At 33.2% G+C, this 72,089-nt stretch overlaps 1 long non-coding RNA gene across 1 annotated transcript; it reads left to right on the top strand.

Annotated features, from left to right (window-relative positions):
* Positions 1–35,312: 35,312 nt before the first annotated feature.
* On the top strand, positions 35,313–59,896 carry LOC146996342 (uncharacterized). Its single transcript, XR_015041906.1, has 3 exons — positions 35,313–35,445; positions 44,884–44,967; positions 59,686–59,896. It is a non-coding gene; the product is annotated as an uncharacterized LOC146996342 (long non-coding RNA).
* Positions 59,897–72,089: the final 12,193 nt, after the last annotated feature.

The following is a 72,089-nucleotide window of genomic DNA, read 5'->3' as shown; positions in this document are numbered from 1 at the left end:
TTGATTTTTTAAGTATTCAGTTCAGTATGATAGACAACCACAAGAGCAGAGCGATCTTGCAATACCTTCAATCAGCAAGAAAGCATTGCTATAATTGTTAACCTCTATCTTTCTATTCTCGCTGTGTCTTCTTAGAAACTCTTTAAATTTGCAAAGGTCCTGGAGTTGGTTGAGTCTAGAAGAAGGAAATATATAAAGAAAAATTGGAATACGTTGTAACATTAGCACGAACCTTATACCTAAACAATAACAATAAGCTGATATGATATTATATGTGTTCAGAAATACTCAGAGCACTAAAAATTATCTATTCAGAAATGCTCAGAAATGCAGGACCCAAATCACAATTCAGAAATGTTCAGAAATGCTCAGAGGACTATCATATCAGGACCAAAAGAACGTCATATTCATCGCGTTTTCATCGGACAGTCATTTTGTCTTAATTTAAGTAAGACACCTCATGGATGGAGAATGAAAGAGATTATTTCTATGTGACCTTTTTTTTACTTCTGCACATGATATATATCAGCCATTCTGTAGTCGGCCTTTTAATGCATCACATTTCATTATTCATGAAATTCAACGGTATAATGTCATTTATACCGTTGAATGGAAAGGATGACTTCTTCGTGAGATTAAAGAAATCTAAATTGAAATTATGTGCTTTGATCAAGGAAGGATGAAGGAAGTTAATTTACGGAGTACTAGGCTACACCATCCACACCATCAAAGATACAATTTAAATTACACCTAAAGAGGGGTTCATCTATTGGGGTAAAAATTTTGAAAGCCAAAAATAAAATAAAATCTTTTCAGATAATGCCTTCTGAGTGAGACAAACATGGTAAACACTTATGGTCTTATAATTAAATTTCGTGTCGAAAATAAGGGCCAGATATAATTTTGAAGGAGACAGTCATCATTCAGAAATTTTCAAAAGAAATTAAAAGATGCTTATAGTTTCCTTGATTCTTGTTATCAGTAATAAAAATAAAAGTATCCTAAGCCACAGAATTGTGCTTTGATGTCGTTGCATTGAAATTATGGCACTAGGTGACTTTTACCTTATAGTTATGAATGCCATGAGCCACGGAGAATTTATCTCTTGAAAAATGCAGATCTCATGCAGATGTAAATCAGAATATATTTAGTCTCTTTTTATTGTAAGGACGCTGATTTAAAGCATAATTTTGTTGATTATTTAATATTAAGTTAAAATACATCTTTTATTACTATGCACAATATTTAAAGAAGTATTTTTTGATTCAATAACTAATATGAAACTCTTTGACGTTTCTGATTTTAGCAATATTTCATACAGAAGTCTAATCTAAATACCAGTTCAAGCTTCGTACAAATTTAAACAATCGCAATTGATTCATGAATGGGAATTACATTGTTACGAAGCAATTTCATTTTGCATTTACCAAAGTTTTATCAAAGTCATGGTTCACTACGGCAGAAAGTCTTTCTGTCAACCGACACCATCTGGAAATTGATTAAATCCCACCGCCTGTTTTCTGGACAGCGGGCATAGTGATTAGACACAAGATTTCATTCATAGTAACCAAATCTTTATTCATTCATCTATTCGGCTTCTATCAAACAGTCGCTTGTGGCCGAGAGTTATTTTGACTTACTTCGATATGAGTAAAGACGCTTTTAGAAAACGAATTCCAGCCCACTGTAGTTTACTTGAATGGAAGTTAAAATTTAAATAAACATGGAAATTTAAGAGACTGATGTGAATATATTAAAAGCAAAAATGAAATCTGTGTGAGTTTATAAAATTTTATTTTGAAGATAAGATAATGAATTATAATTTTAAATCCATGACAAAATACGGCGATACATTAATTAACCGCATTGCGCCAGAGAGCTGTCTACCGAAAGAACGTTATGCTTTCGTGGATGGCTTTGCAAGCAGCATTTCCTATTATTTATTCTAAGCATGAGAAAAATAACAAATGCCATGCAACAAATTCGTTCAGACGTAGGTAACCCGATTTTGAAATAAGTTAGACAAATGCTCTTCTAAAATAGAAATCATGGAAACTATTCAAATTTTTTAATTGTTATTAGAGATAACAGAATGTGTAATGATATCATTTTGTGTTTGGCTGCCAGTTATGGAAATGTACAATGGACGCTAATTAATTTAGCAGTTCAATTTCATTATTTTATTATATATTGTTCAATTATTGCAGAATCTGAAGTTCAGTTCATCGTGAAACCTGAATTAGGCAGTCTATCATAAAGTAAGATTTAAAACTTGTAGTAATGCTACACTGGATATATCTTCAAATTAAAATAAGAATAATTAGCTCAAATACCAAAAGATTACAAACAGTATAGTACTTCAATTAATTCTTAAAGAAAATTTGTAACAATTTCCTTTTTATTATTAATTGTGTAATCATTAAAATTTCGAAGTCATAAATATTGATGCATATCTTCATTGAAAAACGTTTACATCTGCCGATAAAATAATGTGTAAATTATTACGTTGTAATAATCTTTACGTGTGTGGCGGATTTATATTCATAAAATGCAGCTAGCTTTAAGATGTATGAAATGCAGAGTTATTATTTATTACATTCTAGAGCTTGCGACCAATAATTTTTTTTATTCACAGATTCCTCAACTGTTATCACACCGCCCCTCCAGAAAGGAGAAACTGAATTTATTATTTTTAAATGTTGCTTAAACACATTTATTCTGTAAACGTTAGACTTAACCAGTAGTTATTTTCAAATTGCTATTCTATTTTCCTTTATTATAACTGGAATTATATTTTATTTGTGAATAACTGGTATTATTTTATTTAAGAATGATTAAACGCATTAAAAATGTTCTTCCTCATCATCATTAAAAACTCAAATAATTTTTGATCTTGAGATTTAGTGTTCTATTGCTATTGCAGGTTCCGAAATTAGACTGGAATATTTCATCAGTATCGGATAAATTCTTCCTACCTTGATCTTAGCTAGAAGTAATTCATGTTGTAATGTCACATAGTAGCTGACGGCGAAGTTTTTGGTAAACAAGGCATATTATTGCGAAGCGTTTCAATTATTTCAGAGAAATAAGCACAAAATATGTTAGCCATCACCTTATCTTAAGATATAGGGTGGTGTATATTGTAACTACTGTTTGAGTTAGAAGCTCAGTCAGAATACATGAGTGCTGCAGATGTGTATGGGTTATAGCAGTGGGAGCTTTCTTTAGATTAGGCTCTTTCAGTCTCTCAGATGGTATTACGGCGAATCATTTCGGCAGGCACCACATATGAAGGAACAATTTTGATTCCAACAGGTAAGCAACGACATAAAAGCAGCATATCGTACCTACTAATTTCAGTAGGCATTCCAGTCAGAATACGTTTGTGCTGCCCATGTATCACTCCTACATCAGTTAAAAGGATCAGGCTAGGGATCAGGCAAGTAATACATACTATTGATAAGTGGCTAGTGCATTTGTAAATTATGGCAATGGAATTCATTAGATTATGTTCTTTTTTATGCGCTCAATCGGTACTATGGTGGATCAGTGAAGATTGGCAGAAATATAGCCAATAGATTTGAAGAAGCAATTTGATTCCAACTGATAAACAAATGCGCAACAGCAAGCATAAATATGGGTGTTCTCCGACATTATTCCAACCAGGACATTATTCCTAGTTGGCCTGAAGGCCTTTTCGTTAGCCTGGAGCAGTTCTTCTAAACAAACGGAAAACACTTACAGAACACTGTTTTCGAGATTACCCTACATCTGTTTGGTTCATGTTATACAATTTAGAAAATATCTATGTGTTTACCATTATTTCATAACCAGGTGAGGAAACTATAGTTACTCAACGACTTCATGTTGTTATTTAAAACTAGATGCTGTATGAGTACCCCTATGTTAGCGATGAATTATACGAAAAAAAAAAAAAAAACAGAGACTGGTTACGATGCAGTGATTTTGAAAATTTTACGTCCTATTACTCTTAGTAATTTATTAGGATATCGTTCTGCACTCTGCGATGTTTTGAAATGATGAATACTGAGGAGCATATAAAATTGAACATATTTATTATAGTGTACTATAAGAAATGGATAAGTGTACGGTTTATTATACATACTTTTATAACTGCCGTGTTTCCTTTTTTATATTTAGTGAATATAAAGAAGATAACGTTTTTATTGATTCTGAAGTCCTTATATGAAACTTGCATTTAGCAGATTTTAGTTCGTTATGTTAGGTGATCGTCCCCCCAGTCATTCTTCGCTGTGAGGCTTTGTTATTGTTTAATCAATCTGAGAAGGAACAAAATCCTCAAAACATTAGTTCTTCCCTTGGGAGAAATCTTCCAATCAAGATACGATGATTATGGGTGCAGGTAAGATAAGGAATAAAATTATTATTGCAATTGCTAGTAAGAAAGTTTAGCCCATCACGGTTAGTATAGTAGTTAAGGTATGTTGACTGATTCTCCTTAAGTTGGATTCCAACTTAAAACCCGAGTAGAGAATGATGTTTATAAGCGTGACACGCTGCAGCATCAATACCTCGAGCTGCTTTCGAATGCTTGATAGTAGAGGAAATGTGTACATAACCTTCAGATACCATTCTCTGGGAACACCTAGCGAAAACCGTGATGGAATTTAGACTGAAAGCCCTAATGCATTTTCCCAAAATTATGTCATTTGATCCAATCCAACAAATATTTAGAGGGAAAATATGTAGAAGTACCTATTTATTCCTGCCTATTGCAAATATGAGTATTCTAGCTCCTTTGGCTGATTGTGAAAATGAGTTCAGGTTTTGTGAATCTTATTTACATTTTTGTATGTGATTATGTGTGTGAATTATAGATTACAGTTACTGTATTATTTTTTTCACATATTAGTTAACTAATTTAAAGTTAGTTTATGATACAAAATATGCACATCAATTCATTTCATAAAAGTTCCTGTAAAATTTTGTAATTTTTAAAAAGCGTCCTGAACGACGATCAACACTGATAATTTAAATTATTTTCTATAATTATATTATAAGAAATAGCTTGAAAAGCAGCTTATGCTTCTTCATATAAGCCTAACAGTCTACTAAAAGTATTGAAAATATAATCAATTGAAGTAAAGAGTAGTGAGATCTTTCATATTTAGATGTAAATAAGACTTGACATCTTACAGAAATACTATAAAACTAATTTAAATCTTTAAGGTACTATTCGGAAGAATCATATGTGCTTATTAAAAAAGCCTTAGGCAGTGTTTAATATGACAGTGTAGTACAATAGACATTAAGATATTGAAAACAGCCTTTAGCAGAATATCTAATGTTCAAGAAATAGTAAATATTACTATTGACTTTGAGCTCAATTATATGTGCTACTCATATGAAGCGTATTTAAGGAATTTAACTTCCTACCTCAAGGTCTCTGAATCTTTTCACCATTTCCTTACATAAATTTGTTCCTTCGTTATTTATTCGGCGTGTTATTGTGTCTTAATATATCTGTCATTTGGCAATTTCTGTAATCCACTTTGGCTTTATTTGAACGCATTACTTTAATTCGATAATAGTAAACGAATGATAACATTAACTGCAATTACATTAAGAATCGCCTACTGTGTATCTTCCCACAGATGGCGGTTATTTTAAACTGCAATATATTTATGAAGATGGAATGAGTACTCTTGCCCTGATATTATTATTCAGCCGTTTTAGATCCTGAAGTAATCTAACTCAAACTTAAAACTTTTGATTTTATTCATACCTTTACTTCAGTATCTTTTCTGAAAAGATAAATTCCTTACCCGACAGAAAATTAGCAAATAAGTACCTTATTTGCATTTTAAATGGCTATATATTTGAATTTAATTGGGTTGTTAGACTTACGTTGCTTGAAATAATACCTACATCCCAAACAAATTGTATTAAGAAAATGAAAGAGACTGCGTAAGTCCGCATGAAGACATACGATACTATGAGAGAAATGGTTGACATCTTAGTGCGTCTCATAGTAATAACCTAAGAATTATGAATCCCAATGTACGTCATAACGCGAGTAAAGATATAAATAATATCCATTGCGAGACTATTTCGAGTAAATAATAAATGATTTTTCCCGAATCCGCAGAATTGCTTACTTTGAGATCAAACCAAGCAAGTCCTGTTATGAATGAGAGAAGAAAGTGAGGAAAACGCATATATAATCAGAGCTGGAATTTTCGTGCTTTTAATTGAAATTATGATCATCGTATACGCCTGCTTTCGTTTATCTGATTATGCAATTTCAGTTAAACTGATGAATTTTTAACCATTAGTAATTATTGATGCTAGAAGTTATAAGCTATAGCAGTTTTTCTTATAAAATAATACAACTCAATTTTCCTTTCATAGAATTTCTTTAGTATCACAGTTAGTATTATTGAATTTCAAAATGTTAAGAATTTACTATTTGAAACATGCCGCCAAACCAGGATAGTAGCTAGTAACTCTGACTGCCGTACCGAAGGGCCCGGGTTCGAATCTCGAAGAAGGCATGGATGTTCGTAAATGTATAGTATATGTGCGGCATAAATATGCGACGAACCGAAAGTCCTCTCGAGAGCTTGTTGGTAGGGTGGGAGACCCTCGGACCTGGTCCCCCCCCCGCGAGCTCTTCCTGAAAATTGGGGGATGGCAAAACTGAGCAAAGTCGTACTGTCTATACACTACTCAAGACTCTTGTCAACGACACGCGCAGTCTTGCACTCTTTGCCACGATAATCTTCGTGGGCTTGTTCTGGTAGTTACTATCAGACAAGTGAGATAGGTCACAACGCTACAATATATATGAAACAATGTGCTTTAATAAAATATGCAACAATATACATGAAAAACTTAACGTTTAATGTTCTTTAACAAAATAATCTTTTTCACCATTATTGAAAAAATAGAATTTATATAAGGACAAAAATTTTTAAAATATTATAATGTAGAAATTAAAGCATGGCAGATTTTCACAGAAAACGGTATGATTGTACGTAATGATACTATTAATGATTTGCTCCGAAGAAGTAAATTTCAGATTAAAACAAACACAGTCGTACAGTCCACTATGTCACCCTTCAATCGCATCTATCTATAGCATTTCATTGCTAGTAAACGAAAGATAAGATTAACATAGTCTTAGCAGACGTATTTATATCTCACCCCCTGCAGAAATTTAAGAAAACGCCGAGTTTAACTTTCCTTATATTCTTTTAACGGTTAAAAATATTAGACTTGTAGAACGCAGAAATTTGCTTAGCCTGGTTTCAATTCGCAATAGCGATACATAGGTTCAATGCAACATACAGTAAATGCGGCTTAATGTGATCGCGTTTAATATTATCATTCTGATATTGTTACTGATTTACCGAATGTTCGCTCATTTGTATATGAAAACATGAAAAACCATCACTTTTTGTTAACAACATTAACATTTGTATTCAGATACTGTCATGAACATGTTTGCCCACCAGCGGCCGAGGAGTAAAATCGCCGAACACTGGTAGTTCTGACCTGGGTTAGATTCCAGGTGAGCGGATTGGCTGTAAGGGTATTTTCGTGAATAGAAAATTATGCTTTGATTCTTTCTTTATTAGTACGTATATAGTTATATACATACGTGGTTTTCACTATGTGTAAAGTGAATACGAGCCATTTTCACTTAATTTCTCAATGAAGGCATCCCTGCCCTTGGGTAGATAGGCATAGAGGATTGTCTCAGAGTCAATACGATCTCCTCCAAAAAGAACATGAAAATGTTTGTAGAATAATTTTTTAAGTCGAGAAATAAAAGTTAAATTCGCTTATTTTTATCGTTGGGTTAATATAATCAAAAGAACAGTGGACAAACATAATCACGTTAAGCATCTTCTACTGTATTCTGAACCACTTTCGTAACACCTCTTTTCAGCTAAGAAGGAGCATAAATGATACAAGTTTTTACCAGGTAATTTCTGGCTAATGAAATAATTCATACGCGTCTTCAAATTCACGCATGTCTCCGTCTCATGTCTATGGAGTTCAGGTAGCTTTCAAATATTACATTTGCATTTCAAATTATTAGATATTAAATTCTAAGAGAGCAAAAGTTTTTATAACTTAACGAAATTAGTATATTATATACTCCAGAAAAATCTAATTTGTGAAGAAAAGTTAAGAGATTACAGAGAGATACAATCAAAAAGAACTGCTTTGCCTAAACTTTATACTTTGTAAACTTTCCAGCGGAAGTTATAAAAGACGTTAATTAGAATTCCCGTATGAAAAATCTGACGATATATTACTACACATATACTGATAAGGAAAGAAGCAAAGCATAATCTTCTATTTAAGATAATTTGTAGTTTTTTTTTCCTTTATCAGGTTCAGAGTTTCTCCTTACTTTCTTTGGGAACATGCAGAGACCTGACTCGGAACAGGGAGCTTACTAAAGCTATGTTCAATAAATGTGGGAAGTAGAAGTACACAGGAAGGGTATACGAAACCCTTTATTTTCACTCTTTACAATGATTTCCGTACTTCGGAATACAGAGACCAACTACTTGTGGTCTGAACGTAAGAATATAAAAATATTAACTAAACTCTAACTTAACTTTGGAATAATAAACAAGGGCCTACGTGGAAGATTGGCCGTATATTAACAGGAAGCCGTATGTAGTACAGAGAACTGTTAACACTACAATACGTATAAAATTATTAAGAGGATTAAACCTCTGGCTTGGAAGACAACCAGCAACCGAGTAAACTGCTAAGGCACGCGGCCTGCTTCCACTAACTCCTTTCTCTCTCTCGCTTGGCAAAAAGCCACAACTTAAGTACTTGGCGTTCGCCAGACAAATTTGCATAAATAAGTTAAAGCTTTTAATTCTGGCCGGAAGTAGAAAATAAGAAGTGATAGTAAAGATTTAAAATAAAATAAACGTTAGTAAAACTTAAGATCCTTACATACTTCCCGCCAGAGTTAATTAGTTTGAAACTGAGGTCTAAAACGACCTTGTTGAAAACTTTTAGCTCTAGAATCTAACGCGAGGCCAATCTTTTACAAACATTCCTCACTAGAAACTAGAAATTAAAAAAAAAAATGTTTTTACATTATCAGCTCCATGGACAATTATCTTCATCTGTACTGCATCTAAACAGGAGCTTTTAGTTCAAATCTGGTTCCTTCCAGAGATCTGGAAGGAAAACTAGTTTAATGAAATGGCAAGTAACATGAATATTTATATTTCTCTTAGCATTCTTATTTCATTCATGACTTTATTTTAATAATCTTTCCCCGTGCTCTCTGACATGTGTTGTAAAAGAAAACACCAAACACGAATGTGTTTATGTATACGTGTTCAACACTGCCTCCTACAATCAAAACACTAACGTGTTAAAATTCAACATAACAAGACCTCGTAACTCACCCTATCTTCCTCTCTAAACCCTGAGGTACTATTCTGAAAGTGGCTAACTCTGAAGTGTAGCGTCAGAGAGCCTAACTACATTCATTCAACCTTCAACACATATTCACAATACATTTCTCTCTTTTTTTTTTTTTTTTTCAGTCACACGAATAAGTTTAAAATTTTTGGCATTACTTTCACTTTTACCATATCACAGTATTTCTTAACATTTAAAATAACAGTTCACATTCTATATAAGAACATATTAACATGCCGTTAATTTTACGCATTTTAAAACATACATTAGTAGTACATTGTTAACTTCTATTCTTTTCCAAGCAAGTGCCAATTCTTCTACATTGAAACACTACATTTCAAAAGTCTTTCAGAGCAAAACTACTTTCTTGCCAGAATCTTTTAAATAAAATTTATACAATAACTTTTACAATATTCAAGTATTTACACATTCCTATTATACATCAACTTTAATTTTACTCGCGAGTAATTGAAAAACATACTACCAAAATAGGTAACAACTCATTTCTCGCCTTTTTGGCGATAAAGGTAGACCTCACATGAGGTAAAACGTCTTGAAATCTGCCACTTGCAGTAAGAATGAAAGATTAACTTAAGTTTGCAAAGTAACATAAAATTTTACTTAATCTTTCTGATATTCGGACATTCTTTTCTCAATCCAGTCCTGGAAGGTAGCGAAGATTCTAGTTTGATTTATCCTCCTTCTTGTGCGGGCTCGCCCTTCAGTTCCTTCCTCTAGATGCTTTCTTTTCCCTCCAGTTCGGTCACCCTTGAATACCTTCTTTTTCGCCTCTGCCTGTGGTCCTGGCCGTTTGATGGACGCTGGTCTTGGCGGAACCGGGACACTTCTCTCTCGTTCCTGCTTGGACCTCGTTGCTGGCCGTTCAAATTTTCCTTGTATCTTTTCCTCCGCCGCTGGTGGCCCTTCCGCAGTTCGGCGACATTTGCTGCGGAGAGTCTTGCCCGATGAGTAGATCTTCCGTTTGGGACCCGGGTTATAGTTGCCGTTATTTCTCCTGGCTTTCTTTGCATTCGTCGTACTTCTCCCTTCTTCATTCTGGGGGTGGTCGTGAGCTCTCTTTTCTGGACGGTGGAACGGCTTCTTTTTCTTGTTACCTTCAATTTTCCAACGGGGAAACTTTCTTTTCAATTGCTCCTGCCTCCTAATGGCTTGCCCTTGTACTTGTCGTTGTTCCACCTCTAGAGCTTGTGCCTGCCGTGCCGGATCCTGCAAAAGATCTTTGAATATTTGCATTTTTTTACGATCATAGTATGGTTTTATTTGATCAATGTTTGCGGAGCATGTTTCACCATTCCTGGCTTTTAACACCACTACAGCGTGAGATACTTTTTCTATGACATATGGTCCTTCAAATCGTGGAAAAAATTTGGCGGTTTTATCTTCTGGTGCTGAAGAAAGTGAATGGTTAATTTTTAATACTTCATCTCCTACTTTATAAGTTACTCCCCGCCGTTTCAATTCGTAATAGAGTTTTTGTTTTCTTTGTGCTACTTCAGTGTTCTTTTTTGCTTCTTTAATTAATTTTTCTATATCACCCATTTTCAATTCTGGGGCTCTTTGTTGAACATAAAATAATTTATCTAACGGCGTTATAATCTTTCTGCCTAAAAATAACTCAGCAGGAGTTTTGCCCGTTGTATCATGTTTTGCGGTCCTAAGGGCGAAAGCAAATTCATTGACATAGTTATCCCAGCTTTAATGAAAATTATTAACATAACTACGGATAATTTTCACTATATTTCTATTGACCCGCTCCGCTATATTTGTTTACGGCCGATACGGGGCCATTTTTAAATAACGAATGCCCAGTTTTTGGCACATGTCTTCAAATTTATTACTTACAAATTGAGGACCATTATCCGATATAACTTTTAGGGGCGCCCCGTATTTTAAAATATATTTATTTAAAATAGAATCAGTAACTAATTTCGTGGAGGCTCTTTTTAAGGGAACAATTTCGGTCCACTTACTAAAATGATCAACCATAACAAGGAGATAGCGACTTTTATTTAACTGACTTTTTGGGAAAGGGCCCAATAAATCGATGCCAATTATTTCATTTGGAAATTCGGATTTAATACTATTTAAAAACCCGGCCGGGCGGAAATTAATATAATTAACTGCTTGACATGTTGGGCAGGACTGGACATACGCCCTTGTTAACTTTTCCAGTTCAGGAAAATAGACTGCCTCGCATACGCGTTGGATAGTTTTTCGAATACCAGCATGAGAAGCTAAAGGGCTGTCATGTAACTATTTCAGGATATTTAATCTAAGACTAGCTGGGATAACAGGTCGAAATTCGTTGTTGGAATTTGTAGTTTTTGTATAAAATTATAGACCATCTATTAGTTCGTAATGGGCCGCCCTATTTCTTATCGTCACAATATCTTGGTGGCTAAAATTTTCAGGATCCTTTAAATACTCATAAATGTTTCCAAACTCAGGATCCTTACCCAGTTCGGTTATTACAGTTTCTCGGGAATTTATCGTACATGCTGTGAGCATTGCCACCTTTACAGTATTACCTTCTTCATCTATTTTTATTCTGGATAGGGCATCTGCTACGATATTTTCCTTTCCGGGGGTATGCTTGATTACCAGATTATATTCTTGTAGCTTGAGTGCCCATCTTATTAACCTTGGGGATAAGTTTTTCCCTGAGTACAATATAGTTACCGCCGCATGATCAGAATACACTGTTATTGGCGCTCTTCCAAAATAGACTCGGAACTTTTGCACTGCTAACAGAATTGCAAGTGCCTCTCTCTCAGTCGCGGAATAATTTCTTTGTGTTTGATTTAAAGTTCGACTAAAAAATGCCACGGGCTGCTCATTTTGCGAAAGTATTGCTCCTACCGCATAATCCGAAGCATCCGCTGAAATTTCTAAATTCTCATCCTTTTCAGGAAATTTTAACACAGGGGCTTGCGTTAATGCTTGTTTTAATTTTTCGAAAGCACTATTGGCTTCGGCCGTCCACGAGAATCTTGCCTTTTTCCTTTTTTAATTTTAACAATGGTTCAGCAATAGCTGGAAAATCTTTTATAAAGAACCTATAATATGAACAAAGTCCTAGAAAAGAAGATAGCTTCTTCGCCGTATTTGGTGGCAGATACTTTTGCACAGCGATTATTTTTGATTCGTCTGTCTCGATTCCTTTCTGAGATATTTTGTAACCTAAATATTTTAATTCAGGGGCTGCAAATTTGCACTTTTCGACATTAACTTTTAGACCGGCCTCATTTAATAAGGAAAACACCTGTCTTAAATCCTGTACATGTTGGTCCAGATTATCACTGGTAATAATGATATCGTCTAAGTAGATAAATGTGGACTTTCCAAGAACAGGCCTTAGCACCATGTCCATACATCGCTGAAATGTTGCCGGTGCCCCTGAAAGGCCAAACGGCATACGCAGGAATGCATAAGTGCCAGACTTTGTTATAAAAGCAGTCTTAGGCACGTCCTCCGGTCTAACCCCTATTTGAAAATAACCAGTCGTTAAGTCTAAAGTCGTCATATATTTGGTAGACGTTATGTTCCTTAGAATTTCTTCAATAATAGGTAACGGATATACCGGATATTTAGTTATGGAGTTTAATTTACGATAGTCAATTGCGAATCGCCACCTTTTTGGATGTGTCAATGGATAGTCATTGTTTTTCTTACATAAAACCACCGGGCTAGCATAACTACTTGAGATGGGCGTTATGATCTTTTTACGTAGCATATCGCTAATGTGCCATTCTATAATTTTTTCTTTATTCTTATCATACCGGTATGCTTTGTGGCGAACTGGCATTGAATCTCCGGTGTCAATACTATGGTTAGTAACTTGAGTAAATCCTGGAATATCACTAAATAACGAAGCAAATTCACTTACCACTTGTCGGATTCTTTGTTGCTCTTCCTTAGGCAGGTGATCAAGGTTTAACATTGGCGGTTCCGATTTTTCTTCTCGAACTGGTTTCATCGTCAGCTTAAGGGACGCTTCATTAAAATCCAGCGTTGCTTCTGCCTCTGAAAGAAAATCTATTCCTAAGATAATATATGCTTGCAGATTCTTTACTATAAAAAACATAACCTTTACTTGTTCGTTCTTGATTTACCTATGCAATTAATCTTTAATAATTCTTATAATAATTCTTATAATAATAATTCTTATAATAATAATAATTAATAATTCTTAATTTACCTATGCACTTACATCTTTCTCCTTGCGCAGCTAACACTGTCGTATTATTCGAATTATATATGCGATATTTACGAAAATACTTCCTAAAAAAATCTTCTGCCACACAGGAACACTGCGAGCCTGTATCCAGGAGTGCGGTGGCTGGGATGTTATTCACCAACACTTCAATCTTCGGAAGAGTCAAATTTTTCACCATCACTGTATTTAACATGAAGGAAGAGGGGTTTTCTTGGCCTTCGGATTTCCGCACCCTCCCGTCAGCAGAAATCCGTTTTAGTTTAAATCTTTTTTTCTTTTCATGCTTTCCTTCTTTTTCCACTGTCCTTGAGACTTTTTTCCTGGATTGCTATTGAACTGTCGACGTTCGCCGGGCTGTTTTTGGATGCTCGGGTTTCCTTGCCCACTGATTCGCTTTGCTTCCGTAGCCGTGTGCTTGACTTTGCTGTGGTCTTGGCTCACCAAATTGGTTTCGTTGTTGATATTGGCGTCTTCTTTCAATGTCCGCCGTTCTTCTACTTTCAAACTGGATTGCTAGCTCAAATAACTTTTCCAGTGTAGTCGGATTCCTTAATTCAATAAAGTCTTGTACTTGGGGAAGTAACCTCGGCAAAATCACTTGAATTATCTCAGGATCCGGACGGTTTCCATACAAGAGTTTGAGGACGTGAATTTTTCTTAAAATAAAGCTTGAGAGATTTTCAATTGGTTTCTGGTATATGCTGAAAATTTCCTCTTCTAATTTCGCACGATCCCTTACGACAGGGAAGGCTTTTACTAAGGCAGTCTTGAAATTTTCTTAAGTATAGGTGGGACTTACCTCTTGACCCAAGAGACTTCTGCCTATGCATTTGAACCAATTAAGCGCATGGCCCCTCAAAGCGCTGGTAGCTAAGGTGACATTTTGAACTCATGCACGGGATACATCATGAAGTGGTCATCTAGTTTTTCCAAAAAACTGGTTACCGGTGAGTTTCCATTAAATGTTGCTTCTGGTTTCATCGCTGCGCGCATGGTCTGGACGATGTAACCAAATCCTTCCAGGGTGGCAGCTGGCATTTCTGGATTCTGAGCCGCTTCTGCAGGCAGCACAGGTTCTTCTTGAAACTCGGCCATGGTTATTCTTCTTCGTCGGGCGCCACTATTAGGTTCAATGTTCCGCCTTGCTTGCTTGGGGAACATTCAAGAATCTGACTCGGAACAGGGAGCTTACTAAAGCTATGTTCAATAAATGTGGGAAGTAGACAAGATACACAGGAAGGGTATACGAAACCCTTTATTTTTCACTCTTTACAATGATTTCCGTACTTCGGAATACAGAGACCAACTACTTGTAGTCTGAACGTAAGAATATAAAAATATTAACTAAACTCTAACTTAACTTTGGAATAATAAACAAGCGCCTACGTGGAAGATTGGCCGTATATTAACAGGAAGCCGTATGTAGTACAGAGAACTGTTAACACTACAATACGTATAAAATTATTAAGAGGATTAAACCTCTGGCCTGGAAGGCAACCAGCAACCGAGTAAACTGCTAAGGCACGCGGCCTGCTTCGACTAACTCCTTCCTCTCTCTCGCTTGGCAAAAAGCCACAACTTAAGTACTTGGCGTTCGCCAGACAAATTTTCATAAATAAGTTAAAGCTTTTAATTCTGGCCGGAAGTAGAAAATAAGAAGTGATAGTAAAGATTTAAAATAAAATAAACGTTAGTAAAACTTAAGATCCTTACACCTTTTAACAAATAATAGTTTCCTATTGCTAACACTACAAGGTGTTATCTCGTTTCTAACTTGTTGTTCGAATCCTCACAAAAGTAATGTTGATTTGTCACATTTCCCGCCAGAGTAAACGTGTTTGTAATACCAATACAGATGCCAAACTAAAGTTTTGTGAGCCATAACTGACCATCACACGAGTTGGATAGACTGCGCCTTCAGCGTTTCTTCAGTACTACTTTCAGCGAGAGAGAATGTAAGGATTTATCGCATTTTTCTTTGCCTGGTGACTTGGTGTAAGCGGCTAGCATGCTCCCAAGTAGTAATCGAAAGATACTTAGTTCGAATCCCGGCGAAGCTCGTTAATTTTTCGCGTTTTTTCATTTACGAACGCTTTAAAGTTTCTACAACAAATACACATTCCAAATGCTGCAATATTTGCATTACTGTTTAAAATTTACTGTCTAATATATTATCAAAATAAATAACTTCAGAGATTTTGGATAAGAGAAAGTAGGTTATGTTAGAAATGACAGCATTACATGTTACGAAATAGAGCATTACATCAATTTTTCTCTTTTAAAGTATTCATCGGATATTTAAAAATCCAAGACTAACTCCTATTAATTTTTTATTTATAGTGTCCTGCCACTGCAAAAACATCCTTACATACTATAGAAATATGTCAATGTGAAGAAAGTAATTTAAATGTATGTAGTGTTGCGTGGCCCCAACTTGTCAGCAACTATGGTAGTGACTGCTATGAACTGTAAATTACACAAACTCGTAAGAAGGGTTTAAATCCCTTTTTATTCCACTTTAGAAACAACAGCTGCGTTCACTTGACGCTCACAAACTACGCCGACCCGGCGGTTTAACAATAACTGTGAAACTAAAAATTAAAGACAGGATGAATAAACAACTAGATCACTACCTACGAGGCTCTGAAATCGTAACTAACTTAACCGCGTTCTAAGATACAGCTGAGATTCAGCGAGCTTACTGATTAAGCAGTTGAAAAATTCAGCAACTGCCGAAACGCGCGGTTCTTAAATTTCTACCTAGCAACCTTCACGTTAGCGATTCAAGAAGCACACATACAAACTCGTTTCCCTTCTATTTAAACTCAACTTACTTCTGCTAAAATTTGAATATACTGCGCGTTCTACTACAATTTACATACTCTAGCATTGGCAATTCTAGGGGAAAGTAAAGGCTTGACAGGAAAGATAGCTTAAAATAAATGTTAGTTAAAATAAATATAAACCCTACAAGTATATAAAATATACTTAAATTACATAAATGTAATTAAAAGACTTTCAATACAAAAACAAAGACATGTGATATTTAATTCACCTTGGAAAGGAGTGAAAGGTGATTCACAGACTGCAGATGGCATTGGAAAAATTCAATTTTATGCGATCCACATTTATGAATGAATATGATGATTGTGGTTTACTCCAACTGAAATCATGAGAAATCTCAAGACTACTTTTATCCAAATAAAATTTCACCTTTAATATTAAACCATACCCTAGTATCATTCCGTTCATCAGCGGAAATCCGTATGGATTTCCCTCTGAGGTTGAACTGAGTCTCGTTATTAGGATCAAATCACCAGTATTGCTCTGGCTCAGGAACATTTTCATTGAATAGCTTGTGGATAGAAATGAGTACAGTGATCTAATGAGTCGAGAGGGAAATATTTCGAGCTAATGGCAAAGATTCAATTTGGTGAAAACTTCATGAAACAAGAAAGTCAGTGCATCAAGAAGAAAATACCTTAAACAGTGTAAAGATTAACTTCTTTCAAAAGAAAAATAGAAAAGAATTAAATCCAAAGGAAATAGATCCGAAATATTATTATCACATGAAAGGAAGAAAATTCATGTTATTGCTTACATTAACGATATGTGCTGAATCATTTCAGATGCCAGAATATTTTCTTTAAATTATGGCCACAATATAAAACTATATTTATTGTCTGTTAGCCTAAAACTTTAGTCTAATAATCTGAAAAACAGAGCTCATATTAAATGTAATACAAAACAAATGAATGTATAATTTTACGTTCCGTAATGAAATCTGATAAAAACGACTTTTTAATGAACTTTTTAAACCATCTATAAAAAGGAAGTGTAGGGCATCTTATTAAAGTAAATGCATATATATATATATACAAACACAAAATCAGTAAGCATATACTCATGGAAACACATACAAATATAATCATAATATTTAAAGGAAGATAACGAAACGTAAGTTACTGGAAAATTTCTTACTTTTACTTGCACTAAGAACATTAAATAAAAGTTTGAGAAAAAAATGAGAGAAGCAAAAGTAGTATTTTAACATATATTTAGAATCTTAGATACAAAAGAGAAAGTTTCAATGTTCTTACTGTAAAACAAAAAATTACATTGTTTCAACTGGTTTGAGACCAAAGTCCCTTGATATAAATTTCCTTACCAATTACACTACAAAGGAGAACAACCATAGTTTTTTAATTTCTTTCTTTTTCGACTACGCTAGGTAAGAATGAAGCTACTATGCCAGATCGATTAAGACGGCATTTGTAGAATTTCGAAAGTTCTTTTCAGTTGGCATCATTTTACATATTTACGAAATGCATTCATCGTTATGAAACTGAGCAACAACGCTTGCCATTTCCAGTCCTTAATTTCTGCTTTTAACCGAAACGTGACTTATAGAATGGTAACAGCCTAAATGGCGTTAGACCAGAAGGGCTATTAATTTCGTTTTTGCATTTTGCGTTGAAAACGTAATATCGGTTTACTTTTCAAATTGTTGCCAACAAATATAAATGCCTTGTGTTATATTTAAAGAAATTAATTAATGAAGAATCTGCACAAATGTATGTATGTGTCGCATTGTGATAAAACAACGGTACCTAGAGCCATCTAATTTTGAGTAACGTAATCTTCCACCAAATACGGGCATCTGGAAACCCTAATTTGGAATTTGAAATTTGTTTTATTATCGTTTTCAAATTTTGTAACACTTCAACAAATTTTTGATTAACAAACATTAACGATTTCAAAGCGAGCAATGGCAAAACTGTATGACAAAAAAAAAAAAAAACATTTTATCTCCAGCGCGAGACTGTGTATCGGAAAATCTAAAGATACGTTCATTTTAAAATTATTTTGCGGTATTGCTGTGAGTTGAATTTTATGGTTTAAGTGCAAAGCGAATTTAATACATAAAGATAACACACAAAAGGTTAAAAGAGTGTCTTTGGGCGTAATGTAAAATCTGAATGCTTTCAGATTTTTAAAATTGAAGTTATTGACTCATGACATCCGAATTAATAATTCAAAGTTGATCTTATTTATTACAGGTAATAATTTATTGATCTTCTACCGACATCCAGGAGCTGTGAAATATTAATATTTTTTTAGATTCGAAGATTCAAACTAGCACGGGCGTCGGCACCTTCTACTATTTTTCGTTGGTCAGCATGTGTTTCATAAGCAATTGCAAAGTAAAACATATTGTCCTTTTTTTCCTAAGAATAGATATTCACCATTAATTCAAAAATCATATTCCTCTTTGAATTCTTACAAAAACTAACAAATACAAGGCACAATTTCAATAATGGAAACAAACAGGTTGAACGGAGGCGTTTTCGTCAGCAATATTAGTGAATTGCAGTTGTAATCTGACTTGAACGACGGGAGGTTGATCGATCATTGTTAATTCCTCCTTGTGTTGAAGATCTTGTATTTCATTTAAAGCATTGGTTTTATCTTACTATAATCCATGTCTTCACATGTGAATGAGTGTTATTTCTATGGAGTTGCATCCTTCTGAGTAAGTAAGCAAATTTTTCTATCTTGGAATTTCTGATTAATATGAATAATTTAATTTAAAATTGTGAGACATTATTTCGTTTCATTTATAAAACTTCTTTATGATATAAATAATTCCTCATTCCTCCAGGATTTGGTGGTCACCTGTAAAGAGTCCTTTAGAATTATGGAAAACGTTCTCTCTAAACATTTTATGGAAATAAAATAGATCGCATTATAGAAATCATGTGGCAGTGCAACCAATGTGATAAAATGTTTTTATTATCATGTTGTTTTGCAATCTTGGAATTTACTAGGGATAATTCAACTTTGTTATTCTTAAATTGTTCTTAATGCTATAAAACTATTTTTAATTCTATTGTAATTGCAAATATTCATTAAGGATTGTAAAGTTAAATGTGATAATCGACATTTAACAGATTTGTATTATAACATGAATTAGCCAATAAAATGCATGCCTTTTTGGAGAATAAAAGGACTAAAATTTCCTAAATACAATATAGCAGAACAATGTATAAAATAAATTGAGCCACATTTATATCAGAATGCTTCTAGTATATGTCATAACTTACGTATTTTCTTTAATTTATGGCTTACATCATAACTATCAAACAAAACTATGCGCTTCCTATCAATTCAAATTATAACTAATATACATAGCATGTTAATATATAAATAATAGAACAGCGGAATCTCTTTTAGTACTTCTTAGGGTTTAAATCCGACTCTTCAGTTTTAATTGCATTCATAACTCCTTAACGTTGCTTTTCCAGAAGTTACAACACATTTCTCCTGTAGCTTGTTTTCGGAAGGTAAACTATCCATACTTGATGAAGTCTTTTTTGGCTCTGTTCCAGGCCCAAGCAGATAGCAGAATAAATCACACAAAAGAAGCTTCAGAATAGTTTTAGTTTTTTTCATTTTTTTCCTGAATAAGTTTTTTTTTCCTATCATTAGTTCCTTTTATTTTTTGTTGCTGAGGTATTATAAGTTGACTGGTTTTTATCGGTAACTTATATTACTTATCTTATAGTTTGTGAGTAATTTCCAAGAATTAAAGTAAGAAATAGTATTATATTGTAGCAATTTATTTACTACATTAATACTGATGTAGAATAAAAAACATAACAGAGTAAAAAGGATCTGCATTTTAAGCACTATTGCAAGTAACAACGACACGTAAATAACAAATTTTGCAGTCCTATCAAATATATTACGCTTAGTTTACGCTGTTTCAGGACATATCTCTGAGTTAAGCCCAGAGAAATTAATAATATGTTTTGAATTTAAGTTTCTAGGTATATGAAATTTCTTCATGACAGGTAGGCCAAACAAGTACAGTTATAAAATCAAAACTGTAATATCGAAGAGAATAGCAACTATAAAATATCTGAATGAAAATGGTTAACTCACCGTATTATTTATTCAGTTGCTTCAGTTAGAACATTTTTATCATAGTGTTATAATTTCAAATGAATCTAAAAAAATATTTTTGGTACTTCTCAAAATTTTCTTTTATTTGAGCTTTAAGCAACGCATTCATTTTCAGCCTTACTTTTATAAACAGTAATGCCAAATTCAATTAACAGTCATTAACTACAAAATTTCAAAACCTTTAAATGATAAGCAGAAAATGAAATTTAATATATAAATCAGACGAAAATGTCTTTGAAATAGTATGCTATAAAATGTAAGATTGTGAAATCAGGCTTAATTTATTGAAACACTACTTAAAATGTCTTCGATCTTTAAATTTCATACTTTGAAAGCTCTTATAGTTTTCTGAATTTACATTGCTTGAAAGTTATTAAATGTTTAAATACCATTATACTAAAGTGTTTAAGACCTTTCAGAAAAGTTTCAGGAATTCAGTTCTTTTTAAATTAATCCAATTTCAATTGACAGGCCATTATATTTAACTTGAGAAGTTTTTAATATATTTGTAATGTGTAAATAAAATTTTTCTCTACATTACTGCATGTTTAGTTTTCATTTTAGCTTAATCATTATTTGATATATAAATCTTTCTAAATCTACGCTTATAATAAAGCTCTCTAAAATATCTTCCAGGATTTGGAAATATCCTCCAGGATCATATTCGAATGCGAAGCCCTTCTTAAAAAGGATTTGGGCTTTAGTTTACAATTTTGAGTTTTAATTACGAATTATTTGCATCACCAGTGTTAAGAAAAGGATAGAGAGAGGAAATATTCAAAATAAAATAGATAAGTGTTTTTCCAGAATTAATATCTATCATATTTTTCCCAAGGCAGGGACCCGTGCTTATACAACAGTCAAAGTGAATGTAAAACCAGATATCCAACAGCATTCAAATCAAACGTATTACTAAGAAATGATTATAAAGCGGCATTATATCTGTATATTAAATAAAATCAGTTTCATCATTTTTAATGCAAACAGAAATACAATAATCTGTTAACTGGGCGTTTTACTAACAACATCGAACAATGAAGCAATAGTCCAAATATCTACCAACAAAGCCAAAAATCTACATTCCACTCTACTATTCCTAGACCTCAGAAAGGCTTTCGACTCTGGTGGCCTGAGATATCGGGCACACTTAAAGAAATCAAATGCCCGAAATCTGATTTCTTTAAGTATCAGGCTGATTTCCGGCTGATGATGCAGCCGTTGTAATAAATGGACGCTCCACAGAAGTATTGGAGGACAATGTTAATACCACTCTGGAAAAATTCAACGAACATTGCAAGCACCAAAAACTATCACAGGAAAAATCCCAATTCATGATATTTCATAAGCCTTCTAAAAAATAGCCAGATTGACAAAACCAAAATCAAAATAGTCAAATCAAGCTGACATATTTCTGTGCGGCCAAAGAAGTAGCGAAGGAAATTAATGAATCCACTGGCCAGCTTCCCACCTGAAACTAAAACTACACAACTAAAGAATTATGGCAACAATGGTTGAACGCTGCAAATACAAGGAGAAGAGTTTACAACCTCTTCCCTATTAGTAGATTCTTCCTCCATCCATCTATCCAGACATATCACGGGGCACGGCCTTTCCCAAGCATCTCTATGCAAGAAATCTTTCTTCATCAGACTGCTATGCATGTGGTGAAAAGGGTCACCCCGAACATTTTCTATTTTCATGCCCATTTACAGATTCCTTTCATCTAAAGAAATAGAATTGAGAAGAGGATTTAATCCCATTTCTAAAATATGCAGTCAGGAATAAGCACTTGAGGAATAAAATTACGAAGGTTATTGACTTTTTGGCTGCTAGAAGTCAACAAATGTGTAGTGTAAATTCATTTTCAAAGAAATGTTCCAGCAACAGCGAAGCAAAGCAATTAAATGCAGATATAATGTACGCGGGCGTACCTTTACAGGAAAGAAATAAGTATCGCAAACCATATAAAGCATAAGCATAGGACATTCACAAGCAGGGTAAAGGTTACTACCTATTTACTTAGGATAAATAATAGATGGCCCCCTACGTTTCTATGTAACATAAGGTAACATCACCTCAAACGCAAACATATATAATAAATTGTCAAAATTGAAATGATAAAGTATTAACAATGTAATGTGTCATGAAAAGTAATTCTTGCAAACTAATTATTGTAAAAATACACGAAATTGCATACAATGAATGACAAAAACAAGTTGACAGTATATCAATATATATTTTCAGAAATATCTTAAAGAACGTAGTATACGCATAGGTACGCTTTTCTAATTTTGACTGCTGATTGCAATATTGATGTAAACAAATCATGAATGCAAATATGATCCATAAATTGGAAACAAGTTGCTTCTAGTCACCATAGTATTTAATGTCATGATCTATCTTTAGCTGTGAATGACAATGTACTACTAGATATAATGTAATTTCTGCAAATCAATTATCTCAAAAATATACTTAACAGCACATAATGAATCGTCAAAATTGAGTTGCGAAAGTATCAGCACAACTATACAATAATACTTAATTGTAAGCTTTTGTAAACAATTTTATAGTTCTAACTTAATTCTGATAGTAAATACGGATGTAAACAGATCATGTTTGCAGAAATGATTTGAAACGTGGGAACATCACGCCTTTATCTACTGCAATATATAATGTCCTGAAACATGATGCCTGCACACATTACAATAGATAATATCTTGAAACATGCCCCTGTACAACCATGTATATCGCAATGCATATCATGTAATGTAAACAATTTTACTTAAGCTAATTTAACGCTGAAAGATAGGAGTGCCGTTGATGCCATGGATCCATGGTTGATGCCGCCGCCGATGGCAGAACTTGTAGTGTTGGCTGGAGTCACAATTTCATCACGACTGGGGGAATGTTGCTGGAATGTTGTTGGTTTTCTGGTTACTGTGTGGGGCCAATACCTACTTACCTAGGACAAATATTAAGTAGTCCCCTTCACTTATCTTTTATTACATAAAATCTAAGCTTCTAAACATAAAAATTGAAAACTAGTATCCGCTATATCTCCTACGCTAATTCAATGTAATCGTGTTTTAATATGCTTTTAGGTAAATAAGAAAATAAATAAATAAAATACTAAAAGTTCATGATTGCAATTTCATTGTTAAAAATAACTTATCTCTCCAACATTATCTTAATCTACTTCCTAACCAATATTATAACCATACACATAAAGCATTATACACTACCTTAATTTTCGGAGCCCTTTGTCACAGAAATATGCTTCCATGTATAAAAGTGTTTTAAATGATACAAATATTCATGTTATTGGTATTTTTTTATTTTAAAAAATCATTCACATAAAATTTACAAAATATGATATTTTATACATTTCCTCAGTCTTGGTAGCTATGTTCAGTAAACTTTTATACGTATTATTAAAATTATGTGCAAATAATTTGATACCTGCAAGACAAAAATTAACCGAAATATTTAATTTCAAACCTTTGGATTTTTGACGTCATTTTCAACATGCGTTGATGAGTCGCTAAAAATCAAATTAGAATAATTCGACGTTGATTTTGTCCCTTAAATGATATGTAATGATCTTCTTTTATGATTTAATATTTGGCAAAGCTATTTAATTTATAATTTTGTTTGTTATATTTATTTCTAGGAAAAGAATTTTGCGCAAGTAATTTATAAGTTTTTAAAAGGTGAAATTTCGTTATAATTATTCTCACGAAGTTTTTTTTACCGTGAATCAAAATCTAAAAAACTCAGAAAAATATTAAACTAGAAATAATTTAATACTTACTTTATGCAAATAATGTTAGGCGCAGACCATATCTCAATAATGCAGTCTGCCACTGTTTTCTACAACACAAATGCTACAATATTCTATGTATTCTATGTAGATCTACCTTTTGTAAAAAATTATGTTCTACAATATTTTTACGAAGGTATGTATGACAATATTCGTCACTTAATCTACTAATTCAAAAATCATTTTATTTCTGGTTGTGTACAAGTGAAAGCATTTATAAGGATTTTCTCATTACTTCCAGTATGCCTTCGTGGTGCACACTCGGTCGGTCCAGGTGCGAGTCCCGGCAAGGGCATTGCTTAGTTTTCATTACTCCTACTTCAGAATAACCTAATGACTCTACACATTTCTGTTTTAAATTTGAGCGTAAGTGCTCTAGAATTAAATATATCAGGCAGTTTTTGTAGTATGCGTGTATGTTTCGCATTACTAAACAGAACTATATGGATTAGAGGGCCTCTGTATAAAAAATTAGACTTCGCCAACTATTTCAAAGATTTTATTTAAATTTAAAAAGTGGAGAAAGGGATCTTTGCCTCAACTAAAGCATTTGCGTAACCAGAAGTATATAAAAAATATTTTTGTAATTAGAACTGTATGTCTATTACAACAGTTAATAATAATCAATTAGTGTAAATCTGCAACAGCTAATAAAGCACAGACGACGATATTTGCAAAATAAAAGATCATATAATGACTTTTGTGGACATGATTCAATCATGTAATAGACTGATGCATAAAGATATGATAATATATAGAGAGAGTAACAATCATGTAGGTTAGTTAAGCATATCTTTTATTACTGGCATATGCAGCTACGAACTATATCTGTGCCTTCTACATTTTTAAAAAATACTTGAAGAATTATGGAGTTGCAGGCGGCAAACGAGTTGATTGCAGAGAAGCCAGAAGAAAGAATGCGACATGTCTAACATGAAATTCTCGTTCAGAATGAGTCAGTTAGGTTTATTTTGATCGATTAATACTAAGATTCGATTTAAAAATTTGGAATAATTATTGGTTGAAGCGTTATGTGAGTATCTGAATCATTAGCATTATATAAGAATTATGTGACATGAATTAATTTTGGTATGACGTACCTTAGAGCAATTTATTATAAGCAGTTACTATTTTTCAATAAAAAGGGAAAATAACCAAATTAAAATGGCGATGCATATGAGGCTATTTCAAATTAGAGCTAGAATTTTGATTTATATATATATATTTATTTTAAGCATTTAAGGTATGTACTTCTATGTAGATACTGACATATTAAAGCAGATTAAATATTAACTTTTATTCGCAGATTAATTCGCAGAAATTATGTTTGGAAGTTGTGCCATTTTACATCTAAGCATAGCATCTTTATGTATACTAGTTTTCTTTCAATAAAATGATGGAAATAGACTGCATGTTAATTTTTCTTCTAGAATGTTTATTAGCTTATTGATCATTTGCTAATATGTTCAAGGATTTGAAAAAAATCATTTCTTGAAGTCAGAAAGAAACACAAAGTGCAGAAAATGAAGTAGCTGAAAAAGAAGCCTCTTTTGATGCATTTTAAGAGCACGTACTAGTTGAAATATCTTCTTCTGAATAATAAATGACTTTGATATTCTCAGGCTTTACCATGAAATCAGTTCTTATTTCCAAATGTCAAACTATCGTACGTCATACTTGTCCACATTCTTTGTTTAATAGTAATGGATAGTTTTGCCTTACTGGTGTTACTATTGCGTTACTCTAATCTAAATTTATATATGATATTATTTTAAGTTGCGAAGAAATGGAACAACATCTATATATTTGTTTTAAAAGCTAATACATACGTTTTAAGATTAAATATTTCTGAAATTTCTGGATCAGATTTATTTATAATTGCAAAGCTATTTGTGGAATTTTTCTTCTGAATGTAAATGAACAGCCCAATTATGTTAGCAATAATTGTATCCATTGTACATTTCATTAGTTTTAATATATGTCTGAGAAATAGGCGAAATTAAAGTTTAAAATTCGGTCAAGTCTAGTATTAAATTTCCCATAAATATGATAATACTAAGAATTACTTGCCGATAAGGCGAAATAACATATTCAAAATTGTAAATTTAGAGAAATATTATTGTTTTTACTTCAGAAATAAAAATAATTGAAACTATTTTGACACAACTTTACATAACCATATTATCATTATAAAAATACTATACAAAAATATGTATTGTAGATACATAATTTTTATGATATTTTGTGATCAGCGGAGTTTATTTTAGTCATAATATGATTCATAAACACTTTATTCCTATAAAATACCGAATTTACGAATATCATTCGGTAAGGAATTCAGTCATTTTAATAATAAAACTGTTAAAATTGCTTAAAAAAGGAAGTAAAAATACAAAATCGTTACGTTAAAAGAGTTAAAAAACGATATTCAGAAATATCCCTCATATTACCAAAAAAAAAAAAAAAACAGTGAAAAGTCTCAAAAGCTGTTCTGTTCATCAGCACATTGCCCAAGACCTGTTCTTTTAAAAATGCAAAACATATATTCTAATGTTCTTTTAAAGTAGTTCAACGAAGGTTATTTAATGTTATTGCATTTGAAACAAGTAACAAGAGAAACTCATTTCGCCATTTAACGAGCTAATTTGCGAATCACTACTTGCAGGCTACTATTATTTTTTTCGTAACTTGTTTTTAAGAACAGTTTATTGCATTTCTTAAAAAATTTCCTTATTTTCTAATTTTTTTATCTTTTAAATGTTTCCAATGAGCCTTACCATCTTCTCGAACTTTTTTCTTAACTAATCTTGATTAAATTACCAGATAAAAAGTAATTATACGCTGCCAGGCAGCTAAAAATATCAGAGAGCAATAGCATTTGATTACCGATAATTTATGCTGTGTATCTCGAGTTGAAGTACAAAAAATTAATTTAACTACGATTTAAATAAATAATAATTAAAACTATTATAAGAGCAAAATAAAATTCGATAATTAATATTGCTTATTTAGAATTTAACTAAATATATTATAATTTAACTAAGCATAATTATATCATAACATCATATTTATTAATCGTAACATAGCACATATTAATTGTATATATATATATATATATAATAAAACGTAATATATATATATATACCTAATATATATATAGCAATCATATGTAATATATATATAACAAGCAGTACCCCAATTAAAAAAAGTTTTTAAAAAAATTGTTTTGTACGATTTTGTACGAAATTGTTTCTTTATTACTGTTACTAAAAAAATTGGCCTAGTTAAAATTTTCGAAGTTTGCTTAACAGCTTCGAACTGTTCAGCTACTTAACCGCTAGCAGTGAAGATTTCATGTAACTTTACCTTTTTCCACTACGACAATTATCAGAAATTAATTAGTTTCTTTTGTTTAGTCAGTTTAAAATCAAAATTTTACCAGAAGACTATTGCACTAAATAGTTTTCCAATGTTATAGAAGCCACTTCTATCTCCCGTATTCTAAAAGTAGGAACCAATAAGTCGCTGTCTACATTCTCTCCCTATACCTCTCCATTTTCCATCACGGTTCGAATTGCAAATTCCATTCTGAGTGCGAAGAAAGTAACGGACATGGAGCTGTTTACAGATAGCAAACACGTAATTTAATTAATTCATCTTCTGACCTTTAATGAATATTATGTAAATTTCGTTTTTCAAATATTCTTAATGCTTACATTTAGTCTGATGGGAATATATTTTATTCATCTATTCTACATTATTTAATTGTTTTTACAAATGTTGCATTGTGTTAATATAATAAATGGTGTAAATTTTGGGAAACCATTTTCTCGAATAAGAAAATAAAACTCACTCTTATAAGAATTATATCTCGATTTTAAGATTGATTTTAAAACTTGACAGTACCGCCAATTTCTTACTGAATCGTAATCAGCAATTTGAATAACTTTGAATAACTCATATTACAAAAAGTTTTTTTGCCATTATTTCTTACTTGAGAAAAAGACGAAATACATTGCATTTATTAATTATTGTTAATTGATCAGAATTTAGTTTGTTCCCCTTGAAAAGTCAACTAGATTCCGGTCAATGATGATAATTAATTAAATAATCTACTAAAAATAAATTATATATGCACTCTTTTACAAAAAACTCGAAGCACCATGAAGGAAGTGGTTGTTTTTGATAAAATTGTATAGGTGTATAGCTCATACACAGATAATAAAATGATTAAAAAATCATGATCATAGTACCTGTTCACGGCTCACAATCACCCATTGAGTGTTAAAATTAGTAGTTGGTCGAACCGCCCCTGGCGGCAACGCATGCTTGAATTCGTCGAGGCAAGGAGTGGGAGAGGTTCCTAACGTCATTCTGCTAGGCATTCATCAGTTGTCGCTCCAGATCTGCGATATTTTGTGGTGCCCGATTCTGGCGGCCTAACATGCCCCAGACATGCTCGATTGGTGAAAGGTCTGGTGACCTAGCTGGCCAAGGAAGAGTATTAACTACACGGAGACAGTCCAGAGATATGCGAGCGGTATGTGGCCTGGCATTATCTTGTTGGAAAATGGCCCCAAGATGACGTGCCATGAAGCAAACGCCCGCAGGATGGTATCAACATATCGTTGAGTTGTTAAAGATGTACGGAGGATGACTAAAGATGACCTACTGTAATAAGAAAGAGTGCCCCACACCATCACATCAGGGGTTATGGCTGTAAGCCTTTGTAAAACAAATGCTGATTGGGATCGCTGGCCCCGCCCTCTCCAGACACAAAGGCGGTTGTCATCTGCTTCAAGAATGAAGCAGAATTCATCGCTGAACACCATATGATGCCATTCTGATAGCAGCCATGATGATCGGCTGCGAAACCACTTCAGACGACTCCGCTGATGTTGTGGGGTCAAACGCAAACGTTTTAAAGGCTTCTGTGAGCGTAACCCCGCCTCAGACAAACGCCGTGAGATGGTAGATGGTACCACGGGAGGTATAGACGTGGCTGTAGTGCATTGAATAGTCGACAATGATTAGTTGGAGCTGTTCGGGCCTGGCAAACAATCATCCTATCTTGTCTCGCATTTGTTATCCTTCCAGAGCCTTCATTTCGTCGGCAATTTCCTTGTAGCAACCATTGTTGCCAACATCTTTGCACTGCAGTGCCTGTACGCTGCAGGTGGCGACCTATTGCTCGGTATGACCACCCAATTTCCCGCAACCTTACAATGCGACCACGTTCGAAGTCGTTTAGTTGTCTGTAAGGTGTTCGATATCGTCGTAATGGCATCTTTAGTTGCTTCTTTACAGAATTATAATGGCTGCAACAAAAAAAGATAATTTTTCCGCCTCTGTTACTAGTTTTATACTTTGCGAATTGCGCACTAGAAATGCACACTGTGATCGCAATTCCTTTTCATTTGCCTTGAAACTTTGAACATTTGCATGTTCGATCAAGAAGTTTTTGCATACCAATCATCATGATTGCAGAAGTCCTTCTTTGTGCTTCTAATTTTTTTTGGCAAAAGAATGTATATATATGTAAAATATAAAAAAGACGATGGCTTTGCTCTATGCGAACAAGCAACCTCTAACTAACTTTCCGAAATTTCAGACTAGTACTTTCCCGAACATTAAAGCCTATTACGTAACCGCTTCTATAAACAGAGAACTCGCGGCATTTTGCGTCAGAGACAGCTTTCTCCCTCTGCTGCTAAGACCTGTGCTGCTGTTCTTCTGCCTCTCTTTGTTCGAATTATGACGCAGTGAATTTAAATTTATTTAGTAAGGAGTGATTATATGCCTTTCAATTGAATAATAATGTAGAATCAAAACAATTAACTTCTGTGTCATCATTTTTGCCAAGCTTCTTTCATGTGCCCTACTGCCAAAATATTACATATAATAATTAATCTAAGATAATTTTTTTATTTTAAAATATACATATATATATATATATATATATATATATATTAACAAGCAAGGTAGTTAGTACAATACTGTAAGACGAATTTGGTCTAGATAATTATATATATATATACAGAATATATATATACGTACATTTGACAATGAACGACACTACATTTTCTCTATTAGTTAGACTGGCCATGATCTCATGAGTGACTCTGTGGGACATACAGATGAACAAATGCGTGAAAGAGAAGTGTGTATTGACTTCACATGAGGCAGGGGAATAGAATTTGAAACACCGTTAAGCAAAATTAAAGACACTCATGCAAGCAAACAACGGTAATAACTAACGTATGTTAGTAAATCAAATCTGAAATCTAGAAGCAATATTTTAGAAATATAAGAGTTAATCCTGACATCCGCAAAACCGTATACAGCAACGAAACATTCTCTGTAATTATACATTGGTATGGGTAGGATTGTATTAAATTTGAAATAGTTGTGTCCAGTACAATCATTTTAAAGCTATGCGTGAGTTCTAACAGGTGTCAACAGATGCTGTACGATAATTTTCGTAGTATAGTGCTGAGTTCATTCAGACAGAAACGCTAAATAAAATCAAATTAGTTTTAATACTTGTAATACCTGTACTTCCAATCTTCATTTGAATAGTCATTGAATGTATATTAATTTAAACTCAGTTGAATTCACAATTTAATGTAATTTAATGGGAATCACAATTTCCTATCGGATAATAAAGCTGTGACTTATCTCACTTATCTGCCAGTAACATAAGAACAAGCCCACGGAATTCTTCGTGGCAAAGACAGCAAGACTGCGCCTGTCGTTAGCAGAAGCCTTGAGCACCATACAAGTGACAATACGACTTTTTTCAGTCCCGAGCCAAATTTTGATGGATACCACTTCGGGCCACGGATCCCAGGGTCTCCCACCCCTTTTCCTCTCCCACCAACTTCTCGAGTGGTCTTTCAGCTCGCCATATGCATCTGCATATTTGGGCACAAAGCTCACCCCATATGCTTTTTTAAGGTCCTCAGTAAATAGTTTCTCGCATAATTGGGCACAAAGTGAACAAATTTCATACATTCCGCAGAACTTCACTTACGCATCGCTGAAGAATGAATTGTGAATTCATCGCCAAGCCAAACATACATAGATGTTCTTTGGCCAAGCAACGAAGGTTACCATACTGAAAATATGCCTATTGCGCATGGATGAATCATAAATCATGTTAGGGTTAGACGCTACTGAACTCTCACCTGAGTTTCAGGTTAGCAGGCCTCCAGTGTAGTCCCTTGTGGCAAATGAGACCCTTGTGGCAAGAATTCCTGGCATTAAAATTGTGATAAGTATAGAGTTTTACGTACGGCATGATATCTTTAGATAATATAAAGAAATAATAGGGCTTTGAGCTGGATTTGAACAATATACATAAATATTAATTTGCTTACGATGCATATAGAAACAGGCAGTGTGACGTAAATACTAGCATGATCAAGTTATTTTATAACTGTGATAGTACACTTCTAATAACTTATTGATACACTTATAATGGAATAAATTTAACTGTTGAAATTTTTAGGTAGAATCTGTTCTCTTAATTTGAAAAATGTCAATTTTAGTAATTAAAGGAGACTTTAATACTGGAAAGACATTGAAACTTGAAACTTTTAGATTTTACATTAGGATAAACATTTTTTTTCGTACAGTGTTGCCACTGCTAGCTTTGAAATCTTTGAATTTGTTAATAAAAAAATTCATTGAAGTGTTACAAAATATGAAATCGATAATAAAACAAATTTCGAATTCCAAATTAGGGCTTCCAGATGCTTATAGCTACGTTATTGAAAATTTGATGGCCTTTAGGTACCGTTATTTTATCACAGTGCGAGAAATATACATACATTGATGCAGATTCTTCATCATTTAATTTCTTTAAATATAACACAGGGCGTTAATATTTGGTGGCAAAAATTTCAAAAGTGAACCGACATTTAAAGTTTTCGACGCAAAATACCAAAGCGAAATTAATAGCCCTTCTGGGCTAACGCCCTTTGGACTAGTGAAATCATTAAATAATTTAAAATAAGCACCGACGCTTTTCACCGGCCCAGCAATTACTAAGTGTTTGGTTTCAAATGGTGTACATTTTTAAGGAAACTGTATGCCCATCAAATTGCTCTAATCTTTCAAAATATTTCAGTTTAACAACAGGGCCGACGTATTCAAGCTAAAATGTTTTTGATATTATAAGAAAAGTATATCTCAAAGAATATGCTGTTACGGCAAAAGAAAACTAGATTGAACTGTTTGAGAGGGATGAGATTTTCCATTTTAAGAAGAAATAATTTACCACAGTTAGGACCATAGTTCACCACAGTTTCCTTATAAGAAGCATACTGCTTATAAGAAGCATAGTGCTAAGTTGAACAAAAATAGACGTATTTATAAATGGCTTAGATTTTGCGCACTTAATTATGGAAGAAAGAAACTGTTGAAAAAATATCTTATTTAGTTATAAGGCTCTCTGCTAACTGTGAGCTAGGTCAGCAAACAGAAGTGGTGACACCAATGCTGAGAATCCAAATCGAAATATTGCAGCCACGTGAATTTATCTTGTGGTGTGCAGTATCTTCTAAACAAATGATTGATCCAATATTTACAGAAGCCACTGTTAGCAGGCAGCATTCTCAGCAGATATTAGATCGAGTATTTGCACTCGAATCTCGTAGGCACAGAAAATAAACACAGATATTGATTCTATGGGACAAAGCACGTTTTAATGGACTTGAATTTTTTATGGGTAGGATGTATTAGATAAATGATCCATCAGTATATCTAAATTCCAAATTTTACATATTTGGATTAAATCCACTAGTAATTTCAGCGAATGATTTTAGTAAATACACTTAATATTATCTTACCCGTTTGTAATGTTTTTTTAAAAACATTGACTTTTAGCGACGTCTAGATAACATTACATGGCTAGATGAATAAAGTTTTGTCTGCTAGAAACGCTGCATTCCGCTTACAGTAAGCTGTTTTTTGTATTCATTATTCTAGTTTACTCTGTGCAATCATGACGTTCTACGCGTATAGAGACATTAGGATATTTCGAAGCAGGAAAGATAAAAAATGAGAAATGCCCTCGCCAGGACTCGAACCACGGACCTCTGGAATGCGCGTCGAGCGTGCTGGCTACTACACTACGAAAGAATGCTAAGAAGTAGGGATAAATACCTTATACGCTTTACGTCTGAAACCTCTGTTCGCACATAAACTTGCCATTTCATGAATTTGTATTTTGATTTATAAGCAGAGTACGCATTCTTCTCTTCAAATTGAACGAAACTGAAAAGATACAGACAACATTACTTTTAGAACAACTGCTATTAAAAATAATTTCAGTTCAGCCGATTGTTTTGTGTTTGCTACTTTTTTCAATTTTTCAATAATTATCGTAGCTGTCTTGCTCGTAAAACAAGTTATTCGAACACTACAACTTTAACAAAATCGTAAATTAACTCTATTTTGATCGAATTACATTATTATTATTAGTAGTAGTAGTATATATTTATTTTCTACAATTTATTTACTGCAGCTTTTCATCAGTATCCCTCGAAGTCTCGTATTTCTGAAATATACCCTTCTAGTGTAAAAGCTTTTCAACCTTTGATGTAGGGAGTTCATTTGAAATTATTTGGAATGGCCCCAATAATTCATACTTAAAAATATTGTAATTACTTTATATTCTACATTAATCCTAAATTTTACGAGTATGTCACAAAGTGAATCGGTAAATAGAACTCAACAGGTCTTGATACGAAAATTATAAACTCTGTAACATTTAATCAAAAGTTTTTCAGTTTAAATTTTAACTTTACTACAGAACTACAAAACATCGAAATGTTGATGTTACCTACTAACAAGATAAAATTAATTTCATTTAAATATTATTCATATTTTTAATACACAGGTGTTCATTGTATTGTTTAGGCCATCATAGAAATTCAGCAGAATGTAGCAACAATGGTTCATGGAAATATTATACTTAAATATATGAAATCAACTGCAGATGTAGACTAATTAATAAGTGCAAATGAAAACGGCTGTATTAAGCTTCCCTCTCTCTTTTAATGGTAACATTTTATCCTCACTTTTGACATCTTGTTTGCAATTTAACGTTTTAAAGCATTAGCGTAATGATTAATGCACTGATGTAAAGTTAATGCTTCAGTTTTGAGACCTTTATAACTGTGCGGTAACTTAAATAACTCAAATTATGAGATGCAAGGCAAATTTAATTTCTTACAGTCGCAGCTGATGATATTTTAATGATGTATTTGCTAACTGATTAATTTCATAAAACATAAATATTCTTATATTACTTTCATGGCATATTATGGGTTTACGAGTGCAGCTAAAAGGTATTAAATTCCTTTTTCTGGAGTTTGTAACAGATAAGACAAATTTAAAAACTTATTTTTTATTAATGCAAGTAATTAAACATGATCATGAAAAAATATTAAAATTCTTCTAGTTTTACTTTTTAGTAGATGTGATAAAAATGTCCTGATTCTTCCGTAATACAAAAGTCTCTTCAGTAAGTTTGATCAACATAAAATTTAGAAGATTCCTTATCAAGTGTATTAGAGTCCACAGTTAGCGAAATGAAATATCATTGTTACGTAATGCCTGTCAATAAACTTCGGAAGATATCCACGAGACAGTTTTATGAATAACTTTATTGAATGAACACGACACTATTAATGTTTTAATGACGCGAGTTTTATGTATCCTTTTTTTGTGGATGGCATTAGTTTTCGGCGTTGCCATGCACGTTCTGATCCGTGTTTGCTTAGTGATAGAAGTGTTCTATGAATTTAATGTTGATATGAATTCAATTGAATTATTATATTGTATTTTGTGTTCTGTTTATGGAATAATATCCTAGTTCCTGATTTACTTCAAAGAAATTGTGAAAATGCTGATGTCGAGTATTAATAAAAGTGTTTATTCGTCAAGAAGAATGTGCAGAATTCAAGTAGATAAGATTTATTTCTTTTTCTATAAATATTGAAATTATAAACAGATATTCTAACAGTAGACTCACTGTGTCTAATTATTATTAAGGTTTATGTACGCATATATTAAGAACCTGTGCAGAACAACCTTTGACGGGTAGTCTCGGCGTAGTTCTGATATTTTTGATATTTTCGTTACAATCATTAACTACTAGTAGTTAGACCAAGTTTCGAATAACATGAGTCAGGTGTTCCGCATGAGTTGTTTCGTAATTATAGTTACGTTGAATTGAATACGGGCCACGTTTTCCTTAGAAAGCCTACCAAGAAAGCTTCTTTTCCATTCAGCAGTTAGTCCTCATAACAAATAAAACAGTAGCAGGTTAATAACTTAACAACTTTTAATTCATCCTTTTATAAATTAAGAATATTGAAATCTGACTAGTAATCCTTTGTTGAAAGTCTTTTTAAAAAAACCTGTTGTTTTTAGAAACGCAATTACTAGATTTTTCCTTGTTAAGTTTAGAAAAGGCATAAAGTTTTTTAACGCATTCTTCGTTAGATCTTTGACCAACTCTTTGTGAAGAATTTCAGTAATTTTAAGAAAATGAATGATGTCAATTAAGTTATATCAATAGAATAAATACTGATTAATCTTTATTTAACGATAACACATTCTTAGACGTTTTCATGATAATTTTAGATTCTATTAAGCTACTGAAACTTTAGTGAAAATCTCCAAAATAGGATAATAGAATAGAAACTTCATTTACTTTAGTTTATTATAAGGAACGGAATAAATAAACACAATGAAGAAGTAAGTATGCGAGATTAGTTCGTGTTCCGCGCGCAACCGCTCTGCAAGACTCGCCAATATTCATGCTATCCATTTTAGGCAGGAGACTCGGGCTCAGGAGGTTTCAATAATTCACACTTCCCCGCCCCAACCAGGGTCATTCCTCTCGGAGGTGTGAATTAAAAATTATTTTTCAGACACACCCTTGTGTGTCTGAAAAATAATTTTCACCTTGTGTGCTTGAGAAAACCGATGGAAAGAAAAACCGATGAAAAGAATGGTCATCACGTTACCCTTTCGAATGGCTAATGCCACTAACCTCCGAGACAGCATAGGCTGCCCTTTTACATGGTAAGAACCGGGCTCGTGTCCTTTATTTTCCAGACAGAGACTGTCAGAGTATATTATTAAGCCAGTATGTTCGACCCCAGTGTGTGGAGCAAAGAAGAAGCGTAAAATAAACATACTGGTTTTTTTTTTTTTTTTTTTTTTTTTTTTTTTTAGCCTTTAAGCTCGAATCGCTTGCATACGCTTTAAATATTGTGGTTAACTGTGGTCAGTGGAATTACATCAGGAAACACTGATAGTGTTAATGAGAGTTTTATTTCATGCAGAAATGGCTGTTTTCAGGTTCTGATTATGATATACATTCTTTCAGAAAATTCTCCTTCAAGCTATCTCCAAGGCTAATGGTGTATTTCACCGTCAACAAGTTAGATAGCTTTTACTTGTTATATGTGTGTATACATCTATGAAAAGAATTATGAATTTAAGTTACCCCAATTTTACTATTATTCACTGCTGGCAATCTAAAATTTAACATCGCTAATTCTATCAAATCAATATTTCCTGGTCAAATATTACCCATAAAGCACAAGACTGAAAATTACAGCTCCGCTCGACATTCGGAACCCAAAGAAGCCGGTATATTGTGTAACTGCCATGGCTGTCAAACACTGCTTAGATTAACTTTGGAATGGAAAGACTAAACCTTTGGATGTCAGATTGAGATATAGCCCATGCTATTGCTATCACGTTGTAAAACTCCTGCGCTTAAAATTCATCGCGGAAATCATCGATCTGACGTATTCAATCGGAGACAAATCCGGAGAAAAGGCGAGAAAATGCAAGAAATAAATTTTTGAATATTTCGTATCTTTGGCGGTCGCGTATTGCCATTGGCCAAGACAAATCTTTAAGGTAATTGTTAACAACAGGTTTTAAAACTTCAGACATAAAGCGGTGGCTACTGACTGGGCCGGTAATACGTATTCGGCATGTTCTACAGTAAAATTTAATGGCACCACTAACCATAAATATAGGTACACCATTGCATAATTCAAGAGTATGACAATGCGTAATGCAAGGGTCATAAAGTCTACTGTAGTGCCACTAATCTCGGATACGGTCATCGTGTTGTTTTAGGCAGAATTAAGATCTATCTGAATAGACAATGTTGTACCATTCATATCCGGGGTTCAACTTACCATTGCGGACCTATACGCCAGTAAGAGTCTCGGATTATTTGCAACAATGGACGCTTTCTAAAGGTTCTTCTCCTTTGCAGATAACGTGAGTGTCTATTGTTCTTTTGCGGCCCATCATTATTATAGGCACAACATACTCTATCCTATTCGGTGGTGTGACTGATTTGGTGCAAGTATCCTATTCGTTACAGCCGTCATTTCCGAACATCCAGCACGAGCCCTGATTGTTCTCGACTTTACTAACTTGCAAGTTTTGCTTATGCGGTGCTGTGTTAAATATGTATTCCTCTTACGGTTTAAGCCTGTGGCAAATTCCATAGTGTCGTATTATGTAGGAACAGCAGAGTAATAAATGAAAAAAAATCCCTTTTATTAAGTTCTTATAGTCGCCTCGATCATCGCGCAGACGGTATAGGGGTTCGGAAAGCCTACTGCGGTACCGAAGGGCCTGGGTTCGAATCCCGGAGAAGTCATGGATTTTTGTAAATGTTTAATGCCTTTGAGGCATGGAGGTACTCTAAATACATGGTGATCCGAAAGTCCTCTAGTGTGGTTTGATGAAAGAGGAGAGGAGTGGGAGATCCTAGAATCACCCCGGGGTGCTCTCTCTTAAAACTAGGTTGGAACTAGAAGTCTAACATCCTTGAGGCTCTGGCAACCATTCTTCCATGAAATTCATAGATAACAACAACAACAACAGTAGGGTCGATCATTAAAATTCACAGAAACCTCTTCAACAGTTGCTGGTGAAGAGCAAATAAAACGGCAGGAAATGAGATATGAAACACAGAAGTGAACACAGAAGTGTTTCTTTTAAGTTCAATTTATTTCAGGCTTTAGGAATGTGCAGAAAATATCATTTAGTAAAATTACGGAACGATTAATGGAATGATCAGTGTCCGGACAGGTTAAAATTTGGTTATAGAGATACCGAGGGATATTTTAAGGAAAACTGATATAAGAAAAAGTTGAAATTTTTTTCAAAATATCTGAATTTTTTCAAAATTATCGATAGCTAATTTTGTGATTTCTAAGACTTCTAGTAAGCACTATCTTTGTATCTTCTTTCACATGTCTTATCAGGTTCAATGTTTCTTCTAACCTTCTTCGGAAACATACAATGACCTGACTAGAACAGAGAGCTTACTAAAGCTATGTTCACTAATTGTAGTAAGTAGACAGGATACAGACGAAGGGTATACAAAACCCTTTATTTTTTTTCTTTATATACAATGACTTCCGTACTTCGGAATACAATGACCCTCCACTCGGGGTCTAACTTAAAAGATATCAAAATAAAACTAAACTCTAATTTAACTTTAGAATAAGATTGGCCTTATAATAACAGGAAGCGTATGTAGCACAGAGACTGTGAACACTACAATACGTTTAATTTATTAAGAGGATTAAAACCTCTGGCCTGGAAGGCAAAGTAGCAACTGCGTAACTTCTAAGGTAAGCGGCCTGCTTCGAACTCACGGCTTCCTCTCTTCTGCTTGGCAAAAAGGCCACACTTAAATACTTGGCGTTCGCCAGACAACTTTGCATAAACTCCTTCACGCTTATAATTCTGGCCGGAAGTAGAAAATAAGAAGTGAGAGTAAAGATTTAAAATAAAATAAACGTTAGTAAAACTTAAGATCCTTACATACTTCCCGCCAGAGTTAATTAGTTTGAAACTGAGGTCTAAAACGACCTTGTTGAAAACTTTTAGCTCTAGAAACTAACGCGAGGCCAACCTTTTACAATCATAACTTAGCTAGAAACTAGAAAATTTTAAAAGAAAGAAATTTGTTACAATAGCAGCTCCCGGAATATACAACAATCTTTTTTCTTTTTCATCTGTACTGCATCTAAACAGGAGCTTTATTCAATTCTGGTTCCTTCCAGAGATCTGGAAGGAAAACTAGTTTAATGAAATGTTACAGAATGACATTGCAAATAACATATAGAATATACTTTTCTTAACATTCTTATTTCATTCATGACTATTTTAATTATCTCTCCCCGTGCTCTCTGACATGTGTTGTAAAAACACCAAACACGAATGTGTTTCTGTCCATGTGTTCAACACTTCCTCCTACAATCAAAACACTAACGTGTTAAAATTCAACATACGAGACCTCTTAACACACCCTAATTTCAACTCTAGACCCTGAGGTACTATTCTGAAAGTGGCTAACTCTAAAGTGTAGCGTCAGAGAACCTAACTACATCATTCAACCTTTAACACATATTCACCATGATTTAATCTTTACAGTCACACGAATAACAAATTTTTAACATTACTTTCACTTTTACCATATCACGGTATTTCTAAACGTTCAAAATAACAGTTCACATGTATACAAGAACATATCAAGATGCCGTTAATTTTACACATTTGAAAACATACATTAGTAGTACATTGTTAACTTCTATTCTTTTCAAAGCAAGTGCCAATTCTTTCTACATTGAAATAATACTACATTTCAAAAAGTCTTTCAGACTAAAACTTCTTTCTTGTTAGAATGTTTTAAATAAAATTTATACAATAACTTTTTAAAATATTTAAATCAACTTTAGTTTTACGCGCGAGTAATTGAAAAACATAATAAGAAAATCGATCACAACTCATTTCTCGCCCTTTTGGCGATAAAGGTAGACCTCGCATGAGGTAAAACTTCTTGAAATCTGCCACTTGCAGTAAGAATGAAAGATTAACTTAAGTTTGTAAAGTAACATAAAATTTTACTTATCTTTGTAATATTCAGACATCCTTTTCTGGGCCCAGTCTTTAAAGGTGCTGCAGACCGTAGCTTGGTTGATCCTCCTTCTTGTACGGGCTCGCCCTTCAGTGCTTTCCTCTGGAAGCTTCCGTTTTTCACCACTACGGCCACCCTTGAACATCTTCCTTTTGTGCTCTGCTTGTGGTCTTGGCCGTTTGAAGGCAGCTGGTCTTGGTGGAACCGGGAAACTTCTGTCGTGATCCTGCTTGGACCTCGTTGTTGGCCGTTCAAATTTTTCTTGTACTTTTTCCTCCGCCGCTGATGGCCCTTCCACAGTTCGGCGACTTTTGCTGCGGAGAGTTCTGTCGGATGAGTCAATCTTCCGTTTCACAGCCGGGTTATAGTTGCCGTCCTTTCTCCCGGTCTTTTCCACATACGTCGTCCTTCTCCCTTCTTCATTCTGGGGGTGTTCGTGAACTCTGTTTTTTGGACGGTGGAACGGCTTCTTTTTCTTTTTACCTTCAGTTTTTCCGCGGGGCAATTTTCTTTTCACTTGCTTCTGTCTCTCATTGGCTTGCCCTTGTACCTGTCGTTTTCCCACCTCTGGAACTTGTACCTGCGGTGTCTGCCGTACCGGATCCTGCAAAAGATCTGAAAAGATTTGCATTTTATTACGATCGAAGTAGGGCTTGATTTGATCAAAGTTTGCGGAACAGGTTTCACCATTTCTTGCCTTTAACACTACAACAGCGTGAGTTATTTTTTCTATAACATATGGTCCTTCAAAGCGTGGAAAAAATTTGGCAGTTTTATCTTCTGGTGCTGAAGAAAGTGAATGCTTAATTTTTAGTACTTCATCCCCTACTTTATAAGTTACTCCCCGTCGTTTCAAGTCATAATACAATTTTTGTTTTCTTTGTGCTACTTCCGTATTCTTTTTTGCTTCTTTTATTAGTTTTTCTATATCACCCATTTTAAATTCTGGGGCTCTTTGTTGCACATAAAATAGTTTATCTAACGGTGTTATAACCTTTCTGCCTAGAAATAACTCAGCAGGAGTTTTGCCCGTTGTATCATGTTTTGCGGTCCTAAGGGCGAAAGCAAATTCATTGACATAGTTATCCCAGCTTTTATGAAAATTTTTAACATAACTACGGATAATTTTCACTATATTTCTGTTGACCCGTTCCGCTATATTTGATTGCGGCCGATACGGGACCATTTTTAAATGACGTATGCCCAGTTTTTGGCACATGTCTTCAAATATATTACTTACAAATTGAGGACCATTATCCGATATAACTTTTAGGGGCGCCCCGTATTTTAAAATATATTTATTTAAAATAGAATCGGTAACTAATTTCGCGGAGGCTCGTTTTAAGGGAACAATTTCGGTCCATTTACTAAAATGATCAACTATAACAAGGAGATAGCGACTTTTGTTTAACTGACTTTTTGGGAAAGGGCCCAATAAATCGATGCCGATTATTTCATTTGGAAATTCGGATTTATAACTATTTAGAAACCCGGCCGGGCGGAAATTAATATAATTAACGGCTTGACATGTTGGGCAGGACTGGACATACGCCCTAGTTAACTTTTGCAGTTCAGGAAAGTAGTCTGCCTCGCGTACGCGTTGAGTAGTTTTTCGAATACCAGCATGAGAAGCTAAAGGGCTGTCATGGAGCTCTTGCAGGATATTTAATCTAAGACTAGCTGGGATAACAGGTCGAAATTCGTTGTTGGAATTCGTAGTTTTTGTATAAAATAATAGACCATCTATTAGTTCGTAATGGGCCGCCCTATTTCTTATCGCCACAATATCTTGGTGGCTAAAATTTTCAGGATCCTTCAAATACTCATAAATACTTCCAAACTCAGGATCCTTACCCAGTTCGGTTATTACAGTTTCTCGGGAATTTATTGTACACGCTGTCAGCATTGCAACTTTTACGGAATTACACTGTTCGTCTAATTTAATTCGTGACAGGGCATCTGCTACGATATTTTCCTTTCCGGCGGTATGCTTGATTACCAGATTATATTCTTGCAGCTTGAGTGCCCATCTTATTAACCTTGGGGATAAATTTTTCCCAGAGTACAATCTAGTTACCGCCGCATGATCAGAATATACTGTTATCGGCGCCTTTCCAAAATAGACTCGGAACTTTTGCACTGCTAACAGAACTGCAAGTGCCTCTCTCTCGGTCGCGGAATAGTTTCTTTGTGTTTGATTTAAAGTTCGGCTAAAAAATGCCACTGGCTGCTGATTTTGCGAAAGTACCGCTCCTACCGCATAATCCGAAGCATCCGCTGAAATTTCTAAATTTTCATCCTTTTCAGGAAATTTCAACACAGGGGCTTGCGTTAATGCTTGTTTTAATTTTTCGAAAGCACTATTGGCTTCGGCAGTCCACGAGAATCTTGCCTTTTTCCTTTTTAATTTTAACAATGGCTCAGCGATAGCCGCAAAATCTTTTATAAAGGACCTATAATATGAACAAAGTCCTAGAAAAGAAGAGAGCTTCTTTGCCGTGTTTGGAGTCGGATACTTTTGTACAGCGATTATTTTTGATTCATCTGTCTCGATCCCTTTTTGCGATATTTTGTAACCTAAATATTTTAATTCAGGGGCTGGAAATTTGCATTTTTCGACATTAACTTTTAGACCGGCCTCATTTAATAAAGAAAACACCTGTCTTAAATCCTGTACATGTTGGTCTAGTTTATCACTAGTAATAATGATATCGTCTAAATAGATAAATGTGGACTTTCCGAGAACAGGTCTTAACACAATGTCCATGCATCGCTGAAATGTTGCTGGGGCGCCTGAAAGGCCAAACGGCATTCGCAAAAATGCATAAGTGCCAGACTTGGTTATAAAAGCAGTCTTAGGCACGTCCTCAGGCCTGATCCCTATTTGAAAATAACCATTCGTTAAGTCTAAAGTCGTCATAAATTTGGTTGATTTTATGTTCCTTAAAATTTCTTCTATAATCGGTAACGGATATACCGGATATTTCGTTATGGAATTTAAAAAAAAAAAAAAACTTTAATCATCAGACCATTCTGACTATGACAACAGTCTGCTAGGCAGAGGGAATATATCTCTCAAAAGTGCGTTATATAAATCTATAAAGAACAAAATAGAATGACACACTTTTAAAATTTTTAATTATGATACTTATGTTAAAGATAAAAACTGTGTTATAAAAACAGTACATTTAATTTAACTCCCACCAGCGGGCGTTAACAGCTGAGCATTAAATCGTTGAACACTGGATGCTGTTCTAGTAGATCGGGTTGGCTGCATGGGCGTTTTCTTCGTTTTCCACGTGTTGTAAGATGGATAGAAGCAGTGCTCTGCAAAAATTCCTCCACAAAGGCATTCATTTTATAGGCCTTGATTGCTTTGTCATAATCTAATAAACCAAACTAATGGTGGGCGAAGTGGAATGTTGGCGTATCTTTCTTTTATTTGGCGCGTGTTGTCTTATAACGGCGAAGATCCACTTCTTCATTCTTGAAAATTTATTATTTTTGTTTACAGGCTACTTAGTGATAACACAATTTGTTACTTATCAATTAATATTAATTTGCAATTTATAGGAACTTATTTCTATAATTATGAATATTTTTCCTAATCATGTTAGAGGAAAATAATGCTGCAGAATTTAGTAGCCAACAATCGAAGACATGTGACTCACAAATTAGCTCCAGTTAGAAAGAAATTATCATTGAATTTGACTTTGTCTCAGCATAATGGAAACTTTGTATTATAATGAACATAATGAACTGGCCATAACTTTGATATTCTGGTCATCGTAACCACAGCATTTGTCATAACAAGAATGTTTTGTTAAATTTGAACTGAATTCTAAGGCACTTACAGTCAACGATAAGCTGATGTTCATTTATGTTAATTTTAAGTGGAAGTCTTTATTCGTTTTACTGTTTTAACAAATGTTATTTTCAGATGTACAATGCAGAGTTTTCACAAATACACTGGCATCTCGAATAAATTTTATTTGAAAGACTTAGACAAGAAAATCAGTTTTATATTTTGATAAATTTTCCAGGAAGATTTAATAAAAGAATAAAAAATAATAACCTTAACCATAAGACTTAAATAATAATCCATAAGGCTTTCGTATTAAAAAAATAGAATTGATTAACACTGAGCTTTTTGATTCTCATACAGGTCAGCTCAGCAACTATTTCTTTTTAATACAAACTCTTTGAGTAAAGAAAATCATGTCATATGTATAGATGTACCATATTTTTCATTCCCATCTTCTTTTACGCCGTTAGCTTTATACTCAGATTAATAGCTGCTTGACACGTGAAGATGTAATTCCCCCTCTGAGGCTATTATTTATCAACAATACATGCCATAATTCAGATCAGTTACCGATATGTCTTTGAGGAAAAGTTTGATTGATTGTTATTCCCTTTATATTTTACCAGAAGAGGCACGTATGAAAGAAAAGGATGAATTGTTTATTCTTATATCCTACTGAGAAGTTATAAAGAAGACCATTAATTTTTCAGGTAAGTTAATCGTTTCTGTTGAGAATACTTTTATGAAAGATTTTTTTTATTTTGTTGGAGAATAATGATTTATCAGTTAATCAAAGAACAGTCTAGAGACTAATATTTAGTAAACTACTTTGGTTCTGAACTAAAACAAGATAATTTAGATGGATACAAAATGCTGTTAATGAAGTCATTTATTCGGCGGGATTAGTACAAATAATCAATAAATATAAATTTTTTACCGACTTAGGAACTTTATAATCTAGCTCTTTTGATGAATTTTGTTTGCGTCTAGATAAACTAACTGAAGCTTTTAGACTTTCTTTCTTTTCTTTTCACCATCGACGGAAGAGCTGGCCCACTGGGTTAGGTGCTTTTCAGCCTGTTGAATCCCGTCGATGGAATTAAAAATAAATACATGAATAAACATAATTAAAGAACTTAGTACTGTGTCCTCCGGGGATTGGCCACGAAACGAGGAACATTGAAATAAGGACCAGAACATGGAAAGAAGGTGCATGTCACTTATTCATTATCAGGTGATTCAATAAACTACATAGGTGTAATTAAAATTTATGCTTTTTATATTGAATTACATTCTTCGCAGCATTTTATAAACAACTGAAAAATACGAAAACGATTGTGTTGTGATTCCTCTTTAGCTTGTAGCACTGGTATTTACACAAACTTGCCTGATGAGAAATTCTTCTTATGTAATTGTTTTTTAATGTTGAGAGCATTCAGAAATCAGTTTGCTACATGTAGGTTACATACATATCCTAGCATTAACAAATCGCTTTTCGAGCTGCTGCCACTCCCACAACGCCAACATGCAACCAGGTAATATCCTGGAGCAAAACCACTGTTTTTGGATCAATATGCTCTTTTTTTCTCTCATAGATCCATGCAAATATCTTTCAGAAGCTATTCTTAGGTATGAAATGCTGATATCCTCAAATGCAGTGAATAATCGGACAAAACGTACTTTGTTGATAACTCGTGAGTAACCGCCATGAAGTGAGTCTGTCACTGAAGTACAAAAGTACCATTATATGTTTCACAACCATATACGTACTGTAATATTTCAAGCATTACATTAAACCTTTTGCAAGTTGAATGCAATATTCAATCACATTTGTTCAGTACTTATAGAGACGTCTTCCTCTTATGCAGCGATATAACATAATACGACTTCCATTCACCGTACCCCATTTTTGAAGGCCATGGTAATCAACAGTAGGTTCAGTATGCCGGTGAATAACTTTCAAAAACCCAGTACAGAGTTGCCCCATCTGAAATAGAGAAAGAAACGTAAACTTTTCCGTTATAATAAAAAAAGGCCGATCTAATATTTCTCTCAAAAAATCTTTCATCCGATTTAATACTTCCCTCAAAACTTGTAGAGTACTAGAGACGCACTTTTGCGATCTCCGGCTGAATTTAAGCTGAACTAACCACAAATAAAAGATTGAAGAACTGTTCTTGTTTTAGAAATTTTATAATTAAAAAAAAAATTGGCAAACATAAAAATATAAAAGAAGTAAAATCTGGATCGAATTTTAAAACGTTTCCTATAGTGCAAAATAGCATAAGAAAAAGACAGAACAATATGTCAAAAATAGCAAAATTTATTTTAGCTTCATTACAAAGCTCAGTGCTGTGCTGCAATTGACAAATTGATAATTCAAAATAAATTGATTATTCAAAATAAATAAATTGATAATTCAAAATAAATTTAAATTGATAATTATTAAAGAAAATGTGGGAAAATTAACTGAGCAGCCGAATAAAATTATAGAACTGACTGACAGCCAACGCGCGGCTGAGGAGACTGAGACTGCATATAGCACTTTATCATGAACATGGCTAGCGATTCAAAGGACAAGAACAGCTGTCCAAAGTTTTATTTGTGATGTCTACGTGGAACTATAAGACTAGTACCTTGTCCTAAACACAAGGTGAGATCGACAGCAGATGGGGTAGGGAATAACAAGACACAGCAACGCATAATTGGATCTACAGTATCACGTTTTAGGGCGGTTAGGAGACTGCAGACGGTCCACGCAGGTGATTTATTCCTTTGGTGTGTTCGTTGCACAGTAAGTGCTACTAAGATCTATCCATGTACACGGCGTTTTCTGTGGCACTGCAGATACGAGAACTAGACATTATGAACCGGGTTGTAGTCAAAATCGATTACTGGCGATTCCGGACGTCTAATTATTTAGAGAGAAGTTAGTCGAATTTGCCGAAAGACACAATTTCGAAAAATGGTGAACTCTCATTTAGGAAAGCTTAATGCATTGGGGAATAGGGAGCTTTCCAAATATTCTAAAAATTTTCATTGACTGATAACCACTATTGCAACTAGATTTTCCATTTTGAAGTGCGATACTTCGAGGATGTTGTGGACCCTGAAATACTTTTCATGGATGGTAAAACTATATTCCTCTTCTTATAGATAGCAGTAGTCTCTGAGCTTTTGGAGAATGATGTCAATATCCACATGGACTGGCTCGCATGATTTTGAGGCAAATTCATTCAAATGTTCAAGGGAGATGCTGGATATCCCGTTGTCAGCAGCTGCAGTTGTAGCTACGAAAAGATTAAGCCATAATTTGTTTCAGAACCTCGTACTAAAGTAAACACTCTACATCCCAAAAAAGGAGGATTTTGTTCCTTACAGAGAACTATATTTTACTCTTGTACCACCTGTTACATAAATGTTCTTTGTCCTGAGGTGCAAGGAACTCATTTTTTGAGTAAAAATGGTTTGCATACATGGGATATGTTTGCTTTCAGTATTGTTCGTCTTTCATAGTTTTACTTCTCGGTGGTATTATAGTATGCTTTGAAATATTTTGCAACGTTGCTGCCCGATGAGATATGAAAAAAAATTGTCCTATTCTTAATTCGTAGACATATTGTGCGTATAGAAATATTGTAAAGGATGCAAACATTAACCTGAAATCTAGTCAAATTTGAAGTTTTTATAATGTAATACGTCTGAAAGGTAACTATCTCTTTTGTAAACATTCGATGTGCTTTTGTTTCTTTAAATAAAAGATATTATTCTGAAATAAGGGCTTGCACTTCAGATTCATAATATTGAATTTAAATTTCATATTGTTAAATAGTTTATTAATTACATAAGGGTTTTATTTAAACGTGAACTGATAATATGACTAAATGATGGGGTCGAATTACGACATGTTAGTATATTTACTACTCACAAAACAGCGAGTCAAGTAATGGGCACTGAGTTCTGAGAAATGTTTTAGCAGAATTCTGTATAGAGACATTAACATTAACATCCGATGTGCGGAAAATGATAGAGAAATAATCTTAACTCTTACTAAAACTTACTCAGAAACAAATATACCTTTTCATATCGTAGATCTGTTTTATTAAATGCTTTTTCTGTTTAAAAGAAAAATAATAATGTTTTGTACATTCTTTTCATGATGAAAAAGAAACATTCGCGTTAAAATATGCCAAATAACATACATGTAAAAGTTTCCACCTTGAGCTAAAGATATGCCTAAATACAATTATTACAACAAAAACACTTTTTTAAATTAATTAATAAATTAAGTAATTTGTATCTTTCTTTTGTGTAAGAAATGCTTAAAATGTATCACAGCTTAAGATTTTTATTGTTGTTTACATAAATAAAAACTTACTGTTTTCTTAATCATTCTTAAAAAGCTGCAGGCATTTTCGATCAAATAGTTTTCGTTTCTAACTCATTAATAATTTATGAACTTGCTCATATTTACGCATATCAAATAAAACCATTAATATTTTCAGACATTTTATAACTTTTTACGCCATGAATAAATTGAATCAAAAAAGATATAGATTTTTTCATTGTGTTAAAAAAATGTGACATTAAAATTTTACGTTGTAATTTATGTTACATTTTATAACTATTTATCTATAAAATACATTTTTAGAAAGATAAATTATTTTGAGATTAGTTACACAAGAAAATATTATTTTTTACCTTGAAAATTACTCATTTAGATAGTTATTTTTCATTTATGCAAACGAATAAATGGCAAAGGTCAAAAAGTCTTAAATTCGTCTGAAAGAAATTTTGAATTATTGAAAATTCTAATAAGGCATAGAGCATTAAAACATTGCAACTGAATGGACACTTAGATTCTGTCCCAAAAGTTTATAGACCCAACTGTATTTCATGTTTTAGGAAAATGGAAAGTAACACAAACGCGAAATAAAAATCTGTTCATTTAACATCACATGCTACTTGTATGCTAGTAAATATTCAACTGAAATAGCAATTTATATTTTAGAAAAAATAAAAACACAGAAGAATATGCGTCCCAAACGTTCATAGAATATTAGCAATTTAACAACTTGTGATAAAATACTTAACACTTAAAAGTCTCCCCATTATTCCGTATGAAGTCGAATACAAATTTGTTCATCGAGAGGACTAAGTTTTGTACTAACTCTTCTTTCACAATGTACCATGCATTCTCGATGGATGCTTTTAAGGCATTCACGAAAGAAAATTGCATTCCATTCTCGTAAATACTCTGAGATATAAAACTCTTCACATTCTCGATCAGGTTAAAATCGGGACTGACTTGTGGCCACTTAAGAACAGTGAAATTTTCTATGTCTAAGTAATGTTTTCAGCATTAGTCGTATGAAAGGGAGCTTTGTCATGCTGATACACCCAATTTTGCCCTCCAGTGTTTTCTGAAAATGGAATATGTTGCTCTAAGTTTTTCTATATATTTAGACGGACATTGCCGGCTACCTGAAAAGGTGAAATTCACTTGTCCGCTGAAACCGAAAGAACACATCCACCTCCACTGTGTTGGCGTTTGGATTTTTCTTTTACATCCACTATGCGTATCCTTTTGATTTTGCGTTATTATTTAACGGGACCGAAATTCACAACCACCATCATCGAAATACTTTATTCTACTGTTCTTTTAAAAAGTGCATGAGTAATTAATATCGTCTGTCGCCGTGGTTACATTCCTTATCTCTCGGGTTCTTTTTTTTTTTTTAAACAATAAATGCTTTGACGCCATCTAACGGTAGACTGTGGAAATTGCTAATAACTGTATCAGGTTCAATGTTCCTTCTAACCTTCTTCGGGAACATGCAAGGACCTGACTCGGAACAGAGAGCTTACTAAAGCTATGTTCAAAACTGTGGGAAGTAAACAGGATACACAAGAAGGGTATACAAAACCCTTTATTTTTCTCTATTTACAATGACTTCCGTACTTCGGAATACACCGACCCGCTACTTGGGGTCAAAACGTAAAAGTATAAAAATAAAACTAAACTTTAATTTAACTTTAGAATAATAAACGTGGAAGATTGGCCTTATATTAACAGGAAGCGTATGTAGTACAGAGAACTGTGAACACTACAATACGTTTAAAATTTATCAAGAGGATTAAAACCTCTGGCCTCGAAGGCAACAAGCAACTGCGTAACTTCTAAGGTAAGCGGCCTGCTTCGACTCACTGCTTCCTCTCTCTCGCTTGGCAAAAAGCCACAACTTAAATACTTGGCGTTCGCCAGACAAACTTTGCATAAATACCTTCACGCTTATAATTCTGGCCGGAAGTAGAAAATAAGAAGTGATAGTAAAGATTGAAAATAAAATAAACGTTAGTAAAACTTAAGATCCTTACATACTTCCCGCCAGAGTTAATTAGTTTGAAACTGAGGTCTAAAACGACCTTGTTGAAAACTTTTAGCTCCAGAATCTAACGCGAGGCCAATCTTTTACAAATATTTTTCGCTAGAAACTAAAAATTTAAAAGAAAGAAATTTGTTTTTACAATAGCAGCTCCCAGGATACACAATTTTTTTTCATCTGTACTGCATCTAAAGAGGAGCTCTTATTCAAATCTGGTTCCTTCCAGAGATCTGGAAGGAAAACTAGTTTAATGAAATGTTACACAATGAAAATGGCAAGTAACATGTATAATTATACTTCTCTTAACATTCTTATTTCATTCATGACTATTTTAATTATCTCTCCCCGTGCTCTCTGACATGTGTTGTAAAAGAACACCAAACACGAATGTGTTTCTGTCTACGTGTTCCACACTTCCTCCTACAATCAAAACACTAACGTGTTAAAATTCAACATAACAAGACCTCTTAACACACCCTAATTTCAACTCTAAACCCTGAGGTACTATTCTGAAAGTGTCTAACTCTAAAGTGTAGCGTCAGAGAGCCTAACTACATCATTCAACCTTTAACACATATTCGGCATGCTTTAGTCTTTTTACAGTCACACGAATAAAAAAAGATTTAACATTCACTTTTTCCATATCACGGTATTTCTTAACATTTAAAATAATAGTTCACATTGTATATAAGAACATATCAACATGCCGTTAATTTTACACATTTGAAAGCATACATTAGTAGTACATTGTTAACTTCTATTCTTTTCAAAGCAAGTGCCAATTCTTTCTACATTGAAATACTACATTTCAAAAAGTCTTTCAGACTAAAACTTCTTTCATGCTAGAATGTTTTAAATAAAATTTATACAATAACTTTTTACAATATTTAAGTCTTTACACAACGCTATTATACATCAACTTTAGTTTTACGCGCGAGTAATTGAAAAACATAATACCAAAATCGGTAACAACTTATTTCTCGCCCTTTTGGCGATAAAGGTAGAACTCGAATGAGGTAAAACTTCTTGAAATCTGCCACTTGCAGTAAGAATGAAAGATTAACTTAATGTTTGCAAAGTAACATAAAATTTTACTTATCTTTGTGATATTCGGACATCCTTTTCTGGGCCCAGTCCTTAAAGGTATTGCAGACAGATGTTTGATTTATCCTCCTTCTTGTACGGGCTCGCCCTTCAGTGCCTTCCTCTGGAAACTTTCTTTTTTCACCAGTTCGGTCACCCTTTAATACCTTCTTTTTCTCCTCTGCTTGTGGTCTTGGCCGTTTGATGGCAGCTGGTTCTGGCGGAACCGGGAAACTTCTGTCGTGTTCCTGCTTGGACCTCGTTGCTGGCCGTTCAAATTATCCTTGTAACTTTTCCTCCGCCGCTGATGGCCCTTCCGCAGTTCGGCGACATTTGCTGCGGAGAGTCCTGTCGGATGAGTAGATCTTCCGTTTTAGAGCCGGGTTATAGTTGCCGTCATTTCTCCTGGTTCTCTTCACATACGTCGTCCTTCTCCCTTCTTCATTCTGGTGGTGTTCGTGAACTCTCTTTTCTGGACGGTGGAACGGCTTCTTTTTCTTGCTACCTTCAATTTTTCCGCGGGGAAATTTTCTTTTTACTTGCTCCTGCCTCTTACTGGCTTGCCCTAGTACTTGTCGTTGTTCCATCTCTGGAGCTTGTGCCTGCGGTGTCTGCCGTGCCGGATTCTGCAAAATATCTGAAAATATTTGCATTTTATTACGATCAAAGTAGGGTTTGATTTGATCAATGTTTGCGGAGCAGGTTTCACCATTTTTGGCTTTTAACACTACTACAGCGTGAGTTATTTTTTCTATAACATATGGTCCTTAAAATCGTGGAAAAAATTTGACAGTTTTATCTTCTGGTGCTGAAGAAAGTGAATGCTTATTTTTAAAACTTCACCCCTACTTTATAAGTTACTCCCCGTCGTTTCAAATCATAATAGAACTTCTGTTTTCTTTGTGCTACTTCCGTATTCTCCTTTGCTTCCTTAATTAGTTTTTCTATATCACCCATTTTAAATTCTGGTGCTCTTTGGTGCACATAAAATAATTTATCTGACGGCGTTATAATCTTTCTGCCTAAAAATAACTCAGCAGGAGTTTTGCCCGTTGTATCATGTTTTGCGGTCCTAAGGGCGAAAGCAAATTCATTGACATAGTTATCCCAGCTGGTTTTCCCCATGTGTAACGTGTATACGAGCCAGTTTCCCTTATAAAGTCATCCACGAAGGCATCCCTCCCCTTAGGCAGATAGCCCTCGAGGCTTTGCCATAATCACACAAACACAAACACAAACGTAGTAATCTTAAACTGTGAGAAAGCGCTACACGCATTTTCAAGCAAAGAAAGCAATTATTCTTAGCGAAAAAAATCATAACTGAGCTTGTTTATGTTTTGACGAGTACGAAAATGCTTTAGTAAAATCTGTACTTCAATTCTTTAAATAAGATTTGTGTAGTACTGCAAAAGAATTAGTTCCATTTACAGATTTTTAGATGCATTATTCATGCTCGTTTTTAATGGAATGAAAATAATATAAACTCGGACTTAAAGAACTAAAATCTTGAAATCTTTGCCAATTTATATTTGCAACTAATACAAAACAGAAGTGTCTTCACAGGCAGCATAAAATTGCTTCAGGTTCTCAGGCAATTCACGGGCCGCTATTTTGAGATCAACGATAAATGTAATATTTATCTTATTGGCACAACAATTTGTTAGATATCATACGACAACGAAATAAGTTAGACCGTTCGTAAACGGAAACCTTTATTTATTAAATTACATTGCATATAACTTTCATTTGGAAATTTTCTGTGGAGTGAAGAAGCCTTGAAAAAGGAAAAGGCATCACATTTTCTCAGTACAAGTCGCTCACGAGTTAAATTCAAAGTATGGTGTTTCCATTTTACTATGAGCAGAATACGATAATTATTTAATAAATATCTTGCTTAGCATTCAGAAATTTGGTAAATTCCCTGTTAGAATATGGGTTAGAGATAGTACGTAGTGCAAGCGGAAAAGAAACCAGGAGTCAGACGTAGGGGTGCTGTTGCTTGTAAACCTTACAAAGTGCGGCTACAGATTTCTTAATTAGTATCGCTTTTATAGATTCTTTTTATAACTGTTTTCAGACTTATCACAAAATACAGACGTGATGACTTTGTTATGACAACAATAGCTGTCTCCAGCAATTTATTTAATTTTAGTGCGACAGTAAGTCTTATGTTCTGGGCGGTTTCAACAGTACATGATAAGGTGAATGGACGTGTCCACATTCTGTTTCACCGGGTTTAGGGGGAGAAGGGGGGAAAGCAAAACGATATATTGAGCAATTTAGTGTAAAAGTTATTTTTGAGTCAATAGACGTTGCGCGAATGTACTCTAATTAAATTATTTTGTCCAACTATAAAACTTTTTAGCAGTAAGTTCATGTTTAAGGAAGAGTATTTTATGACATCTGCTGCTCAAAATCAAATGAATATCAACTGAGTTTCTGACTAGTCAGTATAAATGGAGAATTCATCAGATCATAACTCCATCGTATGTCAGTACCTGTAGATGTTATAAACTCTTTGACGTTAAAACCCTTTTTTACATACACACAGATTTGAAAAAAATTAGTAGAAATTAAAATACACTTTAAGTGACAATTTTACAAGTAGCATCATATACAACATATGATAGATGTTGCAAGTTTTCAAAATAACCTCAATTTTATCAGATTTTCTAAATGAAGGTATTTGATTTTATAATTCTGAGAGCAAACCAATTCTGATGATCAAAACCGCACAATGTCTGTACCACAGAAAACTAATGTAGGATTATTCTAATCGTAAAAGTGACATTTTCACAGCATTTCTTAATAAGAAATGTAGGAAATGTTTTGCTTACAATACTTTACTCTTTTAATCACCTGTAGATTTTTAAAAACATGTTTTTGCTATATTCTAATACATTGCCGGCCTTACTATAATTCCTTGCAAGAACATACTACTAGCTTACTATAATTCCTTATTACAATACCGTGTTGGCTGCTTAAATTGGTATAGCATGAAGGAAAATAGAGAATAATATTTAGTGCACTGATGCATTATAATGAAAGAGTCAAATATCTAAAATTTCAAGTAAATTTCATTTGCAGAATACGTAGAAATCATTATCCGTCTTCTGGCAAAATTGCCAACTTTTTTACGACTGATTGCGAGTTTTTTACGACTTTTTTACGACTTACTACACATGTCAGATTTCATCTTTCGTTCTGGCTGATGATTTTTATAGTGGCAGTTGCCATGCAGACATTGATCATGTGTTCTCAGTTCGTAAAAATTTCACAATGCAGGAGTCGAAAACCTTGTGTATTGATGAAACGTAGGACACTGTGGACAACATACAGTGTTTACTTACTGAAACTGGAAGTCCTGAAGATATGGCACAAAGAAAGACATTAAAATCTCAGTAATGTAATGGCAGCTGATCAGAATACTCAGTATCAAGCCTTAAGGTACATGGAATGTGAATTGTGACCCCAATGACATATCATGCAATCAATCAATGTAACTGGGTCCATATGATGATGAAGAATCCAAATTTCCAGTGTTTGCTCCCCTCCGTGCCTCCGTGCAAAATATGGCCATCAAGATGCTGTGCGCAAAAGGCGATGTCACGCCATTGATGTATTCGCGGACGTCGCGTCAGTTCCTGTAATGTATCGCCAAGAGAAACACTGAATGACTCTCTTTGCTGATTTTCCTTGACGTTGCTGATTTCATCACTCGGTACATAAGTAAACTTGGCATATATCATTTTCATATCCAGGGTACGTGATGTCAACGAAAGATCCCAAACATCGATGAGGATAAGATGCTTATAGTATCTGGCATATGTGAACGAGAAATGTTGAGATCTCGTACGTTACTCTGTGAGGTACTTTCGAACCCATCAATTGTAAATTTGCGTAATAAATCTTTGGATTTGATCAGAGTAGACAGCAGTTACGAGATGTGATAATCTGCAATTTACGATTTTCTTGTGATCAAATTCTGAAACATGCTGGAAAATAAGTTACCTTTCTGCATAACTCAGTGATTGCTTTAATAATTCTCATATTACATTTCTTTTCACATTAAACGAAGAATTTTATGAGGTATTCCATGCTTAAAGCATTTTTAAGTATATTAATATATTAGAAAAATTCTCTAGTTTTGGACGGACAGAACTGTAAAACTTGTAGGCTTTATATGTATTTTAACTAACATTTATTTTAAGCTTAAGCTATCTTTCCTGTCCAGCCATTACTTTTCACTAGAATTGCCAATGCTAGAGTATGTAAATTGTAGTAGAACGCGCAGTATATTCAAATTTTAGTAGAAGTAAGTTGAGTTTAAATAGAATGAAAACGAGATTGTATGTGTGCTTCTTGAATCGCGAACGTGAAGGTTGCTCGGTAGAAATTTAAGAACCGCGCGTTTCGGTCTGTGTGCCTATCTCGGCAGTTTTTGATGAATCCTTCAACTGCTTAATTATTAAGCTCGCTGAATCTCAGCTGTATTTTAGAACGCGGTTAGTTTAGTTAAGATTTCAGAGCCTCGTGGATAGTGATCTAGCTATTTATTCATCCAGTCATTATTTTTCAGTTTTGCATTCTGTTTCTGTTAAACCGCCGTAGTTTGTGAGCGCCAAGTGGACGCAGCTGTTATTTTTAAAGTGGAATAAAAAGGGCTTTAAACCCTTCTTACGTGTTTATGTAAATCTTACGTGTATGTATGTTTATGTAATCTACATTTCGTAGCAGTCACTACCACAGTTGCCGACAAGTTGGGGCCACACGTTACTACAAACTGAAAGTACAATATGAAAATTCTTAATAAAATAACTAAGTACATTCGCTAAACGCATTTTTATTTTGAAATTGAAACATCTGATTTTAACTCAAATTTATACTTTCAGAAAATGCAACTACGGAAACTAAAACGGGAAAGTGCAGCACATTCAATCCGGGATTGTTTCCTGAATTGAAAGCCCAACCTATACATTCCGCCACAAAAGTTTATAGACTCAAGTAAATTACATGTTTAAGAAAAATAGAAATGTATAAAACTACCCAATTAAAATATATTCAGAATAATGCCTTATAAAGAAAATTTAAACATATAGAGCTTCTTTATTATAAATGTTACATAAATTTTTCATGATGTAAGGGAATTTTCTCAAAATTAAATTCAGCAGGTTTAACTCAGTTTTAATTAATTCAATCATATTTTATAAGAGTGCTATTGAACCTCGTTCAATCAAAATAGATCTCAGAAGAAAACGAAATGAGTACTTTTTTTAATCGTAACAAATGCGCTTAAAAAAGATAACAAGTCAAAACATTATACACGAAGATGGTGCGGAGAATACAATGGAAGAGAAAAATATCATCGTACAAAACCAGGAAATCGTGATATAAAACAGCGTCGTAAAAAATAAATTATTGCAAAAATCTCGAAATTTGAAAAAATCGCTGTAAAATTCCTCATGGTAAAAAGATAAACCCAACTACAAAAAATTGGATGACAAAAACATCGCAGAAGTATGCAATTTATGTATTCAGAACATATTTTGCGAATTGTGTATTTTATTAAGTGTAGCAAACTTTCTCTAAGACGACCACTCTGGTTTTCATGTGATTTTGGAGTTGACCCTGTCTTAGCGATAATTTCTCCAAGCCATTCTCAAGCCAGTCACCTTAGAAAAAGAAGTCGATATCTGTTTATGATGATCCCCTTCACAGAACACCAAAACCCTCTGGAACTGTGAATGGTCCTCGTTGTACTCAGAACAATATTGTATTGGCAAAGTGTATTTTAACGGGTTTCTGAATGATTTAGACGCATAAAATTAATACCTGTGATGTTTTCGTAGCTGCCTTTTGTTTTTACCACGTTGTTTTGTAGAATGATATTTTCAAATTTTGAAAGTTTTGCACCTAGTTTATTTTTTACTGTGATTGTTTGTGCAGCTATGTCTTAAAGCTAATGAAATCTATCCTTTCTTTCTTTTCCCTAAGGCAATGTTTTCCTTCTTGTTTTATGTGCTCTGCCATGTTTTCGTCCACAATAATGTAACCGTGATGTTTTCGGAAACAATCATAGAAACTTAATTGGGTGTATTAACTTCAGTCTGATTAATTTAAATTTCACTCAAAAGATTATTTCATCCCTTTGAGCATATGAAAACATAATGCTAGTATATATATAGGAGATTTTAATAGCAGATTAATTATAATAAATCTCCAAAATGTTGCTAGTAGATAAAGTGAATAAAGTCTGTATATCAGTACAGCACGTAGCTAGAATTCGAATTGTTCACAAATTAATCTCATATAATTTCCTTAAAAGGAATTCTATGTGATATTTTTCAGTGCAACAAACATATATGTTTTCTAGAATTTATGTGTTCTGTGTTGTTATCTCTTGCTATTCTTTCCATCATCCTACTTACATTTGTTTGCAAAATATTCTTCTTATTTTTTCTTCATCTTTGTTGCAAGCTGTAAGTTTTACTCAAACTGTATCATTAAAATTTCATGAAGTTTTTTCTCTGGAATCCTTTGTAATGCCAAAAGATATCGTCGAACATTCTTAGCTAATGGAGATTTTTTTTCAGCACTCTGGCAGTCCCAAAACTTTTTATGATCAAATCGATATCTATTTTTATATTTCTTCAAGTAGGTATGTTTTCTGTCGCTAGAGAAAATGCGTTGGATCATTCATATTACTATAGCATCCTTGAATATGAACAATGAGAATTTATACAGTAGAACTCTATTTATCAACGCAACTGATGCATATTTCGAATAACACGCTTTTACGAATAATTCATGTTGAGGTTGATTACCTTACAAATGGTTAGTTTTGCAAACATCATTTTCATTATTAGTGCCATTTTCAATGGATTTGAATAAAATAAATTTCAAAAAGGTTTCCTACAAATTATGTTATCTTATTTAAATTACATAAAGGTATGTTATGAATCTATAATTAAAAAGAATAAATAAAAAATCTGAAAAGTTCAGATTTTAACAATCGCCTAAAAGGGCAGTTTTAAGTTTAATACGGTTTTATAAAGTTCTAGTTAATTTAAGTGTCCTTGGCTACTAGAACTTTAGTGAAGTGTCTAGCGACTATTCGCTGGTCTTCTTACAGCTGTAAAATATAAGTTCAGAGAACGGTTAACAGTTATGCACTTTTATTCACTCAAAGTTATACTACAGACGCACCCTCTCGGGCTTACAGGAAAGCTGCCATTTGGGCTTTAACTAAAGCCAGAAAATAAGGAGCTAAATTAATTTTAACTAGATAACTTTACCCGAAGTTGTACAAAAATAACTAAGTTGGCCCATAATTAAACCCCCCGGCAAATAATACTAGCACTACGGCTGAACGTAGTAAGACAGGCTTAAAGCAACGATGTGGCCCAAAGTCAGAATATGCTCTGCTGAGACTTCCGAGCTCTTCCACGGAAGTGACTGAATATCTCATTAAATACTGGTTCTACTTCATTCATATAAAACAGGATATAGAAATCCCGTTCTGACAGGTGGAAAGCAAGAACTTAAAGAAAATTATTTCAAAATTAAAAATAAATATTAGAAAATTAAAATAATCCCTACAGTTTATCAGTAGTATTATCAACAGAGATGGCCTAGGGGGAATAACGAATCATTATGTAGGACATTAGATGAATATGCATTTAGACTAACAGGGAAGTGTAATACATCTCTTCATATTTAGAAAATAAAAACTTACGTAATATAATTTTGTAAAATGCAATTTATTTAAATCGATTAGATTAAAATTGAGAAAATAATAATATTCTTAAGAACTTCAGCTGTTGCTTTTAAATAGTTGAGTTTGTTAATTATAGCAGATAGATTAAATATGAAAGATTAATATGTAATGTTTTTACTAAAACTACCGTTTTATTATTTTTTTGATGAATTACCGTTTTTGATGATTACTGTTCTTTTTAGCTTTCGCTACCTTAGAAAAGTGCAACAGAATCGAATGAAAAGTGAAACAACGAATTAAAGTGAAACAATGCAGACGTTTTTCGAGATGTCTTTTAAACTTTTGTGCTGATAAATTTGTAGTTTTGCTTCATTTAGACATTTGAAGCTATTAAGCAACTAATTAAATAGCAAAGAAACACGTTCATGTGAAATTTAAATAAAGAAAAATGTAACCTTATTTTGGTGCAGATTTATCAAAACCTGCATTAAAGCAATGTTATTTTTATTACCTAATTTTAAGTATTAAGTAAATGATTCGTATGAGGTACTGGAAAAGTGAATGACAAAAACTCATAAATACTCACCATAAAATAAAATATCTAAAAGATTTTCTGCTAGAAGTTAGATTTGCTAGAATTGCTACATTAAGATTTTCTGAGAAAATCTTATCTTAATCTGCTAGGCAGGTTTTTCTGCTAGAAAATTAATTTACCATTCAGTTTAATGAGAATATGAGACTGAAAAATTCCTTTCACAGAATTCATCTACAATATTATATCACGAATAATAACAGCAAAGGACACCCTTGTTATTGGCTTATAATTTGACAATGCAATTCTCTTTTTAAATTTTGTTAGTTAGGCATCCTCCCTTTTACAGTTCGCGATGCAATAAATAAACAAATTTAGTAAAAAGGATTATTCAATCTCTTGGTCCCATTAAAATGTAAAATAAATTATTTTTTCTGCTCTTGTTTCATTAATTATTTTGGAATTTGTAAACAAAAGCTTATTTTACAAGCTTGTTTATTAGGATTTCAAGTTTGTTTCATTAAAGAATCTATGTGCAAAAATTTATTTTAATACTAAAATTTGAAAATATTTGTCTATATATTTAAATCGATTTTTTTTAAATTGCCTGTTTGTATCGCACTGTTATCCACAACCAATGTGAGTACAAAATTTGAAGTCGATAGCTTTTTAAGAAGTAATCTTAAAAAACGTTGAAAAACGTTTTACCATCGCGACAAACGCCATTTATGAATTAAATAAAGTCTTATAAAGAATGCTATTCAAAATAATTAGGCATTCTTTTCTGTTGTGCATCTACGTCTATTAATATCGGCTGAAACCCACTGACAAATTTTCATACACGAGTAGAAAAATACTCGCCTGAGATAACATGCAATTTATTTTTCTGTAATACGTTGGATTTCAAGTGCTTCTGATTATGCATTTTGATTCAGTATGAAGGTGAGCTTTTGTGAACAAAGCATATTTTATTAGCATAGATGACCAATGCAAACGTGTAGTTGAATGCCATCTCTTGAACACAAAGATTTATCAGTTCATCTTTTTAGGTATAATGATTTTAAATAGCTTGTTCAAATTATAAAATACGCCCGTTAAAATTGCACTAATATTTCTATTTGTTTCTTTGCAATCCGATCTTTATGTACTTTTGATTGCTATATGTTTTTTTAATTATTAATTTGTCACTTTATGTAATAATTCTGTTTATTGTAAATTTTATTACATCTTAAAATTTTCACCTTTCGTTGGTTTAGGTAAGGTTTCAGAGATTAAAAATGGACCGTGTTTAAACTGTAAGAGTAGGTACTGGTACAGGTACAGGTAAAATTATGGGGGACACCAACGATGTACCATAGGACAACTATTAATGCCTTCCCATACCAGCTATCCCAAAATAACTTTAAAAACGAAGAAAGAGAAAAAGAGAAACTGAAATTGCTAGCCTTAATAATAAATTGTAAGGACACCTGAAAACAAATCTGGAATACCCCATTATACAGCGCCTTAGTTACAAAAATCTATCGAGAAGTTGACGACATTTTACGATACCCCGTCAACTTGGTGATACTCTGTAAAGTTCTACAAAATGCGCTTTTGAAGCCTCAGGCGAAATTTAAAGCAATGGTATGAAAAGCAGAAGCAGATTATGAGTAACTGAGGCCATTTGAGGTCGATAACTTCACCATGTGTCATATATTTGAGCCCACTGCTGAATGTTTACTGCTTTATTTTTGCGAGCGATTTTGATGATCTGTTAATATTCCTTGCCTATTAAGAAGAATTGTAGTTTATATGTGTGATTTTCTTGAGATAATTTTAATTGCTTGTATTCCCAATAAGAACAGCTATTTGTCTCAAATAGGAATAAAATTTCAAGTCTTCAGTAAAAGAAATTCTCTGTGACAACGTCCCACAGTTTACCATCACATATTTAGAGTTTTATTAGATATCTAAAAAGATGTGGAAGTCATTTTGAAGGCCATTTGTATTTTAAAATGTCTTCTATAGCGAGCCTATTCATAGAGGCAGTCGAAAATCTGCCTAAAATGACCACATCAGAGAGAACAGCATTTTTGATCAATGGCAAACATTAAAATTGAACGTCGTTTCTCTCCAGGCGAGAAGATCAAAACCCTGGAATCGTGGATGGTGGGTTTAGAATAGGTTCACTATGTTAAAGCTTAAAACAATGCTACGCAGTTTTAATTCATTTCATTATTTGTATATTTTCAAGGTTATCTTTTCTTTAAATTATGTTCCGATTGGCTTAAAGTGGAAAATATCTATTTTATCAAGTCATATAGTGCTTCATTAATAGGGACAGTTGTATAAACGAGACAAAATTATTCATTTCAATTAATTTAAGATTTTAGACCAAATCTTATTTTAACCATTTAAGGAAGATCTTTACGAAAACATAGCACAGAACAGTGTTTATTTCTAAATGCTGAGCCATAGGGTTGCTCAGATTTTGAGCCCCGGTCAAGTAAATGATTTATTCATTGGTCTTATCCACTCGATCGCTTTTATGCTTCTGAAGTCTGATAAAGATCTGAAGTTTGATGAAGTCTGACGACAGTGCAAGTTCAAATATCCTGAGTTATGTTTGTGAAATAAAATAATTTTTTAGCATATTTGATATAAATTCTAAGAGAAACCTGATTTACGATTACTTAAATGTTAAAAAGCTGATAGTTGTAACTGAAATTAAAAGATAAGAGTAATCAATTCAAAATTCAGGAATTTATTTGTCATTCGTCGAGGGGAAAAAGCCATAAAATTATATTTTAATTATTACTTCGAATCTAATATAACTAGCAAAAGATCGAAGAAACACGATTCCTTCTTTTTTAAAATCATCAAAATTAAAATCGAATATTTTTTAGAAAATCTGCTCTCCGTAAAATTCATTTACCTTAAAATTTAAAAACATTTTCGTTTGTCGGATCAGTATATTCAAATGATTGTAAAATCTAATAATTCTAATATCAGAGATATTAAATTCATATTATATTGTATTTTAATTTTAAATAGGGGTTTAATTTTTCCAACTATTTCAGTCTATAATCATACTTAATTATAAACAAATAGATGAATATAGGGACAGAAAAACAAGAAATGCAAGTTAGACAGGTTTAAATTTAGAAGCCTTTCCATTTTATCCTTAAATGTTTTAAAAATATAATATCATTACTGACACAGCATGATAAAAGTTTTTGGTCGATATAATCACGTCTGTTTCATAAAACTTTTCCCGCATAATATCGCGAGTAATGATTTTAATTACGAGCTTATGACAGCCTTTCTAATCTCCTGTTAAAACCATATACTTTTCATATGCTGAATGGAACAGTCACGCAATGCTATTTTTATGTATCGTATTTGCTCTTTTTTAATATACTTCATCGCTATGTAATATAGCAACTTGTTATTATTCTTTGAGCATTTTATCACAGTAATTTTATTATCATTCTAGTGAAATTTCAATTAGATCGAAAAATATTTCACTGATCATATAATATATGTTTTATAAAAAAGGACAGGATCTTTGTGCACCAGTGAAATTCATTCCTTTCAGATTCTAGCTTTGAACATGTGTCACAACAATGAACATTTAATATAATTGTTCAAAACAATTTTTAATTATTTTTATTTAGTTTTTCGTGTTTTTATTTAAAATTAAATTCCAGTTTTAATTCTCATGCTATTCTGAAGAAAATGAATTCCATTATTTATATTCGTAATATTATTTTTAATTCAAATTACACGTGTAAGGTTTGTGTTCATAATAATAATAGCACATTAGACTTGCCAAACCTTATCTTGTTTCGATGATTTTCGCAAATTGCTAGTGTTTAAATTGACTTAAGTAACACCCAGGATAAAAACTGAGTTTAAACACCTTTATTAGTGGCGAACTACATTCTGCAGCAAACACACACACACACAGATATATATATATATATATATATAATAATGAAATTGGAAAAAAACTATTTTAAAATGTTTTGATGAGTTTAAAAATTGTTTTCTCTTTATGCTAAAATTGTATTTTGCTTGTTTAGCTCTAATTTAAGCATAATAAATATTTATCCTCGCTTTCTCTCTCTCCCTCTCTACAGCATAATTTTGCTGTATGCTATATCCATATTAAGTCGCTTTTGATATGCTGACTGCAGACGTAAGTTCGCATTCAAGCCCTCAGTGTGAACATGATTATTCTTTCTCCAAAAAGAAAGCAGCTTTCGGTTTCATCCATTGTTTCTTTCCCAAGTCTTTAACTGCATTTCGTTTTCGGTAAGAAATTCATCCAATCAGCATCAGTCAATACAGAAGACAAACAAATATGAGTTATCAGTTTCCCTAAACAGGGAGGTGTATATATATATATGCATTCGAAGTTCCATTGAAACTACCTGACATAATCATTGGTCCCAAATAGAGGAAGAAATTAATTTCATACATTATCAAACTCTTGCATGAGTTCCTGACAGGAGTTATCATATTATTGATTACGGAACGAGACACAGTGACCATGGAATTTCCAAGTGTAAGACATTTCACAGAAAGCGTTAACCTAAATTGGCATTTTGAAGAATTAAAAGTGCACCTTATCTATTGAGAAAACAATATTAAAAGATCAAAAACGTTTTTAGACTTAGTAAAATAATTTCAGACCTAAAATTGTCAGTAGTTAGTACAGAAATCATACAAGATTTTCCAGTTATTTTTCTCTGCTGTAGTGTGGTATTTGTTTTTATATATTTTCCTTCATATATTGGCTTTAAAATATATTTTAATGCTATATAAGATTTATTATTTATAAATTTATTTCACTTATATAAATATTTTGCTGATTTACATTGAGAAAGATATATCCTCGAAAAGCCTATTCTTAAGATACCTGTACTTACTCTTACCTGTTCTTAAGATAATAGGTCTTCTTTACTGGTACCTAGTGAATGAATTCATAACGAGAGAGTATTTATTTTAGCCTCGGCTTCAGATGGCTTCCTGTAGCTATCCCTAGTTTTTAACAAAAAGCAAAAGTAATTCATCAACGACTGTCTAAAAACGGCTTGCAGCAATCCCACTCAAAACAAAAATAAATGATTTGATATTTCCAAATTGAGTTCTACAGATCATTTATTTCATGCTCTGTTCAATGTTAATTTAATTTTCATTCTGGGGATGATCAAAGGGAAAATAGAATGTACAGAAAAGAATTAACATAAAATAATTCGTTAGTTTAATGAACCATGTAAGTAGATTTATTTATCATATGCTATACAGAAAACTATATATGAAACATAATACCACATATACCTTAAAAACAATGCTGAATTTTAATCAATTTATTATATTTAGCTTTGCCATATGGCAGTTTCCACTGTCGTTCAGTATCTGCCTGATGAAAGTTTGGTGGCGAAAGGTAGCCATCAGAGTTTTTGTAAAATAATTTATACCATTTAACATAATTTCTTTTTAGCGTTAGTTGAATTTAGAACTGGCCTTACTTAAGAAAGTATATTTAGAGGAAATGTATATGCTCATATACAAACTTATATTTGCTTACACCAAAATAATCATATTCCCTGAAATATCCAATCGATGTAATCCATTTTTGCAGGGAATATATGAAAGACAAGCTTAATTAACATTATTATATTAAAAGCGATTATCACGGTTTCTGATACCCACATCAAGATGTTACATTATCTAACTGTGAATCAAGTATAATGTGAATACCTAAGTGAATTTATGCGTCTGGTTTCTGTATGTAAGGACTTAAAACGGTTTGCTATGGCTCCGCTCCTTGGAAGAATCTGTGTAGTGGTCCTGTGTATCATCGACCGTTTAGATGAGGGGTAAACAATCATGGAAAGCAGTGATATGTATGAATATTTCAAGATAGACAGTCTTTACGCTATGAAAAAAATTTCAGAACTCTGAAACAGTTGTATGGGGGCCTGAGAAAGGAAGTAAAGGAATAAGAACTGCTTATCAAGATCGATACCAAGCTATAACTACCCGTCGTTACAGGTAGTCTAATGCTCGGCAGCTAATTTCACGACTTGGCAGCTACCACTAAAACTGTTGTATCACGGCAGACTCTATGAGAAGGCTTAATGAGAAAGGTCTTTATGCCAGAAAGTCAAGGGTATGTGGTTAACTGTCTTGGCAACAAAAATGGGTTGGCTTTAATTAGTGCAAAGAACATGAGAACTAGAATGAACTCTAATGGTCTTATGCTCTCTTTACTGATGAATCGAGGTTTAGTTTAACATTTAATTTTAAAAGTGTTTACATCTGGAGGGAATCAGAAACGCAAAACTGTCCTTCGAAGATTACGGAAAGCGATTATTTTGGTAATGTAGGTGTGATGGTATGAGGAGGAATACTGATAGACGGGCAAACTGCCTTTCATGTTTTGTACAGTGAATCTGTGAACAACCAGAGATATCAGATGAGGTATTACAACCTTCTGTAAAACGTTTCAGAAGGGCATATGAATCGGAATATTTATTTATGGACTATAATGCTCCTCACATCAATCAAACCTCGTTGAAAAATTCCTTCAAAGTGAAGATATCGATCGAATATAGACAGTAATACATAACTTGTGGAACTTCCTTGGAAAAAAAGGAATTGCACGGAAACAACTTCTTTCTAGTGGAGTGAAGACAGCCTTGCTAGGGAAGTAGAACTTAATTCATTCCCCAAACTGTTGTTAACAACGTCATTGGCAGGACTAAAAATACGTTGTGATATGTATGTTACAAATTACAGGGGAGATTACAATCTATATTAAATTCATAATCCTTAATTTGGGGGGGGTTACTTATTTTTTAACTCTCTTTGTAACATATTATATATACCACTTTTACTGTTTCATGTTCCAGTTTTATACCAAGTGCGTTTAAATTTTTCATTCGTATTTATGTGTTATGATGTTTGTAGCATTCCACACAAATTCATAAAATTGTATTTCGCAGTTTCTGAGAAATCCGTGATTTCATGCATGTAAGGACAAATTTGGACACGAATGCAGTTATCTAACAACCATTTAGCAGCTACCTAATAGTTAGCATCACCCTTCTATTAATTAAACAATACACTAAAAGTATCAGTTTTAGTGTTTGTTTAATTTATGGATAGGTCTCAGCTTATTCAATACAAATAATACAGGAAAGGAAGAAAACTTGATCTATCTGGAACAGGTAGAACTAGACACATCAAACTAAAAAAGAAAGAAAAATTAAAAAAAAAATAAAGACTTATTATACATTATTGTTAGTGTAAGAGAATAGAATAACCGAAAAAATTCAAAAAATAAAACAACGTGTTATGTTGAACCTCTTAATTGGGAATTCAAGTACTCTTTTCTACTAGATTAGAAATTTTATCGCATCCAGCTATTAATATTCGAAAAGTGCCCTTTAGTTAAGTTTTTTTTAATAGATAACTTTGTTTCATGACAAATTATTACAAAAATATGCTAAAACTTCCCCGATATTTCGAGACTAAACTTTTAGTTTCATACTAAAAATGTCAGATCTAAAGCAGTCAGCCATTGGAATTCCCATGTAAATTTCCCAGTCTGTTACATATACCAATAAAATTAGGAAATATTTACATTTGCAAAAATACATTACCAGTTTAAACAGATCTTTAAACAGATTTAATTACATTAATTTTTGAATAATAATGAAATTAAAAATTATCTGAATAAAATTTTAATAAAAGTATTATGATGTACTAATAAATTATACATGATTATATAGATGCATAGTAATACAAGTATTAATATTCATATTGATATTTAACCACAAATTGTAAAACTAAAATTATGGATTTAAAATTCCCAAAGTGGTTTAAACATTCCCATGTAATTCATTTTTGCCGTGCAATAATGCAATTAAAAGAAATGAGAAGGCAACTTGTGAAAAAATATTATCTCGATAAAAATTACGAATTATTTTCTCGATATGTAAAGACAGAGGTATTAATTCTCAAGTCAATAAATAAAATTTCGATGTTTTGAATACTGAAATTAAATTCTCAGAAGTTCTTATAATAATGCGTGTTATTTGTGTAAATAATGAGTTCAGATTCACAGAAATCTTCGTAATCATAAGCGCTGTTCACGTGCGTGATTAAACTAATTTTAGTTATTTGAAGTTTTAATACGGGAATTAACAATCTAATAAAGACGATAATACAAAAGGTAGAGTAACATGGTAAACAAGGTAAAGGAAGTGAAATGAGTAGATTAAACAATACTTCCAGGAAATCGTAAATCAAAGGTTGTAAATGCACTCTTTCAGAGAAGGCTTTCATAGAATAGTTTCAAAAATCTCTTTAGAAGCTTCTTTAAGACATTCAAGATTAATCATCTTGAATACTGTAAGCTCGTGATTTAGGAATAAAAGTTCGGAGGTAATCAATCTCAGAGATACGAGTAAATCAATAGTATTCATTTGCCTTTTAAGACTTTTCAAACCACTTTTTTCCCTTAAACGTAATCTGTATTTTTGCATGTTAATCATAGCCGTTGCAAGTTTTCCTCACATTATATTCATAGTGCAGTAGTAATTTGTTTAAAAGGATGGAACTGTATGAAGAGGAATAAGAATGAAATTCATTTCTTAAAAATATTTTATCATATTGAGATCTTTTTTTTTCATTTGAAGTAAAGTAATGAATAATATAGAAATAATTTTAAAAAATCCTTCATTTCCTCGAATCTATTTTTATATTAGGAGTTTTTTTTCTACATTCAGAGAAACAAAATGTCATGAAAATATTTTTAGCCTTTCAAAAAATTCCAACAATTTTTTCCCTAAATTATAAAAGGTAAATAAATTGGCAACTTCTGAAGCGAACGTAATTTACCAATTAGTAATTCTAAGAATTCGCTCCATAGCTTATTTTGAAAACGGAACAATGCATTAAAATTAATATTACTGTTTTTGTTCTAATGAAAACACTCATGTTCTTAATGTTTTTATTTATCTAATAACGGTTTTTGTGCATTTTGTAAAATTAAAAATTTTTTGTTTTATTATAAATGTATTTTGAAAATTTAATTAATAAAAGTATGATTTTAATCACACTATTACATAAACTACACTAGTACCTCGGTATACAACATTAATCCGTTCCAGATCCTGAGGCGTATACTGTACTGAACATATGCCAAATGAATTTTTTCAATAAGAAATAAAGAGAAAATAATTAATCCGAATTTATAAAAAATCTTATTTTTGTTATTACAACCCTGTTGAATAAAATACAAACAGACTGGTTGAAATATATACTGTAATTAACAGAAGAACTGTACTTAATACTGAACATAAAGGTTTTTTCTATTACCCAAATCAAAATCAATTTTTCAACATGCTCTAATACAAGGATGTCAAACTCGCGGCCCGCGGGCCGCATGCGGCCCACAACAAATATTTTTGCGGCCCGGCCAATATATCGGCAAATAATAACATATAATAATAAAATAACATATCGACGAAGAAAAAAATTAAATGTTTACTGCTAAGTAATTAACGATAATTTATTCAGTGTTGTTAGATTACTCACAGCGAGCTGGCACACACACTACTTAAATTACAAATGCGTGTGAGTAGCTTGCGTTCAGCTACCTTCGGCTTTTGGGAGACACGTGCACTCACAACTTGTACGCATCCCCCGATAGCCGAATGTGGCCTAACTCGTGGTCTCAGTTTTCCAATCATAGTTTTGTACGATATATTGGTGCATGCATGTGCATGCACTTTGCTTTATTATTAATTATTACTTAATTCATATTGTTACGGATTAGTTATTTATTTAGTTAGTTTTTTTATTTAGAATTGTAATTAGATTTGCTTCCTGTTGCCTTAGCAACGCAGACGATTTTTGAAAAGACAGCTGCGTTGGAAGGTTAAAAATAGAACAGCGCGTGCATTTAATACCTAATAAATAAATATCTCGTAATTGCTGTTGCCATTCACAAAAATCCAGATATTTATAGATGTTTCCAGTATATTCGAGAAATTAATTATAAAGCTTATAAAAGCCGAGAACAAACAACTCATCTCAGTAGTAGCTGTAGTTCTAGCGAACTGTTTGTTTACTTAATGCTGTGATTGATTTGTAGCGATTTCGCTGTGAGATAGAATTAGTTTCTCTGTTTTGAATTGATTTTTGCTAAACGTTTGACATTTTGTGATATTGTTAGAATATTTTTGAAGAAATATTTCAGCATTTTGATTTATCTCTTGTGGAATGAATAAATTTTTGTTACCTTTTTAACGTTAACCGTGTTTATTCCAGCCCTTTGCATTCAGTATGTCTATATCAAAACCAAGTGGTAGTAAAATTAAACGAAAAATCGCTGACGAACATAGAATATTCCAAGTAAAATGGGAATTAGAATATTTTTGCTGTGAAATAAAAGATAAAATAATCTGCTTGATATGTAATAATACTATTAATGTACCAAAGTTATATAATATTAAACGTCATTACGAACAACACAAATCGAAATATAACAATTAAGAAGGATTAATGAGAGAAGAAAAGTTGAAAGAGCTCAAGTTAGGAGTGAAAAAGCAACAGTCCATGTTTAGTAAAGTATTGCAAGAATCGAAGCGGCGGTACATGCAAGCTACATCTTGTACGAGTTGATAGCTAAACATTCGAAGCCTTTTACAGACGGTGATTTCATCAAGGAATGCCTAATGAAAGCTGGAGAAATTGTTTGTCCTGGAAATGTGAAGGCTTTTCAATCAATTTCATTGTCTCGAAATACAGTTGCGGAAAGAGTTACTGATTTAGCCGCGAATTTAAGTGATCAGATCAAAGCAAAATCATCTAGTTTCGAAAGTTTCTCCATTGGCTGTGACGAGAGCACGGACATTAGTGGCAAAGCTCAATTAGCAGTGTTTCTTCGTTCTTGTGACAAGAATTTTAACATTTTTGAGGAATTACTGGAACTAATACTGATGCCTGGTACTACCACAGGAGATGATATATTTACTTGTATTTTTGGACTTCTGCAGAAATACAATCTACCTTTGGCAAAATTAAATTCTGTAGCTACAAATGGCGCTCCATCAATGACCGAGAAAAACAAGGGCTTCGTAGCACTACTAAGAAAAAAAACTTAGTGAAATTCACGGTTCAAACTTTCATCATATGCATTGTATTATACATCAAGAAGTTCTATGCACGAAAGTAATAAATATGGAGAATGTTTTGTCATATATAAAAAAAGTTATAAATTTTATAAGATCTCGAGGTTTAAATCAGCTTCAATTCACTGCTTTCTTAAGTGAGCTAGATAGTGAATATTCGGGTTTGTCCTACTATACCGAGGTACGTTGGTTATCTTGCTCCAAGATTCTCAAACAATTCTGGGATTTGAAAGAAGAAATGTGTCAGTTTCTAAAAACGAAAAATCAAGACGTAAGTTTGTTTTACGATCCAATATGGATACAAGATTTATTTTTCTTGGTTGATATAACCAAACACTTAACCGATTTAAATTTATCGTTACAAGGAAAAGATCATATCATTACGAACATGTTTGACATAATTAAAGCATTCGAATGTCAACTAGTTCTTTTGGAAAAACAACTTAAAAATGAAGATTTGACGCACTTCCCGACGTGCAGCATGAACAAATCAAGTTTAGATGATACTTGTTCGTATCAAAAATACGCAGAAAAAATTGCAAATTTAACAACTGAATTTGAAACGAGGTTTAATGATTTTAGTTCCCTCGAAGACAATTTTTTTTTTTGTTTTCTTCGATTTTCTCAATAAGTATTGACTCAGTACCCAGCCATATGCAAATGGAGGTGATCGAGATTCAATGCAACTCAAATTTGAAAGCAAAATTCATTGAAGTGGGCGTGCCTGCATTTTACAAATATTTACCAGCCAGGTTTGAAAATACTCGAAAATTCGCATATGAACTTATTTCTATGTTTGGTAGCACTTATCGGTGCGAGCAGTTATTTTCAGTCATGAAAGGTAATAAGTCTCTTATTAGAAACCGTATTAATGATGTTCACCTTGGGTCAGCGTTGAAAGTTATCACTGCAAACAAAA

This window comes from Stegodyphus dumicola, chromosome 7 (genome assembly GCF_044657685.1).
Source record: "Stegodyphus dumicola isolate Sdum_Otavi_A_Nest chromosome 7, ASM4465768v1".
NCBI lineage: Eukaryota > Metazoa > Arthropoda > Arachnida > Araneae > Eresidae > Stegodyphus > Stegodyphus dumicola.
Note: the sequence above shows the minus strand (reverse complement) of the source record. Positions and strands in the feature narration are given on the sequence as shown.